The sequence below is a fragment of the Parasteatoda tepidariorum genome, chromosome 7 (assembly GCF_982258835.1).
Source record: "Parasteatoda tepidariorum strain Cologne lab strain chromosome 7, Ptep-v5.0, whole genome shotgun sequence".
In the NCBI taxonomy this organism is placed as follows: domain Eukaryota; kingdom Metazoa; phylum Arthropoda; class Arachnida; order Araneae; family Theridiidae; genus Parasteatoda; species Parasteatoda tepidariorum.
In genome coordinates, this window is record NC_141761.1 from 6,480,175 (window position 1) to 6,552,263 (window position 72,089).

General features: G+C 32.5%; 1 protein-coding gene and 1 pseudogene across 3 annotated transcripts; both read right to left on the minus strand.

Moving 5' to 3' along the window:
• Positions 1–4,514: 4,514 nt before the first annotated feature.
• On the minus strand, positions 4,515–21,914 carry LOC147806790 (neurofibromin-like). Of its 2 annotated transcripts, none has more exons than XM_087167210.1 (4): positions 21,777–21,914; positions 9,555–9,674; positions 9,361–9,478; positions 4,515–5,013 (listed from the first exon to the last, which is right to left on the minus strand). In XM_087167210.1, exons 1-3 carry the CDS (start codon positions 21,798–21,800, stop codon positions 9,452–9,454), a joined length of 171 nt encoding a protein of 56 aa, XP_087023336.1. In that variant the 5' UTR covers positions 21,801–21,914; the 3' UTR covers positions 4,515–5,013; positions 9,361–9,451. The 2 variants fall into 2 exon arrangements, with proteins under 2 accessions (XP_087023336.1, XP_087023337.1); XM_087167211.1 differs by lacking the exon at positions 21,777–21,914 and adding an exon at positions 19,769–19,906.
• Positions 21,777–34,340, minus strand: LOC107440591 (neurofibromin-like; annotated as a pseudogene). The gene is made up of 5 exons (XR_015435734.1): positions 34,265–34,340; positions 28,318–28,528; positions 26,863–26,946; positions 24,183–24,285; positions 21,777–21,957 (listed from the first exon to the last, which is right to left on the minus strand). The product of XR_015435734.1 is annotated as a neurofibromin-like (transcript).
• Positions 34,341–72,089: the final 37,749 nt, after the last annotated feature.

Here is a 72,089-nt window from a genome sequence, read left to right on the forward strand (position 1 = left end):
TGAAATCTAAAGCAAAATAGTTCCTTTCAATTCCAGATATTAATCTATTGAAATTTTAATTCATTTGAAAAAAAAACTTGTCAGATGTTAAAGGAATGGTTAACTAAATGGGCGCTGTTTAATTGAAAACATTTCATGGAATATTAAAGTTGGCTTGATAGCGTCGCTCCAAAATATCCATTAAATAACAATCTACCATTTCGATATATGTGGAATTTAAAGTTGCTATCGTTATTAGTCTAGATTATTTCAAAAGCAAATCAACTCTACACTATAAGAAAAAGTAATAATAGACTGCCTCTTTTTCAGTCTTGTGAAACGGCGTAAATAAAGGTTTCCACATGGCCTTCTACACAGTGGTGTAGCTACCTAGGGGCTAGGCGGGGCAGTGCCCCGGGGCCCTCAAATCCTTACCAGAAATCTCGATCGAACTAAACTTTTGGAAATTTCTCCCATTTTCAAAATAAATATGACAGCTTGCAACCCCACTTATTCATGACAACTCAGTTGAGAGAAATTCAAAAGTTATGCCTAGGGAATTCCCCTAAATTCTTTCTGTAGGTTGACAGTGTTGTCAATTTGATGGATAGTGAGATGTGCGTTTTATTGTGAATTCGAGTTAGGATTTTTTTTTTCGAGAACGGATAAAAAATTAATGCTGTATCAGGAGTAAGTAAGCTAATGTCAATAAACTTTTTTGTACTGGTCAATATAGTGGTTCAATTTTATTTGATTTTACCACTCATATTGAAGACGAAACTGCATCAAGCCTGGATTTAAACGAAGTCATTGATACTTTCGCGAAAACTAAAGCTAGGAAAAAATTGTAAATATAATTGTTATTTGGTCAGTTGGTAGGCCCGACCTTTATATAATAAACCCTTGAATCTTCTCTATTTCGTTTTATTAGCCAAACCTACACCAATTATTAATTTTAATTTATGTTGTTACTGTTTAATATTTTTATTACCTGCCCTGCATTTTCAAAGTATTTGTATATTTCATATTTTTATTTAATAGAACCTAATCAGTTTACATAGCAGTGGGGCCCCATTTTTTAATTTGCCCCAGAGCCCTTGGTTACCTAGCTACGCCACTGCTTCTACAGTAACAGTATGGTGCCAATTCAGAGTCATCATACATTAAATTTGTTATTTTATTTCATTATATAATTATTAAGGGCTGCCCTAAGCATTCGCCAAATCGTTAATTCAGCAAAAAAAATTCTATTTTAGCAAATGAAGCGAAAAAAAAAAGTATACCCCTTGATCCTGAGAAAAGAAGTCGAAGGGAAATTATCGGAAAGAATCTTGTATTTTTTATCCGCTGGATATGTTGCATCGCCAATTAGAATTATATTAAGACTAGAGAATGTAAGCATAAGATAAATTACCGTAAAATACAGATTATCACATTCCTTGCTAGATCACGCGATGGAATATATATATCAACACTTTCTCCATTTTAACGCTATTATATATATATACACTTAGAAATATAGACAGTCGTACTTAAATAGTGTGCCACATTGCGAGGTTTTCCTCTCCATGTAACGCAAATGCTGGATCAAAGTCTTCCACGAGGGCTACAAATATTTGATAAAGGAGTTGCTCCAGGATTGTGTTAAAAATTACAAGGCAACGGAACATAAAACCAAAATTGCGTCAGCTGTTCAGCGACGGACATAGAATAAAATAGGAATGAGTTTACCAGGATAACCATATTCCTTGGTCGTTTAGTAATAGGAGTTCGCTATACTAAAAATACCCTTCGAGCAAATATTTTCATCAAATCGCGCAATTTATGTAAGCATTAATTATTTAACGTCGTGTTATAAATAAAAGTTGAATTGTGAGAGTTTTTTTTTTTTTTAATATAATTAAAGAAATTCTGCCAAAACATTCTTATAACAATATCACTCGATTATCTAATATTGATTTTTTTAATGAAAGACTTATATGTTTCGAAGAAATTTAAAATTATCAGCTTCTCTTAATTTTTAATTAGCGCAACTCCACTAAAATATCTATAATACATTATAAAACTATTGAGTTCTACTTTGCCTTTAGTCATGCTGAAAAAAACAACCCATTTAAGAACAAATATATACTAGACTAATTAATAAAGAGTTTATGACCGTCATTCCAGAGGAAGATGACAGCCGCTTTAATATTATCGTACTATTTTGTATAAATTATAGATTGGCTCATACGAAACGATTAGCTTGCGCCTGCCTATTTGACCGCTTTATCTTAAGGATTATAAAACACAAGCGTTTTTAAATGATAGTTTTACGACTCTCAGACAAAGTGAAAATTATTTATGTTTTGCTGAGGAAATAAGTGGTTTGCTATCCATTCGAAACTCTTAAAATATTTTAAATCGACAATTATTTTCCGATATAAATTAGACTTCTTTATGCTTGAATAGAAATCTTGACAAAGGAAAACTATGGTTTATAAGGTGTTTGTGTTTCATTAGCAAAATAAGTTTTGTCTCTATATTAAATACTAAATAAAACTATTGTTGCCACCACTATCGTTTCAGAAAATTTTTACCGAGCGCACTTTTCTTTGTCATAACTCAAAAACTATTAAATGAAATTTTACACACTTACAGAAAAATGCTAAAAAAAAAAAACTTTTATCATAATGTTGGATTAGTTGAGTTGTTAAACGTCAAAGATGAAAATCGCTGTTTTGCGTCGCGTAATTCAGTTTGGTGAAAACTGTTAACAAAAGAATTGTGATTGTTTTAAATTCAAACATTACTATAGTTAGAGAAAATGAATAACTGATCTCAGTTTGTATTTCGAATTAGTTGTTGAGTTATTAAATAGGTCATATCGGCTGCATTATGGATTTTTCAGGGGAATTAAAAACTAAGAGCAGTAAAATTATAATTTTTAGCAGCCACTTTTGACTTAAAAAAAAAAAAAGGGTAATTAAATTTTCTTATTTAAAAACTGACCTTTTCTAGTGCAATTTTTATACTATCCCGAAAGGTTAAGCAATATGATTTTTTAAAATTTATTTGGCGAACCAAAGCCAATGATCTATTTAAAGATTTATTTTAATTAGAGGACTCGATGCTAATATTTATATAAACTAATATAGACGCATGTTATGAGGACGTCACATGTGTGATGACATCAGTAAGAGTATGAATTCCTGCTTTTTTCTTTTAATTCATTTGCAAGGAATTATTTTTCACTTCTATATTTGAATTTGTAAACATATCTAAAATTTTTAATGATATTTAAAATTTTCCTTCAGGTGGAATTTGATTATAAAAGCGTACTGACTTACTAACGGGAAAAAAAAGTTTTCCATTTTGAATTTCATTTTTATAGGTTACATTTAATAATCAGGGGGGATTGTGAGCCCAAGTCAAAATTCCGGAAAATTTCTTGCGTTAATAAAAAAAAAAAAGTTTAAATTGAAAAAAAAATTTAAACACTGTTTTTTTGCCTTTTTCTCAATAATTCTTAGTTTACTTAAAATATATTTTTACATACCTATGTTGACCTGAAGAAGTAATTAAAATTTACAAATATGTCTTTCTTTCTTGAGTTTATGATTATAACAACTATTTACTGATAAAAAATTAATATTAATCATGAATATAAGCTTATAAAGTATCTCTCTAGCTCTCCCTTAGAAACAAATAAAATAAACTGTGTTTTTAAGTTCCACCTTTGAAAATTAGATTTCCGGAAAGTTCTGTGATCAATGATTTTTTGAAACGTCTGGACCTTCGATCTCCGTTAGTGAAAATTCCGGAGCACAATCAACCCTGAATAATTCAAACAAAGAATAATTAAAAGAAAAAAATGTATTAAAACAACGCTTTTTTCGTATGAATTCTAAAACCTTTTAGAAAACTGAAATACATAAGTACTTAGCAGCATGACTAAAGAATGAATTCCCATTTAAAGTGAAAATATGTGCCTTCTTTTAACATTTTTAAAAGCAGCTGTCTTAGTTCTTTTAAAACATTATTTAAACCCGCAAGACCTTCTTTTAAAATATAAATATTGTAATTTTGGTGTTTAACAATTTTTCAGGATAAGATTTTCCTGTTATAATAAATTAGTTATTTAAGTTAAAATTTTCCTGACATAATAAATTAATCCTTATCTTTATGCGCTGCTTTTAAGCATTTAACTTATGCTTTTTCCTGTATGTCTTATAATTTTCTCGTTTACAGAATCCATAATTTTCAAATATTTATTACATAGTTTGCTAGAAGCCGTTGTTAGATATTTTGTATTTAACGATATGATCGGTTATTTAGAGAATAAGTCTCTCTTTGTTTTGCAATTAATCAATTTCTAATATGTTCAGAATTATTAATATCTGATATAATATACAGCTTATCTAACTAAGCATGATTACTTGTAATAAAGCTACAAAATGAGAAAGTGAATTCTATCTCACATAAATTGTGTATAAGTTAAAAAAGGGATTTTGTTTTTGCTCCAATAGCAATTTAACTATTACTTCGATAAAATTAAGATGCTGTTAAATTATTATATTTCAAGAGTAATTTAGTTTAAAGATACTCTTTTCTCAGTACCTTATTTCATGTTTTAGGGGTAAAGTAAGAAACACACACGCAATACATTTTAATTAAATTCACAAGAATCAGAAGATTAAATATAAAGTATAAATAATAATAACAAAATTGTAAGTATAAATAAAATTATAAGTATAAATAAACATTTTAGTAAGTTAACTTGGCTGCCTTTACAGTTCTCGTTTACTTCTTCGAAAATAATCTTCTTTCAATGGAACTTTCTCAGTCAAACCTCCCGGTGACGTGAATTGTTCGACATCATAACACGCGGCGACACTTTCTGTTTCTAGATTAAATATTATTTAAATTCTTTCATATGTAGGAATAACGCGTAGGAGAATACTTAGAGTATGTTGGAGACTGTAACGAACACGGGTGCGTTCAATTATAACATCATCTTCTAAATGGTCTTGCGACACTCGCTTTTCCAAGATCCTGTAATGAAAGTATAATATTTTAACCTCTTTATAACATGGTTTTACAATTCATAATGTTTGCAAAAACTCTTGTTTCTTATTCATAGAGTAGAGAAGAAAAGACAACTTCAGAAAAGTGAAGCCTCTCGAGACCACCATATTGTGTGGTCCAAGTCCTTTCCCTCTACCGTAACTAAATAAAGGTACAGTCGAACTCGTTTATAACGAGCACAAAGGGACCGTAACATGTACTCGTTAAATCCGAGTGCTCGTAATAAACGGGTCCTTAAGGCAGGCGTGCAACCAGAAGAGAATTATTGAGTTTACATAAAATTTAATTAATTCTTACTTACTTTAATTAATTTAATGAAATACTTTTCTTAATTTAATAAAAACTATCCCCCCCAACCAGCAAAAAATTTCTAGTTGCGCTACAGTCTTAAAGGAAAGAAGCAATAAACGCAAAGAAAAATAAAGGAAAAGATTCTTACCAAAGCATTTATTTTTTTCATTAATCTACATATTTAAAATAGTAGTTTGTTAGCTTACTTTGAAGTTTCAGTTCGCTGTTTTTTTTTTTTTATTTCGAGCGCATTTCTTATCATTTTGAAAAAAAGATTGCAAGACAGAAAAATATTGCTCGCTAAAACCGGGTATTGCTCGTTAAAAGCGACTTCTGTTCCATAGACCTAACATTGATCCAACCAAATATTCTCGTTTCCCTCGGTAAATCCGAGTTCTCGCTAAATCTGAGCTCGTTATAAACGAGTTCGACTGTACTTTTAATTATACCATTAAACACGTCAAAATTTTACGAACAAGTGTACTCGAAAAATCATTTTTATCTTTACCTGTAACATTAGTATAATAATGATCTCTTTGAAAACCATTTAATAAATTATATCAGAACAATTAAACATATATATGAAATTTTGACCAAATTATTATGGCAAAACTTTTACCGTTAAAAAAAAAAAAAATGAAACTGATGGTTTAACTAATACAATTATTTTTAAACAGATGTGAACTCGTTTTTTGTCTAATTAAATGTAGTGATTGTTAATATGGCATTATTACGCTTGTTCAAATGACTAACATTTTTTTATGTTTAACTAATTATTCATTAAATTTAATTCAATATGTTTTTTCATAATACCCTGAAGTGACTTAATTTATGAAATCTAAAAACGAATCCCCTAATTAAACTCTAATCTCAAGTAGTATCCACATTTTTCTTCTTCTAAAACTTGGCAGACGAAAGATAAATTAATTTTCTCATACTTCAATACTTGTGTTTTGTAATTAAATTCTTTATTATCTAATAACATCAATAATAAAAAAAAAAAGACCGATTCCTTCATACTTATTAAAAGGTGTAAAAAAAGATTTCACTCATTCTAACTTTTACTGTACATTTTATAGTTTTTTATGCATTATATCAGTGGTTCCTGAACTTTTTTGTCCCGTAGACCCCTTGTCATGTTTTGCAGTTTTGGGTAGACCCCTTGCTTACCTGATATTGACTTTCTGTAAATTCATCATCTTCAAAAGTATTTTTGACAGCCGGTATAGTGCTACTCACTGTGAAAGATATAAATTTCTAACTGTAGCGAAGTGTAGTGTGAAAAACTTGAACACATGATAATTTTATACATTTATTAATTAAATTCAAACTAATTTAATTTAATTCATGTGTAAATGGAATAAAATAGTGCAGTATAAAAAACCCCTATTAATATTATAATTGCGGAAATAAGTTTGCATGCAAAACCGTAGTTGTGTATTGTCGGTCTGTTTATTACGTTGTCACGTAAAAACTAAGCAACAAATCCCAGTGATCTTGTGCGAGTTGGAGGTCTAGCTAAAGAGTTGACACAGGCTGGGCTACAATTTATCGCGGAAAAAATACTTTTTTGTTACGAAATAAAATCTTAAACGAAAATAAAATAAAAAGATAGGAGGGGTGGAGCTGAAGGTAACTGCTAGTTTATCATATATCAAAAAATAATCCTAATAACTTAAATTTTAATAAAATTCTTACTTCATAGCTACTTTTATAAATTATGAAGAATGTAGATACATTACCTTATAAAGATATATATCTATTAAATAATATATTATAAGGTAATGTAATAAATAGGAATTTATTGGAGTTTTTTTTTTTAATCAATACTTTTTAAAGAAGGGTTATTTTTCAATAGGTGTCACAGACAGTGTCGTGATGGCATTGGGGACGGAGCTTTCTCCCACCAATGAGGTGAACAGGGTCCGAATCCCGTCGACGGCTGGTCGATACGAATTCCGCACCCGGCTCGCATCGACCCTAGAGTTGGCTTTCGTGAATAAATTACTGCATTACAAATTAAAATGCTTATAAAATCTTGAGGAGGATATTTACACAAAACCTATAAACTAGACAAAAACGATAAGAGAGTCGCGATGGCACTGGGGACAGAGCTTTCTCCCACCAATGAGGTGAACGGGGTCCGAATCCCGTCGATGGCTGGTCGATACGAATTCCGCACCCGGCTCGCATCGACCCTAGAGTTGGCTTTCGTGAATAAATTACTGCATTACGAATTAAAATGCTTATAAAATCTTGAGGAGGATATTTACACAAAACCTATAAACTAGACAAAAACGATAAGAGAGTCGCGATGGCACTGGGGACAGAGCTTTCTCCCACCAATGAGGTGAACGGGGTCCGAATCCCGTCGATGGCTGGTCGATACGAATTCCGCACCCGGCTCGCATCGACCCTAGAGTTGGCTTTCGTGAATAAATTACTGCATTACGAATTAAAATGCTTATAAAATCTTGAGGAGGATATTTACACAAAACCTATAAACTAGACAAAAACGATAAGAGAGTCGCGATGGCACTGGGGACAGAGCTTTCTCCCACCAATGAGGTGAACAGGGTCCGAATCCCGTCGACGGCTGGTCGATACGAATTCCGCACCCGGCTCGCATCGACCCTAGAGTTGGCTTTCGTGAATAAATTACTGCATTACAAATTAAAATGCTTATAAAATCTTGAGGAGGATATTTACACAAAACCTATAAACTAGACAAGAACCTATAAGAGAATCGCGATGGCACTGGGGACAGAGCTTTCTCCCACCAATGAGGTGAACGGGGTCCGAATCCCGTCGACAGCTGGTCGATACGAATTCCGCACCCGGCTCGCATCGACCCTAGAGCTGGCTTTCGTTAATAAATTACTGCATTACAAATTAAAATGCTTATAAAATCTTGAGGAGGATATTTACACAAAACCTATAAACTAGACAAGAACCTATAAGAGAGCCGTGATGGCACTGGGGACAGAGCTTTCTCCCACTAATGAGGTGAACGGGTACAGAGTAACTGCTATATTTTAGATTTTCAAATTCATGACTTTCCATGACTAATTCCAAGAATTTTTCATGACTTAACGAAGTTACTATTTTCTCTGACAAAAACACAACACTAAATTTAAAAAAGCATTATAATAACATTAATTGAAATGATAGATATAACCAAAACTGTTATACTCTGCATCTTCATATTTATAGATTTAAAATTTAAAAAAACAGAGTAAAGAAAGAGTTGAAGCAATAAAATAGCTGAAAGAAATACAAAAGCAATTAATTATTTTTCTTTTTTTCTGCAGAATTACATTCTGAAGATACTTTTCTTGTTCATCGGAAAGGAAAGAAATACTCCCGATTTTTCTGTTCTCATTTAGGAATAAAAAAATTTCATCAATGACTGGCTTGCTTCAGCTAAAATTTTAAATTGATGAAATAAAAAAATAATAATAAAAATTCTGAAATCACAGATGTTTAAAAGATAATTCACTCTTGATCCCTTTTATTTCATTTTTAAAAAGAACACCATAATTTTTAAAGAACATGATAAAAACATTTTATATTTTAATAAAACATGACAGTGAGTGGGCATTTTGTTACACATTCAGACAATTGGGGGGAAGGGTAAAATCCATTTTGAAAATAAGATTTTTCGTCGACTTAAATCCATGATTTTTTTTTTTAAAAAAATAGTTAAAATCATGACATTTCATGATAAATTTTGTCCAATACCGTAATTCATGACTTTCCAGGTGCGCTGATACCCTTGCATTTGCCTTGCCAATGAAGTGAACCAGGTTCAAATCCCAGTGGTGGTTATTTCATACGAGTTTTGCTCCTGCATTGTGTTGACCACAGTGCTGAGGTATCCCCAGTGGTAGACGGATCATGTGCTAGAATTCATTTGTTATCAGGCTAACCCTAGGAGGTTTTCCTCCTCATATAACACAAATACAAGCTAATTCCATTTCAAAAAAAGTTTAGCAGCTAACATTTACATTAAGAGGTGCTTACCATCAAGTGAATTATTAAAACCTAGCATCAAAAGATAGCGAGTTGAGATAGCTAGATCTTCCCACATCAAATGTTGCTCTAGTGTAGGAGTTCAGGAAGTACACGTTTTTTCAATAACCTTAAATAAAATTTGAAGGATTCAGTTGAAAAATACTTCTTTACAAGTAAAAAGTAAGAATCATTCCGGTACTTACTCTACATAATCGGCTAATAACTTTTAATGCAACTAGTTGAACGTTAGATGAGGCTAATGCTAGGGCAGTGTCGGCCATTATTTCGGACTGTGCTGAGCCTAAACCACCAGTAACACTCCTCTGCAAAAAGCACAATGGTTATAAAAAAATTAAAACTCGAAAATATGGATATTATGTAATCTTGAATTCACAGAGACAGCAAATTGATTACAACTAATATTAAATCGGCACTTCTATCTCAATTTAAATCCTGATGAATATATAATATTATTAACGCAACTTCCACACTAAATAACCAATAAATACAATAGATTGAGAGAAAGTGAAATAATTTATTACATACTGATTAATTAAAATTGACAGATAATTGTAATATATGTTAATAATCGTACTAATGAATCGCCATTTTTTTTAAAAAAATCAATTCATATTTAAGATTCTGTTGATCCACTTAACTTAAATGTTTTTCAACTATTTAAATTTCACACTTAACAAAAACCAACATCCTTTAATATATCTTATTTCAAGAATGCTCTTATTTGAAAAATTTCTAGGATATGTCTCTAGGCAATAATAATATAACGATAAATAACATTTTCAAATTGCTCAGAAGAGGTTTTTTCGGAATAAGATTTTCTGCACAGAGCTGATATTAAGTATATATCCAAGAAACTTGTAAAACACCTATCTGAAAATGTTACTAAGGAAAAGTTTTAAGTAAAAATACTACCTAAACAAAATGCCAATTTTTAACTTATTATTACTTAATACTCACGATTATTACTTCCCAGGTAGCAAAAAGATATGATCTAATATTAGAAAGATGCGATATAATACTGAAAACACAATACTCTTGAATCCTATCTTCTAATATTAGAATTAATATTGTATAAAATTAAATAGTATTCGATCTAAAATTCGAACTTTCAAAATTATCATCTATTTCAATATTGTTGGTCCAGCGCCACATTTTTGCGAAAATTTATCCCATATCTATACATCTATACATAATAATAAACGCGGCTGTGTGTGTGTGTGTGTCTGTAATCACAATATATCGCCCCAGAAGCCTCGCCCGGGCACGAAACTCGGCCCATAATTGTGTTTTGACATAATGAAGAAGTATTTTTTTTCTTTTTCAAAAATTTTGATTAGTTATTTAGTTATCAGTCATTTTGTAAGTCTATGCTTTTCGTCTGCTTTTTCGTCTTCAAAGAGCCATATTCAAAAAACTATTAAAAAATGCATATACTTTTCCCCACTCTTATAAATGTATGCTAATGCGAACCTCACAATTGAAATATTAATTTTCGACAACTTAAACCAATAATATACGAAGGAATTAATAATTTAATTGTAAAGTTCGCATTAGTTTACATTTATTAAAGTGGAGAAAAGTTTAATTTTTGTATTAAAAATGTGGCAACATATTCGATACGTAAATAGAACGCTTCGCTTTGATATATTTGTCGCTGTTCATAATTGTTATAATAAGTTTTTCTTCTTCTTTCCACGCTCTATTTTTTTTTCTTAAGCGAAGACGATAATTTTTATAGCGATATTGTAGTACTTTGTACAACTAAAAATTCTTTTCACAACACTTTAAAGATATTTACTTTATTTTCTTTATATATACAGAGAACAGTCGGCAAAGAATTCGATTAGGTTGAAAAACATTTCGTTAAAAAGGAACGAATTCCAAAAGAAAAAATAAACAACTTAAAGAATAAAAATGCTGATGCCAGCCATTTTTTTGAAAGTTAACTTAGAAATAACAAACCAAACGATGTTAAATAACAAACCAAACGATATGTTAACAAAATGACGTAGAAAGCGCAACTAGATCAGAATTATACAAGCACAACTAGATCAAATTATAATACCTGAGTGCTTGACGTAACAGATATAGAAATAGAATTTGATACCATGAAAAATTATATAGAAATAGAAATTGATACCATAAAAAATTTATTCGTTTTCGTGTTCTTTTCATGTATTTAGCATTTTAGTTTTTTTTTTCTTAAGCGTTGTAGCTATATAATTTCAAACATCCTCAAGAGCTATAACACATCTGCAGCAGAACTGGATATGAAGACAAAATTGCTGGACAGGAACACTTTAATTGTCCACTAATCTTCAGATTTCCTGCTATGTTTTAAAAAACTTTATTTGTGAAAACCTTTAGCGTGGCGGACATCTGGCCGCCTTAGGCGGCTAGTTATTACCTAATAAATAAGCATTTATTTATGAAAGAAAACGATAAATTAAATATTACTTAAAATATCATTTTTAGCCAATCCAAACTTATATCAGCAAACAGAAGATAATATTAGCAGAAATAAGCTGTATTCGGGAGTACAATTGTTGAGTTGTAACTTCCTTAGGAGAGTTTGCATCGCCAATGGATCCCATTGTTCCGCTGCCGCCATTGATCATGGTTATCAGCCAGAATGGCATTTTTAACTTCAAAGGTATTTATAATTTAGTAATTAGTATTTTTAGTTAGTAATTGGTGCTTTAATTTAGTGTTTTTTTCTTGAGTTAAAAATCAGCTAGAAAAGTAATTTAAATCACAATGTGTTTGAGATTGTAGATGTTGTAGTAACATTCAGTGTACCTGCTTAATAAACTTCGCCGCTAAATTAAAACATTTAAGAATTAATTTATTGATCATGTATTCAATAAGGTCAGTAAATATTTTGTATTGTGATCATTATTGTTCATTCGTAGTTGTTGACTTCTTTGTTGAAACGTATTGTCTAGCTGTAAGTAATAAGCACTGTTTTTCTGCAAAAATGAAAAAGACAAAAGTAATGGTCTGTAAACAAATTAGCCATGTTAAATAAAAAAAAATATATATATGCATAATCTGCTACTTTTAGCGCAGTTAAAACCATTATATTGTAGAATATTTAAAGTTTAATACAAACAATATTGCTAGCATATTAAAATTTCATGCTTAAAATATTGTACAACAATCAATTAAACATTTTTATTTGAATATAGACTGATTTTTATTTGAATATCGGCTAATCTGTATGTTTTTGATGCATCATTATGTATATTAATTTGTAAATGATTAAAAAATAAACAATAATATGGTCTATTCAAAATGGTGATGTTATGTTTTTTCAATAAATTCCTGTTAGAAATAATCTAATGCTGTAAAAATTTAGTTAAACTATAAGAAAAAAAAATATTTGACAAATGTTAAGTATGCATACTGACTTTTAAAGATTGTTATGTCAAAATATTTGGGGGAAGGGGCGAAGTATATTTAACATATATTTACAACTTTGAAATATGTGAATTGTTATAGAATTCTCCTTCTATATAATTTTTTCAACCATAAATTGATGATTTTGAATTCTCGTAGTATCTTTTTACATTGATGTTCTTTTACATTAATCAAATTTTAAAATAAGGAATGGAAGAAAATAAGCAATTGTTTATTTAACACTTTTCGCCACTTTTTTTTCTTGGCTTCTCACTAAAGAGTTTTGCAGTTTTAATTTTTTTTCATTGCAATGATAAAGATAAAAATAAATTTTTAGTAAACAAGATTGCCATGTTAAAATAATTAATTAATCAATTACTTTTTAGTTAAAACCATTGCATTTTAGAATGTTTGAAATTTTATTCACAAGTCGAATACTGTTGTTACATTATTTGAATTTCCTGTTTAATATATTGTAAAATGGTGAGTTAAATATCTCTATTTTCATTTCATGAATATAGACAGATGTTTTTGATGTATGATTAATTATATTAATTTATAAATGATAGCAAATAGTTAAAAAATAAGCACAATATGGTCTACTCAAAGTGTGTTTACATTAAATGAAGAACAGTGCTTAAAAGGTGTTAAAATTTTTATTTATGAAGTTTTTAAAAAAAATGTGAACATTTCCTATTTGCTCTATGAGCTTATACAATGTACAAAAATATTTTAATAGTTAAATGTCATTGTACTTAATCTTTAAAAAAAATTAAAAAGTATTGAATTTGATATATTTTTGTATCTGTATATATACTTGAATATTCACTTCAATTGAAAAGGGCTTAAGCATATTGAACTATAATTTCTTCTTTTTTAAAAAAATAATAATAATTAAGAAAGAATAAAATTATTATTTGAAAGCGGTTATAAGTGAAATATTTTTCTATTCTTGCTCGGTGATACTGAGATTTTTTGGTGCAGGTATTGTTATGGAAATCTACCCATTAAGTTGTAAACATTTTCAAATGAAATGATTTAAATTTTAAAGAAATATTCAATGCTTAATAGTTTTAAATTTACTTTAACTAATTTAATGTTTTCAGTATAAAGTAATGTAGAGATTTAAATTTAGTGTTTTCAATGTAAAGTTAACTTTTTTCTCTTGTAATTTTAGCTTCGTCTGCTGGATAAACAAGCTTATCTACCAAGGAGCCATTCAGTTTTGAGATTAGGTGCTGTACAATGCAAATGGAAATTAATATTCTGGTAGAAAACTGGGAGCCATATATTCGATCTTGACAGAGAATAAAACGACTGGAGGTTCTCTTTAAATCTGCCGGAGCTGAAAGTTTGAAGAAAGGTGCATCCCTGTGCAATTCATCCTTGCTGTGTATTTGTGTGATATGCGCAATTGTTGCGGACCATTTTATAAAATCTTTCCACAAAGCAAAAATTTTCAGTTTATTGCTCTGAAATATAGTTCAGTTGCTCAAAAACAAACAATTGAATTGGAGAAAAACTTTAAACTGTATGAAATGACTGTAAAGTTTTGGAATTTTTTTAAATTTAAAAATAATAATAATGAAAATGATAACTCATGGTCCTACTGTTGCTTTTTGAAATAAAAATAAAAATTATTTCATTTAATTACAAATACGTGTTCTTAACTTATATTTTAACAAAAGAATATTGATAAACTTATATTAAACAATGATGATAAGAATGTATTGCTTTTATAGTTGAGTGAAGTTATATTTATATTGTGTTTTGTTTTAAAATAAAATAATTTAGTAGTGAAATGTTTGTCATGATTTGATTTAATTAATTTTTTTATTCTTAACTACTGCATTGTGTAATTTATTCTAGTCATTATAGTTATGCTCAAGTATTATGAAAATTCAAGAAATTTTAAAGATATCAGAAGCAATTTTATTTTAACATCATTATTAGCATTAACTCTAACTTATGAGCAGTTATACTACTAGCATTGTATTTATTACTTCAATTTTGCAGTTCAAATTTGAGATAAGTGTATATATATTTTTATGATGTTTAAATTAATGTAATTGTAAAATAATGATAATAGTAAAAATTTATTTGGCTTAATATTTAAAATATAGCAGAACATTTATTTACATTATTGTAAAAACAGAACATTTAAATCAGAGAAGAATCTTGTTTAAATTTTTATATATAAGGTTCTTTGCAAAAGCAACTTTTTTTAAATGCATAATATATATTTTTTAAGGCTAATTCTTCATAACGCATACTATATACTCAGAGAAAAACCAGGAAGGGAATAGTCTTAAAAAAATCTATTTTGTTATAGTAACTATCTCAAAAGAGTAATTGATTGTAGTAAAATTTTGATCTTTAATACTAAAGGCAACTTTTGAAAGATAATATAAAATTTTTTATTATTTTTTCATCTCATTCTTGTATGCAATTATATGTTTGTGCAAATTTAATTTAGATAACACATAATATTTACTAACAGTTTTGAAATTAAAATGTTATGTAAATTTTTTGCAAAGATTGTTAGTTTAATCGAGCATAACACCTTTAAATAATTATCGAATTGATGAAAATTTCTGATGTGCCCATAAAAATTATTTTAACATTATAAGAAAATATTAGCAATTTTCATGATATTAGTTGCTTCCCAGTTTCATTCCCTGGAAAAAATTTTACCTTGCTTTGAAGTTCTGTTTTTAGGTGTTTTGCTAAATAAAATTTCAAATACTAAAAGAATAAAGTTACGTAAGTATTTCTCCATTTAGCAATTCCAGTGAAAAGAGAAGGGGAAAAAATATGTGTAAATTTGTTGAAGTAAGTAATTTGTATATTTTTAAATTTTGTTCTTTATTGTGCCAATTATAACAAGAAATGTCCACTTAAAAATCGAACAAATTTAATATTATAAAGGGAAAAAATTTTAAGTTTAAATTTCCACTCAATTCAAATGTAAATATATAACTTTATAATTATATAGTGTGGTTTTTATTACATAATTTCAGAATATAAATAATTAATGATAATTGTGAAATTATACATGGCTGAAGTTACACATTTAAAAAATATATATATTACAAACTAACAAATTAAATTGAGATTTTGATAAAATAAGCCCAGGTTTTTAAAAAAAATTAAGAGTACATTTTAAAATTAAAGACTTAAAAATTATAAATGATTTAAAATTTGTCAGAAAACCCATTGTATGAATAAAAGAAAAAAATATCAATAAAAGTTGCAATAAAATATTATTTCCTAATTAAGTTTGAAATATTCAAAAAAATCAGCTGAACATAACATATACTTTGGAGTAAGGAGGAGAAAAATGGAAGGTAGCAGAATTTGCTAATATAATTTTATTTAGTATTTCTGTATTGCTAAGTAAATAAAGCATGGAATGACATAAAACTGTTGTTCTGTGCTTTACTGCTTCACAACAATACAGAAAATTAAGTAAAATTGTATCGCCAAATTATTCTACTACCATCCATGTCTTCCTCTTGCTTACTCCCAAAAAATAAAAAGCAAAGCAAAATAATATCAGAAAATACAAAATCTAATATTATATAGCATCAAAATAATATTATGGCGAACGCTAGATAATATAAGTTTGCATAGAATCTAATATTATATAATGCTGAGCAAACAGCGACCTCTTGTATCTTTTTAATATTAGAAGTTGTGCAAGATAACGTTAGAGTTTCCCGATTTTCTGATGCTATCTAATATTAGGTGCTACTTGGGTTATTAATTTATGATTAATACTTTATTCTCTATTCTAAACTTACCTTTTTATAAATTATGTTTCTATCACAATGCTTAAAAGAAATATAATATATTTAGTTTTAGGCAACTGATATTTATATTTAGTTCTGCATTTATCAGTAATCACTAAACAAGTAAATTTTTTTGGGAAAAACAGCTTTTCTAAAGATAGTATAAATGCAAATCACTTGACACTATAACTGCTTATCATTCTACCATTTAGACTTTAATCAACACAAATCATACATTGGTAATAACCGGAGTTTAAAAATGCTGCTAAACCAGTATCTAAATTTATCTTACCTTAATGAAACTATCAAGCACTGCAACAAGAAGATCAGATAGTTGATCCCCATATTTTTGCTTGGATGGAAGGATACATCCCTTAAGAATAAGAAAACATAATATGAGTCTGAATTAAAGTTTGGTGATTTTTAAGCATAGGAAGTAAATAATAAAATTCCAAAAAATAATTACCTCTACTTCTTCAATAGTAAGAGTAATTAATTTGTCTAAAATCATGGCAACTCTTTGACGTTTATTATCATCATTATGCTTGCAAAATCTGTTAAATAAAGAAATACGTATTCATTTCAATGCCATTTTAAGATTCTTTTCAATATTTAAAATATAATGAAATCGGTAAAAAATTAAATAAAATCAATTATAGGCTAAATTACATAAAATAAAATAAGCAATTTCAAAAGGGAATGGAATTATCAATTAACATAATACATAATTTTTAATACATAAATATTATGTAAGCATTTAGTTTCATGAAAGGATGTAATATACATTTATTTCACAATAACCCAGGTAGCAAAAAGATATGATCTAATATCAGAAAGATGCAATATAATACTGCCGTGCTAGAAAACGCAATGCTCTTGAATCCCACCTTCTAATAGTAACATTCGAACTTTCAAAATAATCATCTAATTCATTACTTTTGGTACAGTGCGACATTTTTTCGAAAGGTTATCCCATATTGTTAATAAAAATTATTTATGAAAGAAAACAATAAATGAAATATTAATAAAAATATCATTTTTAGCCAATGTAATGCGAAAAAGCACAAGGTAATATTGGCAGGGCAGAAGTAGGCTGAGTTAAGGTTGTTTACAGTCTCCGCCAATAAGCGAAAGCAGAGATACTCAGTCGCTGCCATTATCATGGAGGGTCAGCTAGAATGAAATTTTTAACTTCAAAGGTATTTATAATTTAGTAACTTTTTAGTAAACTTTATAAATTTCAGTGATAGATAAATAAAACTTTAAAGTAGGTAATGTTTTACTATAGTGTCTTCACAAATAATGTCGTCGTAGCATACACGCAATAATGTCTTCTCGCAACATACACCGCCGCCATTCATTGTGGTAATCAGTTTGAATTAAATTTTTAACTTCAAAGGTATTTATAATTTAGTAATTTTTTAGTAAACTTTATAAATTTCAATGATAGATACATCAAACGTTAAAGTAGTATCGTAGGTAGCGTTTTACCTGTAGAAACATTCACTGTAGGTACTTATAATTTTGAGCACTTCATCAAAACATTCAAGAATTCAGTAAATATTACAATTGTGCTCATTTTTGATAATGTTCGCAAGTAATTGTTAACTATTCTGTTAATACGTATTGTCTGATTATAAATAGTAAGTATTATAGTTAGTTTAGAACAGGTTCTTAAAAACTACTTGGTTCTGAATTTCACAGCAACATTGATAAAGGTAAAATTAAATTTTTAGTAAACAAGTTTGCAATGTTAAAATAATTATTAATTAATCGGCTACTTTTCAGTTAAAACCATTACATTTTAGAATGTTCGAAATTTTATTCATATGAGGAACACTGTTGTTACATTATTTAAATTTCCTGTTTAATATATTGTAAAATAATAAGTTATTTTCCTTTCTTGAATATAGACAGATTTGCATGATTTTGATACATGATTAGTTATATTAATTTATGAATCATAGCAAATGGTTAAAAAATAAGCAACAATATGGTCTAATCAAAGTGTGTTTACGTTATTATTAGCAATTTTCATGATATTAGTTGCTTTCCCAGTTTCATTCCCTGGAAAAATTTCTATCTTGCGTTGAAGTTTTGTTTTTAGGTGTTTTGCTAAATAAAATTTCAAATACTAAAAGAATAAAGTTACGTAAGTATTTCTCCATTTAGCAATTCTAGTGAAAAGAGAAGGGGAAAAAGTATGAGTAAATTTGTTGAAGTAAGTAATTTGAATATTTTTAAATTTTGTTCTTTATTGTGCCAATTATTACAAGAAATGTCCATTTGAAAATTGAACAATTTTAATATTATAACGGGAAAAAAATTTAAGTTTAAATTTCCACTCAGTTCAAATGTAAATATATAACTTTATAATTATGTAGTGTGGTTTTTATTATATAATTTCGGAATATAAATAATGAATGATAATTGTGAAATTACACATGGTGGAAGTTACAAATTTAAAATATATATATATTACAAACTAACAAATTAAATTGAGATTTTGATAAAATAAACCCATTTTTTTTTAAAAAATAGGAGTACATTTTAAAATTAAAGACTGGAAAATTATTAATGATATAAAATTTGTCAGAAAACCCATTGTATGAATAAAAGAAAAAAATATCAATTAAAGGATGCAATAAAATATTTCCTAATTAAGTTTGAAATATTCAAAAAAATCAGCTGAACATAAGATATACTTTGGAGTAAGGAGGAGAAAAATGGAAGGTAGCAGAATTCGCTAATATAATTTTATTTAGTATTTCTGTATTGCTAAGTAAATAATGCATGGAATGACAAACTATTGTTCTATGTTTTACTGCTTCTCAAGAATACAGAAAATTAAGTAAAATTATATCGCCGAATTATTCTACTACCATCCATATCATCCTTACTCCAAAAAAATAAAAAGCAGTGCAAAATAATATCAGAAAATACAAAATCTAATATTATATAGCGTCAAAACTAACGCAAAGCAATATTATGGCAAACGCTAGATAATATTAGTTTGCATAGAATCTAATATTACATAATGCAGAGCAAACAGCGACCTCTTGTATATTTCTAATATTAGAAATTGTGCAAGATAACGTTAGATTTTGCCGATTTTCTGATGTTATCTAATATTAGGTGCTACTTGGGAAGTATATAAAAAAAGTAGAAAATAAGAAATAATCACTTTTTGTAACAGTTCTAGATACCTTGTTAAATAGGGAAGACATGGAGTTATATACTCCAAACACAAATGTTTTAGCTCAATCGTTGAAGATCGAAATCCTTGAATACATTCTTAAAGAAATTCCAGAGTTAAATGGGATGCATTTTAAGCAAGCTTTTCAGCGATTTGCTTGATGAAAATAGTGTTATTTGAAGGAATGCATAATCCTATAATATAGAAAATATAAAATAGGATATTTCCTAATTAATTTTATACTAATTTTATGCTCAACAATAAATACTTAATTCCTAAGACTTTGAAAAAAATCTCAACACAGATTTTTTAAATTATCAAAAGTTGTGTACTAAAAACAAGAGAACACATCTAAGGCATAATTGAAATCTTGAATTTGTTTTATAATGATGCTTCACGGAAAAAATACAATACAGTACAAAAAAATAATCAAACAAAATAAATAAATTTTAAAACTAGTTATGCCGATTTTTCTGGAAGAACCAATAACAGAGTAGGTTTGAGTACCAAAGATTCAGTGGTATAAATTAATGAAAAATTAGATTTGAGTACTGAAATTCAGTAGTGAAAACAACTGAACAACTAGGTTTGAGTATCAAAGAGCCGCCACAGTCAAGCTGGTAAGCTGAACAAAAATTATAACCTAAAATCAACTCAATGAAATGTGTATATGTATTGTTGCAAAAGCTTATTCGCTCATTTTTTTCATCTTTCTTTATGTTTGTAATCCTATTGACGTCTAGGATACTATTCAATGCTCATGTTAGGACTATGTTTGTTTAAATTTAAAAATTAAGTTTCCTTTCATTTGCTTCCTTTTTTTGTTTCTAAACATTTGTATATTAATTTTTTTTTAACACACTTAAACAATTATACAACAATTTAAATACTTTTAATTTAAATACTTAACAATTTAACTACTTTTAACAATTTAAATACTTTTAATAATTATGAGATGTCTTCCATTTTTTTAACTATAACAAATTTCTGTAATGTAGGGTCAATTGCTAAAATTTGTTAACCAAAACAATTGTACATTGCTTGTTATTAATTATTGTATTTGCCGAGAAAGATTTAATTTTTCAAAATAAAAGATGGATGGTTTTACTGAGGGAGCCTCTTTAAATGGTTGCACAATACTAACAAAAGTCATTTTTTAATTCCTTAAATACTATAATTATATTGTCTTAAAGATAAAAAAAAAGTCCTATATCATTTTTATTTATTTATTATTCTTGAAGATTAAATCCAAGCTTTATTTGTTACTCTAACTGCACATAAATTTCAAACACATTACAAAACAGCTTCGATTGAAGAAAATAATAGACATCTATCTGATAATAACAAAAAATAAACTTCCATTTGATACGAAAATATTGTTGACGAATCAAAATTTTTATTTAAGAAAAGTTAAATGTTCTATCCAAAATCATGTTGATGCATGATTTTTCTTACAAACAATGAATAGACATTAAAAAAATATTGAATTAACTAAGGCTTTTATTGTGAAAATTTTTTGTTGATCATAAATCAATTTTAAGTTAATTTTCGATAAAAAGTGTTTTACATTTCAATTTCAAAAACTTTTGAAGCTTCTTGAAAAAGACTCATTAAAAAAATCTAGTTAAGTTAGGCTTTATTTTTTAAAAAATATTTTCCTTCAAAAATGCTTTAAGGAAGGATATATATTAAAACCAATGGGAATGTGGAGATGGAATGGACCAACATAATTTAGGGAAACAAGATACATGAAAACTAAATTAGTTCTTAAACAGAAATAATATAAGGAGTTTTTATAAATACAAAAAATAAGTAAATAAAGAATTTTCATCAATGAATAAAAAAAAAAGTGGCATTAAAGCAGCTTTTTAATAGGTTATGTAATAGAATAAGTAATTAAAGAATTTTCATATATTCAACAAATTAAAGAGGCATAAAAAGAACTTTTAAAAAAAGTAACATAACTAGAAAAGTTTTGTCATAGATAATGACAAAAGGGAATTTTAACACAAACATACCAGATGTTTCTCAGAGTTGTCCATCGATTTTTAAATCAAAAGTTCCAGTGAGGGCGCAGAGTAAGTTATATGCAGTTGTTCTTAAGTTAGAATTCGAGCTGCCGAGATTTAAAAGAGCCATATTTAAAAGTGTTCCAGGTACATCTTTTGGCCGAATTTTCGTATGAACAGTAACTGAATCCTAAATAATAATAAAAAAAACATAAGTTTCATATTATTATTAAAAATATTAATAAATTAAATTAGTAATGAAAGTCATAAAATTACAGGACTTAAATGAGCTGGTGAATTGGGCAGAATGCAAGTCTTTCTGGTAAAGCCCATGCATACTAGATCTCATAGCAACTCGGAGATGGCTTTAGCGTGTTAAAAAAAGACCTTAACCATTCGAAAAATTAAAAACTAGAAAATAGTCACAAAATCAGAGAAGCATGGTAAAATTTTGGCGGAAGTCCTGGGCTCAGTTAGGACTATTTGAGCCAATGAAGAAGAAATTAAATAAACAAAGAAGGAACTTAAGCTAACCCTCTTTTAGCAATCAGACTACATTTCTGCAAAATAAGCTGATTTTTTAGAATTTTTTTTTTTACACAAGAAAACATTGACAGTGAAATACTATACAGGGTCCTAGAAAGTAAAAATCAGAGCATTGGATCAAAAATTATTCATCCGAGTAATCTATTTTTTTTTTATGCACAGTATGTGGCGTAACTACCACTACGAATATTAAAACATCAATTCACTGGTATATAAGACATGCTAACTCGATTCAATCACGAGGTACCTTTTGATAGATGACAGTTGGCATGGTCAATAATTCCGCACCCACATTGGTGACCCGGACGTGATTTGAACACACAGTAACGCCCACTTTGCAAAATAACTTGATGGTAACGCCTACTTCGATGGATAGTCCACATTGTACAGTTGACTTTGCTACTTGAGACTGCAAAATGCAACAATGAAAGCTACGACGTGATGTTAATACACCTCTCACATTCAGCACTCAACAAAGCTCTCCAGATCTTTCACAAGTACAGTAACTAGTGTTAATCATTCATCAAATTCTATCCATGATAAAATTCTGGTGGAGGAGTATTGTAACGTAACTACGACTATGAAAATTAAACATCAATTCACTGGTATATAAGACATGCTAACTTGATTCAATCAAGAGGTACCTTTTCATAGATGATGGTTGGCATGATTGATAACTCCTCCCCCACATTAAATTATAAATAGCACATAAATACAGTCGAACCCCGCTATAGTGAACCGTCTGCGGACTCAGTAATGCGTCCACTATAACCGATGGTTCACTATATCCAAATTTTTTGAAGAATATTTTTTGCATAAGACAGTTGAATGATTGAAAATTGGCTTTGCAATTTTGCATAAGTTATTTAAAATATTATTAACTAATTAACAGATAATAAAGCAAAAATTGATGGAAAAAGTCTGGATGGATGATTTGTCTTCAGCTTGCAAAAAAACATGTTCACGACCAGTCTACAACAAAATTTTCCCTTTTAGAAAAATCAAATATTATATTTTTTATAAAAATTTAGGGTCTAGAAAAATTCAAGCTTACATCAAACTTTTAACTAAGTAAGAACTTTTATTTTTCTTAGAAATTTGCAAGAATCAGTCTAAGCAACATCATTCATTTTTTTTAAAATCATTTTTTTAATTCATTTCAATTTTATGCAAGAGAAAGATTTTGAATATTTACTAAACAAAATGAAAAAAAAAATTATGAGCAACAGATAAACTAAAAATGTTGATTTAATTGTCAGTTCTAAATTCCTTGTGAATAATTACTTGAGACAGGATAGCTTTAGAAAAAATGCAAATTGAAGAGGAGGGGGAAATAATTTTTTTTTAAAAAAAAGAGTTTTCTTCCTCAGTTTCATACAATTTATACACAGCCTTTTCTGGTGCATAAGTTCACTTTTTGTACCCTGAACTTGCAATGTCATTTTGGAAGTAGACACATACAGAATTTTGACAAATCTGTGATGCACAGAATAAAAGTGTAACCTATTCTATAAGATAAATACAAACATAAGAAAGTAACAACACAGTCATGTCTAATTTAAACTCTTTAAACAAACAGAACATCAAGAGTTCATCAGAAAAACGAACATAATTAATAAAGAGTGAAATAGAAAAAATTGACTTATGTTCATAGAGTTTCATATTGTTTTTATGTATAAATTTATTTTATAAAAAAGGTATCAATACAAAAAATATTTGTGTCATTTTACTATTTATCCGATACATACAAAACCCACCCTTTAATATTTAAAATTTGGGTTTGATTTAAACATGGAACCAAGCTATACTGCAGAAAATACATAATTTACAAGTTTTCACTTAAATTTTATAAAAATCAAGTATACAAACCATTCCAGCATTAACAGTTAAGGCACTTTTCACAAACTGAAAAATAACTACATCGATACTTTCTTGATAATGCCCATAACTGATAACCTTCAGGTCCCCACTCCTGCAAAAATAATAATAATAATCAGTAAAATTCAAAAAAATTACAATATTATTTGAAATTTCAAAATAACAACTTGAAAGATTTGCAAGCTATAAAATTTATAACTTCTAAATGAATATTATTACAGGGAAATGAGGACAAAATACCATTCGTTTTTTAGCTTAAGTACAATAAAATACATTTTTTCCAACTAAATCCTTATTTTCTATGAAAATCTAACGTGAAATTTTTTTTCCCAGTAAAATAAATAGCTTAGTTTTTTTTAAAACTTTATTACTTTTAAAAACTATACTTAAATAACTTATTGAAAAAAATCAGCATTAATGCTAGGAAAATTTAAAATTTTGCTTTAAAAAAGTGTAACAAACATTTCTTTAAAAAAAAAATTAATAAATTAAAAAAAAATAAAAAGACGTATAACACAAATTTCAAATTATTCAAATAATATCCTTCTTTTATCATTAAAAAATTTCAAAAAATATATATAACATTTTAACAAAATATATATTGAAATTCATGATGCTCACAATTATAGTTTTCATACAAACCTGCTAAAGTTACAAAAGCAAATTAGCATTAGTTTGATTTAAATTCTATTTACAATAAGAATGTAAAAAAGGTTTCTGTAACAGATACTGCTAATGGCCAATATTTAAATAATTTTTGATAAAAAAAATTCAAAAAATTTGTTTTTTTAACCCTTATTTTCAAAAACATATTCAATTATATTTCGAACACATAATACTGTTTAATTAAATTCAAATTCTTATTTCATACTGGTTGAAACTTTGTTAGCTGAAAAACATCCTGTTATCTACAGGGCTGAAAGTTCATATATATCAAGATGGAAAAGAGTAAACACTGGTAACCAATAAATTTTATTTTTAGCTTTTATTCGGAAATAATAAAATATCCATTATTACCATTACTCTAGATAAGGAAGCATATTCTAATTAGCCTATTTTTACGTAAAATAATATTACTTAAGTCTACTTATAAAAAAAATAATAAAGATCTATAAGAACTTTGAAATGCGTATTAAGTTGTGAGAATTTAATGGAAACTTTTCCTTTTGAAAGTAAAGAATTATATATTATTATGGGAAGCTAAAAGCAATAAAATGTATGAATGTGATAAGGATTATTATAAATGTGAGATTTCTAAAGTGTATTTTCTCTAGTTTAATTTTATTAGTACTTTTCTTTATGCACAAAAGGTTTCATATATTTAAAGATGTTTCTGGTAATAAATTAAAATAACAATGATTTAGCAATTTAAAAAAGGATGTTTACTTTTAAAAAAGATAGATACTTCATTATTAAAAATGTATTTATATTGCTATTTTTAACTGCATGCATACTGCATACTCTATAAAAAATGGAATATAATAATAGTGCATAAGATTTTTCAAAACATTATCTTATAAGTTAGAAATGGTAAGTTAAAAGTTTTTCTAAAAGGGAAAGAATATCTTATTTGTTTTTTATTCCAGATAATTCCCTCTTAATAAAATTACAAAGGAATGGTTTCATAAAATCCTTAATCTGCAATCAAACACAAAATTTTTAATTGAAAGTTAAACCATTTTTCGCTTAAATGCTAAAAAATCAAATGCCTCAAAATTTATACATATTTTTTTCAAAAAGGAAAAGTATTGAAGGTGATAACTTTCTAAACATAGTTAAAAAAAATTATAATGTTTTAACCTAGGTGGATCAACTTCGTAGCTAACGTTAGGCAGATCTAAAAGTGTGCTTAACAATGGATCAAGCAAACTTAACAAATAACCTGCACCATATATCTCAAAGCAGAATGCCATAATTTTGCTACCAAGACTATTTCCTTGAAATAATGTTAACTTACAATCCATTACTTCTACCTAAAAACAGTAAACAATAAAAAAATGAATAATATTGACAATAGAATAATAAACACAATAAAATAAGAAGAAATTCAATGGTGTGTTTTTATATTCAATTAGTAATTTAAAGAAATACTTATAATTCATATTTTTTTAAAAGTGAATTATAAATATAATAAATATTTAAATTTAAAAGCTCTGTACTACTTTGCAAAGGAATGTTATGACTCTATTGCTGATTTTCCCAGTTATAATTTTATTACTACTAATTCAATTAAATTTTTTAAAAATTTGCATATAACAGAGTTGTAACTTAAAAAAAAAAATTTCTTTTCACTGAAAGAGTTTGCTGATAGTTCTTTGAAAGCAAAAAAAGCCATTATTTTAATTAAAATAATTCATTTCACATAAATCTTTTTTTAACAAAATAAATTGAATAAGCAATTAATAAAATTTTCAAAAATTTCATTAATTTTATTAAATTAGTGACTGTTAATATACATGAAAAAATTGTTAGAATTTGTTAATTTGGATGAATAATTTTGGATTTACATGTAACGTCACAAGAGCTTCGCACACACAAATTTCGCTAAAAATAGAAACTTTTTTTAACTGAGCATTTCAGTTGAGGAAAAAAAAAATGTTTATTACTCTAAAATAGTCATACACACATCATATAGCAAATTTGCCAATTCATGTAAATAAAATATAGTTACTTCTTTGTAGAACATGTTCCACAGCAGAGGGGCTAACAAGTGCTTAGCATCAAACAGAGTTACAAATACTCTAGCCAATTCATCCTAAAACATATAAATAACAAACATTTTTATTTAAAAAAAAACCTTAAAAATATTGCAAGCAAATTTCTGAACAAACTTAATCACAGATTAATAGAATTTTAAATAAGTAGCCATAAATATGATACATCATGCAGAAAAATAAGTTTGAAATACACTCTAACTTATGTAACAACAAATGACTTAAAATACTTTTTTAAAATAGGCACATATTTTTATATATTTGATTTCCTATGCATAGGAAGTGATAACATATTTTTATCTCACTAAAATAAAAATAATGTAAACATTAACCAAATCTTACGTTACATACTATCAGATAATTTAACATATTTTCATTTATACAAAATATATATGTTTTGTTATTGCTTTGAAATTTTATTCATGGAAAATGATAACATATTTTTATCTCATCAGAATTAATATAATAAAATCATTAAACAAACCTCAAGTAATATATTAGCAAATAATTTAATGAATTGTCAATTATTTATACAAAATATATATGTTTTGACATGCTTTGAATTTTCATGCAAAGGCAGTAATTTATTTCTTATCTCATTAAAACTAATAAATAAGAAACCATTAAACGAACTTCATTAGTTTCATACTAACAGATAATTCAATGTATTCTTAATTATTTATATAAAATATATATGTTTTGTTATAGCTTTTAATTTTCAAGCATGGGGAGTGATAATTTATTTATCTTGTGATAATTTATTTATCTTGATAAAGCCAATATACAAACCTTAACATATGTAACATCAGATCAATGTATTATCAATTATTTACACAAATATACATGTTTGGTAATATCCTTGAGTTAGTATGCAGGAAAAGTGCTAACTTACTTTCATCTTTTAGAATTAAAATAATGAAAAATTATAACAGGGTGCATAGCCAAATTATTCAACAAAAAATAAGCACATTTTAAGCACTTTTCAAGCAATCAAAAATATTTTTAAACACTAATTAAGTACTATAATTAAGCAGGATTGGAAAGTTTTTGACAATTAAAGATTTTATCTTGTTCTAACCATCATTTCAAAAAAAAAATAAATAATAAATAATAAAAATCGAAGCAAAAATCAACATAGTAATGGAAAAATCTCATTTTGAAAAAGGGAAAATTAAGCACTTTTTAAAAACACAAAATGAAAAAAGCACCAAGGGCTTTTAAAAAATGAAAATCTAAAATAAGCACCTTTAAGCACTTCTTAAAAAAGCTATTCACCCTGTATAAAAAAAACTAAATTTAGTGTTTTCAAATTATCCTTTAAAGTTTGACAGTTAACAATAGAAGTCAATTAATTACTATAATAAATGCTTGAAACTATTAGTTTAGCAATGAAACAAATTTGAGTTGCTCACCATTTGATGATTCATGACAACACTAGTTAAAGCCATTGCAATAGGCGGTTCTCCTTTATCACCAATCATTGTAACAAGCTGAACTAACTGTTCATATCCATCTGCTAACACAGTTTCTGCAAGCATATCAAATTCAGTCCTTGCTGTAAAATTTTGGTCAGAACTTCCATGAAAGCTGCTCTGGTTTGAAGATCCTTATGGCACCCTAAGCCTAAAAATATAAATCAATTTAATAAAATTGAAAGTAAAACAATTATTTTTGATAAAACATTAACGAGCATTAGGTTCATTATCATAAAGAATTACTTAATTTTTAGATCAACATTGGGATTAATAACTTGTCTAAAACTATCCCTCTGGTCCACCATGAAAATTTATTGCCATACAAAGTATAATGTTTTGCAAAGCATTTGTGTAAAGATCTTCGTAGAACAAGATGGCATCATTTTTAAAAAAAGAATAGAATTGGAAATGTTCAAAATTCAACAGGTTACATAGCGAAGAACATTATATGATATGCTTGAAATTCATCACAATTCAACTAAATATATAATACAAAGTTAGGGATTACACACAGTTAAGGAGACATTAAGTAGCAATAATAAAGAGGTAAAAAAAAAAAAAAGGAATCTGAACTCCATTTCCAAGTTGCTGATTTGGGAAGGTATCTAGTAAGTTTCTAAGCAATAGACTTCTATTTGGTTACACCTGTTTGAAAAATTAAGACAATTACTTATGCCATACAATGTTGTACATGATTGATGTTGTACATCAACATATTTTATTTCACTTCAGTTTAACTTAAGTGTTAAGTGTTCAGATTTTTGTGTCAAACAGATTCCATTTATTTCTTAATTTGATGAACTAAAAGATCTGTAAAAAAAATCTAAACCATTCTAAAATACAGAGTACACTTTAATAATTTATAACTCTAATTTGTATTTTAATTTGCAGTTTTAAAGAATTTATTGTTTATTTTTAACAGCCTCTCTGGGATACCACTTTAAGAAAGGATAACTGAGATGTGAGCTCCTGGAAGTGAAGGAAAGAACAGGCTGTGGCAAATAAACTACCTACTATCTTTTTTTTCTTTACTCTCTCCTATTTTGATGAAAAAGAAGTTGACCTGGTGTATGTACAAAAATAGAGCAAGTTTTTAAATGAGAGCACAAAGAGTATATTTAAATCAAAATTCAACCATGAGCTTAAGAAGACGCTATACCGCGAGGCTCCATGAAAGATTTGAATGCTCTAGCCAGTTAGCTCTGCCAATATCAAACAAATCTTTTGACAAGAATTAATCTTTATGTATATTGGGGAAATCATTTAATATTTGCACTAAACATAAAAAAAAAAGTTTTATAATTTATTAAAAAACCCAATTTATAATTAGTTTCAAAAGTAAAATTTTAAATAACAGGAGGACATTTTCATAGCATAAGCAGAAAAGTTTTTTTTTTTTTTTTTTAAATTATTTGTTAATTTTTAAAAAGTTTGCCCTCCTTTGTAAGGGTTATTTACTGGGTAACTAGCATTTAATGAGCATAACTCTCCGATGTTAAGCACTTTTGCTCTTACTAGAATACTACTTTAGGCTTCAGTAGCTACAGGGAAATTTATTATGAAATGGATGAGCTCTACTTTGATTGTTTACGAGGCCTTTATTAGAAGTAAAGAAACAATGCTGCTTTCTCACTTGATAAAAGTTTAATTGATTAAAAGTACATTACAAATAACTTATTAGTACATGTCTTATTTTACGACATAGTTGCCACCATTCTCAAAGCATTTGTTAAGTCTGGGTACAATTTTTTGTATTCCACAATCATAGAACTTTGCTGCCTGTTGTTGGAACTAATAACTTTTGCTGCATGTTGTTGGAACCATGAATTCAACTTAAGTTATAATTTCATTATCGCTGTGAAAATTTTGCCCTGCGAAATATTTTTTTCCAGTAAAGAAATAATCGCTGGACTGGGAAGCTGGGTACAAGACACAGGATGTATGATGCACAGCGTCAGAATGAGTGTTGTCATGCAACAAGCAAACTTCTTATGTCATCAAGCCCCTGCGCTTGTTTTGAATAGTACGCCTTTTGCTTACATGAACTATTACCTATATATATATTAACTATAAACTTATTACCATACGTAACCTTTTGAATGATGAAAACTTATTATGGAATACACTTTACACCTGGCGGTATTCTAAACTGATGCAGACATTATAAAGACGTGCTGCTGAAACAAAGCTTAACATAAAAATAACGAATAACCTCAAGGAAAAAGTGAAACCTTCAAGGTTATAGTCCGCATTGCCCATGGACTCACAGAGACTTCTCCTTTGGTGTTAAAGGTGAAGTATATTTACTTCCTAAAAACACCCCACAATTAACGAATTCACTGGGGTCTGAGTTAAAACTCAAAACTAAGATCAGTCACCCAAGCCACAACCATATCGCAAATGTAATTGTACTTTGTTTTGAAGGCCTGCTTAAAAACATTTGAACTAAAATTAATAAATCAAAACCATCTAAAATATGACACACAACGTTTGCTCCCTCCTTCAGTGGGCCGTGGTAAAATTATCAAATGTTGACCAGATCATGGTGATAAAAAGGTTGAGAAGCAATTTTATATACTAGTGAATTGGTATCGAATAATTGTAGTGGTAGCTACACTGCAATACTTCCCCACCAGAATTTTATTTGTCATAGAATTTGATGAATGGATATCACTGTATGATTCATCGCTGTTTTTATGAGAGGCCGGAAGCACTGAATTAAAATCACCAGATTTTGAGCGCTGATCTGTATTAAGATCACAGTTGTGTGAGTGATTGCTCCTCCGTTGCTATTAGCAGCCATAACCAACGAGAAATAAGGACGTCTTTTAGTAACGTCACAAACAGTATATATATATATATATATTTTTTAACAGTGACTGCCAATTTTAAACATTTGTCATTGCACAATGAACAACAGCTTCGTTTGTCCGTTGGTTGTAGTCGTACTATTCCTTATATCTATTATTATAATATAAATATTTAGCATGCTATATGCATGCACACTACCGAAATGTAAAGGCAATTACAAAAATTGCCTTAAAGTTAACAAATTCCTATGATACGATATTTGATTTATACGATACCCCATCTTAGACTTTTACAAAAACGTGACATTAATGTAGCAGCAGCTAATACAAAGAATATATTCTTTATATTCTATATATTCTTTGGCTAATAGCGGAGTAAGTGCTATTTATCTCTTATATTCGTTTCTGCAAACCTTATTAAAAAGACTTTCTTAACTACCTAATAAAAGAAATCGTATCTAAGTATTATAATTTTTTGGTTACTGTTTGCTTGTTAGCGAATATTATAAAATTGGTAAAACATTCATACTTTTCTAAAACTTTTGGTCGTGAAATAAATGAAATTTAAACATCATTTGTTTTTCTTCTTATATATTTTTTTTAATATTCATGAATTCGGATCAAATATCCTGGAAAATATATTTCAGATGTCATTAAAGTGCTGAAACTTTTATTATTTAAATAACCAGTAACATAAACAAAACAGTTCAGTTTTATTTTTAAAAGAAAGAAAAGATCACTGTTGATAGGCACTTGAGGCTTATTTTTTCTCAATTGATAGTACACTATTATATGATTTAAATTTCATAATTATTTTACTTGAATGCACAAAAATTACTGTGTATGCAATGATAATAATAAAAAATAGAAATTGAAGTCATTGTTAGTCGATTAAATTGTTTTGGGTAATAAATTAGTTTTAACGAAACTGTTGTTCATGCTTCAATTTACAAGATTCCTTCTTACACAGATAAATTTTTTTAGTGTATCTTTTTATGCAGTAGTAAATTATTTTTAATGATTTTTAAAAATTAATTGATTAGATTTCATAATATAATTAAGGTATCACATTAACCAAATACAGGCTAAAGTATTGAAAAATAATTTATTACTTATGTTAAACTTTCAAATAATTCCTAATACAATGAAAAAAAAAACATTTTTCATCTGCTCTATCTGCATTAGTTATAAAGTTTTGAGTATTTTTTGGGAAAAATAGCAGTGTTTTTTTCAGCAAACACGAATGTTTTTTACATGCATGTTTTTTGAAGTTTACATGTTATTTGAATCACTAGGGATTTTTTTTTATGTTTGAAGATGGAACTTTATTGAAATTGTTTTCATGATCGGCAATTGTGCATTGAATAAGCGCTTTGAAAATTATTAAAATTTTTACAGCACGTTATTTATACTTGTGCATTCGATATTTTTTAAATTTTTTTTCTTTTCAATTTTACATAAAGGAAACCATAGAAATTGTTATAATTGATATATAAGCAAATGAATGAGCAGATTTATACAGCAAGAATGCTCATTTTTTTGCGAAAAATATTGTATAAACTTACAGTTTTAAATATTTTTGATACTTTAAGTTTCTAAAAATATGAGTCATTATTAAATTTATAAAAATTAATTTGTATTAAAGTGTAGCTTTTTAGTAAGCTAAAAAGATGATTATTTTAATTTTATTTTTAAAAAAAATTACTGTTCTGATAATACTTTGACCCCATAATCATTGAGGAGATAAAATTAAAATTGCATTTTTTCAGATTTGGATGAGTTCTGGAAATTTGTTCGTAATTATTTTTTGTTACAATATCATTTTCTACTGTTCGTTACAATATCATTACATACAAATAATATTGTTTCTTTACAACATCAAATATTCCTACATGTATTTTATTGAGTTATAACGAAATACATAATATTAAAAAACTGAAAATTCATCACTTAAAAATATTTAAATTAGCTAAAGAAAAAATATTTTACTTCGCTCATATAAGATTTGTACTATTTATTAAAGTTTTCTCTTGCTGCAAATCTATACTCAGAGCACTTCCAAAGATGACGTCACAAAGTTACTGAGAGGGGAAAATTCAAACTGAGGCTTTTCGACGAAGATTAGTTAAAATCTGTTTCGACTATTTCTTTTTAGTTGGTAGGCTAGTTGGTAATTTAGTTTTGTTTAGATGTTATGAAACTTTTGATGGATTTAAAATTCCCTAAATTTGATTAAATTTTAAGATAAGACTTGTTGTTTGTAAGTAAAACTATGCTACATAAGTCATTATCATAATTATTTTGGAAGGGTATCGTTTATCGCAATAACTATCTGTAATGGATTTTTGGTTCATATTTAAAGGCAAAATTCAAATTTCAGATTGCAAAAACAATTTTTTCGGAAGTGTGTCGTCTATTGCAATAACTTTCCTTTCCTTCCAGACGCGGATACGTACCTAGGTTAGTAAGATCCTTACCCGTATAATCCGCGTCTGACCACTACTTCCAGCCAACCTCAATCAATTATTTAAAGTTTCAAAAGAAAGGAGGTTAAAATTTTGTTTACAAATATACAGAAATATTAATTATAGTTTAAACAAGAATTTTATATATATATATATATATATATATATATATATATATATATATATATATATATATATATATATATATATATATATATATATATATATATATGACACATAGAAAGTGACAATAAATAAATTTTGAAAAGTAAATTAATATAAAAGAGAAAAAAAAGGTTAAAAAACAAAATTTTTTTTTTCCTCCATTAAAATTTAGATTTCCAGGTATTAAATAATAAAAGAAAGTAATTAAAATGTTATAATAATAAATAAAAAATTGAATAGAAAAGATATGTACAGTATTTACAACATGTAGGTAAGCATTCCAAAATATATAATAATATTTTTTTTAATATTTAAAATTTCAGAATATTATCATTATCAGAAAGAAAATTCATTACTAATAATAATTTGGTTTTAAGTGTATTGTTAGTTATGAAATGTTTTTGCCAAGTTGGTAGATTAGTGATATTCGATGCACGAGTATACCATGAAGCTGTATGGATGCATTCCGTAAGATAGTGTTCTGGAGTGCCCAGAAGGCCGCATGTGCAGTGATTTCCATTTAACGCTTAGGAGGAATTTGAAAAAAATTTTTAGAAGTTTTATTTCTTTTAGAAAGGCAATTTTTTGGGGGTGGTAAAAGAAGCATTTTCTAATTATTATCATCTAACGTTTCGTACAAAAAGAAAGAGAAAACAAAAAACCCTTTATGAACCAAGCCTTGTTTCGATTTAGTAAGCTTTTCGTGGGAAGACAGAACTTTTTATTTAGTCACATTTGGTTAAAATAAAAAGAATGTTTAAAAATATAATACTGAAGTACCATCAATTATTTGTCCGTGGGCTAAAATCTGATGTGACTTGGTAGATAAACTATAACTTATTTTAGCCGAAACTACTTAAAAGGGAATTAGGGTAAAGAGGTATTGGAACGCTAACTATTTCCGACAAAGATCTTGAAGCGTTAAAATTTGAATTCTGAGTATCTATTTCTTGTAGTGCTGAAAACGTGTTCTGAAGAAAACGGTTTGTGAGAAAGATGGAACATTACCTTCAATTGGCGAAAGTTTTTGAAGAAAGGTTTACAGTTATGGGGGACTATAAGAATACGCTTTTAAATCTTAGTTGTGTTGGGCTATTAGAATGACAAAATACGAATTCTAGGTTTTTTTCTGAAAAAAGCTGGTTTTTCTTTTGAATGGTAGTTAAGCCATCTCCTTATGTGTCTCAGCGTAGAGTGCAACGAGAATTGAGACAAAAAATTTTTTTTTGGAAGATAACAATTATAATAGACTAATTTTCTGTGAATTGGAATTTAGAGTTCGCCCAGAAAAACTTATTAAAAGATAATTAATCATCTGTATAATTATGTACAGACCCTTGCCAGTTTTGCGAATTCATGATTGTTGAACTCACAGTAACTCCATAACTACACTGATGGAAACAATTAAAAAGAGGACGGTTTTTTTAAAAAAAAAAAGAACAGCATAAGAAACACCTTTAAGCATATAAGGTATCAGGTGAAGGCCGTGATACCTTGGTTGTTAGGACGTTGGACTCGTGTTCGTGAGAATGGGAAGTTTGAATCCCGCGTATTAAATGGAGAGGCACATATTAAATTCGTCGGGGTCACAAAGTCCTTCAAGTTCCCATAACAAATCAATACGTCTGGGGGTACTGAATTGGAGATTGATCGGTCGGTCTCTGTGGTTCAGGTCAAAACTACGATCTAGGGATGAATAAATGGGTCCGCCTTGTAAAACGTATTTGTGGCTGAAATTATATTCTTGGATATAGATGGCGCCACTGAAAAACAAAAAACGCACCCTCTGCTTTTAATTCGCTTGTCTTCCCAAACAGGCTAGCTGGCATTGGCAAGCGAAACATCAAATGATATCACAGCTCTTTACTGACAATATTGCGTGTCAGTGCCCTTAGGCAGTTGCAATGCCCTTAGGCAGTGGATCTTTGATCGTGTTGAGTTCAGATACCTCATTTTCTCATCGAAGCTTGTAGCGTAAGGACGGTTAGAAATATCGTAGCTAAGCTCAATCCTTGTTTTTTGAATTCCTTTGTTAACCCGTCGTTAGTACGGCCAGTCTTCATCGTCTCTAGACAATATCACAAGTTGATTGTTGGTCCATCACAGGCTATCTGTTGTCGGGATCTCGGGGTTTCGAGAAATTTTGTGTCCACCCCGTGGAAACAGTTCACAGTGGTCTGTGGGTCTGTCGACCTGCTCAAATCCGCAAAGGGGGCAATAACGCCGGCTTAAGACTAGGGATGTAACGGGTATTCGGCCACTATTCAGTATTCGGCCCTTTTGCCGAATTATTAGTCTAAGTATTAATTGGAAAATGATTTTGTTACAAAGATTTTTTGGCGGAAATTTTAATAGTTTTCATAAAGAATAAGCTAAAATCGTATTTTTTAAAATACATTATTCGAAATAGTTTTCACTCATATTTACCAATTTCTGAAACTTGTTAATTTATATTCTGAAAGATACTTGAAAAAGTGAATTTTGAAGAATTGAAACTAGATTACTTTGCACTGAACCACTAGTTCTGATTTTTTTTCTTTTTTTAAATTATATTCAGGAAAGTCAATTTCATCGTTTTTGTTTTAAAAATTAAACAAATTAGTTTTAAACAAATTAGTTTAAATTTAATTAAAGTTTATTTTAAAAACTAATAATATTTCAACATTTTATGTTTGAAAAATAAAGAATTTTTTTTTGTTTTATTTTTGCTTGCTTGTTTGCTCTCTAACTAAAGCGAAGCATATTAACGGAGAGTTTCTAATAAACTTTATTCTTTAATTGTCACTTTTTTCTCGGAAGGTAAAACAGAAAATTAGTAACATAGAAAACTGTGATTCTCAACGTTCAAGTTATATTTCAGAACAAGGAAAATTTTTTTTAGTTTCGCTTTTGATTTTTCTTTTAATAAGCTTTTTTTAAAGAGCATTTTAGTGAACGTTATTCTTTATGGTCACTTTTTTCTAAAGATACGGAAATGTGTTAAATTAGAATTTTTAGCGTTATATCTTTCGTATAAAAATTAAGGACGTTTTTTGTTTCTACTTTTATCTTTTTTTTTCTTCAAAAAACTTTTTTTTTATAGACGTTTTTGTTAAGAAGCGGCATTTTAAGGGATTTTTATTCGACATTAATCTTCTTTTCCTTTAAAATACTGCAATCGGAAAATTTAAATGTTTAGCTTTAAAATTTTATCTTTCAAAAATCAAAATAGATTTTCATTTTTTCTGCATTGTATCTTTGATTTTTAAAATGCGTTTTTATGACAGCGCTGCATTTTTAAAAGGGTTACTGATAGACATTTCTTTTATTGTTTTATGGATGACTTTTCAAATAGCAGTTTTTTTTTGCCTTGAATATTACTAAATACCTAATTATCTTCATTGTCTTAAATATTTTTAATAAAAATCTTTTTTCATTTATTCCTTACCAAGTTTTGTTTAGATTATTTTTCAATAATGACTAAACTTATATCTAGATAAAAATATATTTATGAATTATTTTTTTAAAAAACATATGTTGTTATTCTACCGCCAAATATTCGGCTAAATCACTATTAGTTACATCCCCATTCAACACCATTATTTGAGGCTTCTAGCCAAACGGGATAAATCAGCGACAGCAACACAACTGTCTCTCATTCTGTATGATTCATCAGGAACGTTCATTTCACGGATAGCAGTCGCCTAGAGACTTAATATGGATGGTCAACATTACTTTAACTCTAAATCACAAAAATAATCATCTGGCATGATGCCGAGCACAATTGTCTTGGACAGAGGATGAGTCGCGATTCAGTCTGAACAGCGAATCGAGACGAATTCTCATGTGGAGAGAACCAGAGAATTGATATCAGCCCTCAAACATTGTCGGAAAGCACCACTATGTTCGAGGTTATGTGGGCAGGCATCATGGCAAACGATCATATAGACCTTCTTGTGTCCGATAGGGGTACTACCAACAGGTCAGTGACATAGGGACAAGATACTTTCATCCATTGCAAGACTTTACCACAGACAGATACTTCTTTTTATTGACGATTACGCCCGTCCACATTGGTGGACCAATCGGGAGGATATTTAACTATTGGGGTGACCTGCAATGTCCGCTGACCATAACTCTATCGCTATTATTTCCTCTGACTGACAAGTCACATGTTGCACTGGACAAGTGACCATTTTTTTAAATTTAGGGTTCAGGATGTGCCCACTTTTATTTTTGCCATATATTTGTCTTATATCGGATATTTTGGCCAGGTTTGATTTTAGTTGCTTTGTTAGTTTTTTTTATTGCAATAAAAACTATTGGCTTCTTCAAGTGCTCTCACTATTGTAATGAAAGGAGTTATCCAATCGGTAATATAAGCACTCTGTGATCAACCTCTAACAGTCGAATGGTTAGTTACAAAACGTAAAAAATTGTGTCAATACCGTAATCGGTTATTCGGTATATTTTTGAGTTTTTCCTGCATTTTAACAATTTTTTTTAAATATTATTTTAATGAAATGATTAAAAACTGACTTTACCAGTTTATATTACTTACATTTAAAAATCGAAATAGTGGCAGCTAGCAGACATTCTCTGACTTCAATCATTCCATTTTGCTGCTAAAAAAATAATATATGTTAATAAAGATATTACATAGTATCAGTCGTGCAAAGTTACATAAAACAGAATTGCTATCGTTTAAGACAGTTTTATGTTATTGACTACGTAGAAAAGGTTAAGTAAAACTAGAATTTATTTTTAAAAAAATCAATAAAGTAATTTTATGGATATGCATTGTTATTAGAATTGCAGCAGATCTTTGAATTTATATTAAAGCTGTGATAGGCTTTTGACTGCTGTTAATTTTTTTAATACATAAGGTACCTAATTTCATTTTTTTAATATTGCTTTTATTTATCTAGAACTTATAATTGCTAATTTTGTTAAGTTTTATTCGAGTCTCTTAACTACAGATCAGGTTTTTGTGAAATTTAAAAAAATAATCAATATTTCGAGAAAAAAATTAAGAACCTGTTTTTGATAATTTGATAAAAATCTTTTCACATTTCTTTGAATCTAAAATTATTGTACACCACAGTTCCTGTTTTTGCATATAAGCGAAAAATAAAATCCCTATTTTGGGAGTAAATAAAAACACAAAAGCCTTTTTTTAAACAGTTGTAGCTTTAAACTTATGATTTAAATTCTTAGTCGTTTTTGTTATGCGTAAGACATATCTTATAGAGGGTTAATTTTTTAGGTGAAAAATATTGTTAAAGGTTCACTTTTAAGATAAAAAACATTTGATAAGGGTTCGTTGACGAACCCAAATTTTTATTAAAATGGACCGTGAAATAAAAATGTCAAATATTATCGTAAAAAAACATTAAAAAATTAAATTAAAAAGTAACATAAATGAAATGAAAAATTTAATTTAAAGATTAATAGCGTCATAAAAATTAAAATTTGAGAATTACTTACATGTGCAGATGAAATTTTTCAGAATTATCGAATCCAGCATCTAGTTGCGCTGTTTCTTAAATGTTTCCATTTCAGGTTTAAATTTGTCAAAGTTATTGAGCCCTTAGTTCTTCCTATAAAACTAAATAACATTAAACTATAATATTTAAGCAAAATAAGTCAAATTACATTCTATAGGAGTAAACCATAAGTAAAGCAAAAAACTTGAGAATAAGTGAAAATGATGACAGGTACGAAATTCGATAAGAGGTACCTCAAAAACATATCACAAAGGAATGGACAGAAAACTCAACAAAGAAAACGACGAAAAATAAAGGACAAGAAAACAAAGAAAAACAAGCAGCAAGGCAACGATTGAAAACAAGCATCAAGGATACGATGGAAAACATGCACCAATAAAACGATTGAAAACAATCATCAAGGAAACGATGGAAAACAAACACCAAGAAAACAATGGAAAACAAGCACACACGAAATAATGGAAAGCAAGCACCAACGAAATAATGGAAAGCAAGCACCAACAAAATAATGGAAAACAAGCACCAACGAAATAATGGAAAGCAAGCACCAACGAATTAATGGAAAGCAATCACCAACGAAATAATGGAAAACAAGCACGAACGAAATAATGGAAAACAAGCACCAACGAAATAATGGAAAACAAGCACCAACGAACTAATGGAAAACAAGCACCAACGAAATAATGGAAAACAAGCACACACGAAATAATGGAAAACAAGCACCAACGAAATAATGGAAAGCAAGCACCAACGAAATAATGGAAAACAAGCACCAACGAAATAATGGAAAACAAGCACCAACGAAATAATGGAAAACAAGCACCAACGAAATAATGGAAAACAAGCACCAACGAAATAATGGAAAACAAGCACCAACGAAATAATGGAAAACAAGCACCAACGAAATAATGGAAAGCAAGCACCAACGAAATAATGGAAAGCAAGCACCAACGAAATAATGGAAAGCAAGCACCAACGAAATAATGGAAAGCAAGCACCAACGAAATAATGGAAAACAAGCACCAACGAACTAATGGAAAACAAGCACCAACGAACTAATGGAAAACAAGCACCAACGAACTAATGGAAAGCAAGCACCAACGAACTAATGGAAAGCAAGCACCAACGAACTAATGGAAAGCAAGCACCAACGAACTAATGGAAAGCAAGCACCAACGAAATAATGGAATGCAAGCACCAACGAACTAATGGAAAACAAGCACCAACGAAATAATGGAAAACAAGCAACGAAATAATTGAAAACAAGCACCAACGAAATAATGGAAAACAAGCACCAACGAAATAATGGAAAACAAGCACCAACGAAATAATGGAAAACAAGCACCAACGAACTAATGGAAAACAAGCACCAACGAACTAATGGAAAACAAGCACCAACGAACTAATGGAAAACAAGCACCAACGAAATAATGGGAAGCAAGCACCAACGAACTAATGGAAGGCAAGCACCAACGAAATAATGGGAAGCAAGCACCAACGAACTAATGGAAAACAAGCACCGACGAAATAATGGGAAGCAAGCACCAACGAACTAATGGAAAACAAGCACCGACAAAATAATGGAAAACAAGCACCAACGAACTAATGGAAAGCAAGCACCAACGAACTAATGGAAAAAAAACACCAACGAAATAATGGAAAACAAGCACCAACGAAATAATGGAAAGAAAGCACCAACGAAATAATGGAAAGCAAGCACCAACGAAATAATGGAAAGCAAGCACCAACGAAATAATGAAAAGCAAGCACCAACGAAGTAATGGAAAACAAGCACCAACGAAATAATGGAAAGCAAGCACCAACGAAATAATGGAAAGCAAGCACCAACGAAGTAATGGAAAACAAGCACCAATGAAATAATGGAAAGCAAGCACCAACGAAATAATGGAAAAAAAGCACCAACGGAATAATGGAAAGCAAGCACCAACGAACAAATGGAAAGCAAGCACCAACGAAATAATGGAAAGCAAGCACCAACTAAATAATGGAAAACAAGCACGAACGAAATAATGGAAAACAAGCACGAACGAAATAATGGAAAACAAGCACACACGAAATAATGGAAAGCAAGCACCAACGAAATAAAGGAAAGCAAGCACCAACAAAATAATGGAAAACAAGCACCAACTAAATAATGGAAAACAAGCACCAACGAAATAATGGAAAACAAGCACGAACGAAATAATGGAAAACAAGCACGAACGAAATAATGGAAAACAAGCACCAACAGAATAATGGAAAACAAGCACCAACGAAATAATGGAAAACAAGCACCAACGAAATAATGGAAAACAAGCACCAACGAAATAATGGAAAACAAGCATCAATGAAATAATGGAAAACAAGCACCAACGAAATATTGGAAAGCAAGCACCAACGAAATATTGGAAAGCAAGCACCTACGAAATAATGGAAAACAAGCACCAACGAAATAATGGAAAGCAAGCACCAACGAAATAATGGAAAACAAGCACCAACGAAATAATGGAAAGCAAGCACCAACGAAATAATGGAAAACAAGCACGAACGAAATAATGGAAAACAAGCACGAACGAAATAATGGAAAACAAGCACCAATGAAATATTGGAAAGCAAGCACCAACGAAATAATGGAAAGCAAGCACCAACGAAATAATGGAAGACAAGCACCTACGAAATAATGGAAAACAAGCACCAACGAAATAATGGAAAGCAAGCACCAACGAAATAATGGAAAACAAGCACCAACGAAATAATGGAAAACAAGCACCAACGAAATAATTGAAAACAAGCACCAACGAAATAATGGAAAGCAAGCACCAACAAAATAATGGAAAGCAAGCACCAACGAAATAATGGAAAGCAAGCACCAACAAAATAATGGAAAACAAGCACCAACGAAATAATGGAAAGCAAGCACCAACGAAATAATGGAAAGCAAGCACCAACGAAATAATGGAAAGCAAGCACCAACGAAATAATGGAAAACAAGCACCAACGAAATAATGGAAAGCAAGCACCAACGAAATAATGGAAAGCAAGCGAAAACGAAATAATGGAAAGCAAGCACCAACGAACTAATAAAAAACAAGCACCAACGAAATAATGGAAAACAAGCACCAACGAAATAATTGAAAACAAGCACCAACGAAATAATGGAAAACAAGCACCAACGAAATAATGGAAAACAAGCACCAACGAGATAATGGAAAACAAGCACCAACGAAATAATGGAAAACAAGCACCAACGAAATCATGGAAAACAAGCACCAACGAACTAATGGAAAACAAGCACCAACGAACTAATGGAAAACAAGCACCAACGAACTAATGGAAAGCAAGCACCAACGAACTAATGGAAAGCAAGCACCAACGAACTAATGGAAAGCAAGCACCAACGAAATAATGGAAAGCAAGCACCAACGAAATAATGGAAAGCAAGCACCAACGAAATAATGGAAAACAAGCACCAACGAAATAATGGAAAGCAAGCACCAACGAAATAATGGAAAGCAAGCACCAACGAAATAATGGAAAGCAAGCACCAACGAACTAATGAAAAACAAGCACCAACGAAATAATGGAAAACAAGCACCAACGAAATAATTGAAAACAAGCACCAACGAAATAATGGAAAACAAGCACCAACGAAATAATGGAAAACAAGCACCAACGAAATAATGGAAAACAAGCACCAACGAAATAATGGAAAACAAGCACCAACGAAATCATGGAAAACAAGCACCAACGAAATAATGGAAAGCAAGCACCAACGAAATAATGGAAAGCAAGCACCAACGAAATAATGGAAAGCAAGCACCAACGAAATAATGGAAAGCAAGCACCAACGAAATAATGGAAAACAAGCACCAACGAACTAATGGAAAACAAGCACCAACGAACTAATGGAAAACAAGCACCAACGAACTAATGGAAAGCAAGCACCAACGAACTAATGGAAAGCAAGCACCAACGAACTAATGGAAAGCAAGCACCAACGAACTAATGGAAAGCAAGCACCAACGAACTAATGGAAAGCAAGCACCAACGAAATAATGGAATGCAAGCACCAACGAACTAATGGAAAACAAGCACCAACGAAATAATGGAAAACAAGCAACGAAATAATTGAAAACAAGCACCAACGAAATAATGGAAAACAAGCACCAACGAAATAATGGAAAACAAGCACCAACGAAATAATGGAAAACAAGCACCAACGAACTAATGGAAAACAAGCACCAACGAACTAATGGAAAACAAGCATCAACGAACTAATGGAAAACAAGCACCAACGAAATAATGGGAAGCAAGCACCAACGAACTAATGGAAGGCAAGCACCAACGAAATAATGGGAAGCAAGCACCAACGAACTAATGGAAAACAAGCACCAACGAAATAATGGAAAACAAGCACCAACGAAATAATGGAAAACAAGCACCAACGAACTAATGGAAAACAAGCACCAACGAACTAATGGAAAACAAGCATCAACGAACTAATGGAAAACAAGCACCAACGAAATAATGGGAAGCAAGCACCAACGAACTAATGGAAGGCAAGCACCAACGAAATAATGGGAAGCAAGCACCAACGAACTAATGGAAAACAAGCACCGACGAAATAATGGGAAGCAAGCACCAACGAACTAATGGAAAACAAGCACCGACAAAATAATGGAAAACAAGCACCAACGAACTAATGGAAAGCAAGCACCAACGAACTAATGGAAAAAAAACACCAACGAAATAATGGAAAACAAGCACCAACGAAATAATGGAAAGAAAGCACCAACGAAATAATGGAAAGCAAGCACCAACGAAATAATGGAAAGCAAGCACCAACGAAATAATGAAAAGCAAGCACCAACGAAGTAATGGAAAACAAGCACCAACGAACTAATGGAAAGCAAGCACCAACGAAATAATGGAATGCAAGCACCAACGAACTAATGGAAAACAAGCACCAACGAAATAATGGAAAACAAGCAACGAAATAATTGAAAACAAGCACCAACGAAATAATGGAAAACAAGCACCAACGAAATAATGGAAAACAAGCACCAACGAAATAATGGAAAACAAGCACCAACGAACTAATGGAAAACAAGCACCAACGAACTAATGGAAAACAAGCACCAACGAACTAATGGAAAACAAGCACCAACGAAATAATGGGAAGCAAGCACCAACGAACTAATGGAAGGCAAGCACCAACGAAATAATGGGAAGCAAGCACCAACGAACTAATGGAAAACAAGCACCGACGAAATAATGGGAAGCAAGCACCAACGAACTAATGGAAAACAAGCACCGACAAAATAATGGAAAACAAGCACCAACGAACTAATGGAAAGCAAGCACCAACGAACTAATGGAAAAAAAACACCAACGAAATAATGGAAAACAAGCACCAACGAAATAATGGAAAGAAAGCACCAACGAAATAATGGAAAGCAAGCACCAACGAAATAATGGAAAGCAAGCACCAACGAAATAATGAAAAGCAAGCACCAACGAAGTAATGGAAAACAAGCACCAACGAAATAATGGAAAGCAAGCACCAACGAAATAATGGAAAGCAAGCACCAACGAAGTAATGGAAAACAAGCACCAATGAAATAATGGAAAGCAAGCACCAACGAAATAATGGAAAAAAAGCACCAACGGAATAATGGAAAGCAAGCACCAACGAACAAATGGAAAGCAAGCACCAACGAAATAATGGAAAGCAAGCACCAACTAAATAATGGAAAACAAGCACGAACGAAATAATGGAAAACAAGCACGAACGAAATAATGGAAAACAAGCACACACGAAATAATGGAAAGCAAGCACCAACGAAATAAAGGAAAGCAAGCACCAACAAAATAATGGAAAACAAGCACCAACTAAATAATGGAAAACAAGCACCAACGAAATAATGGAAAACAAGCACGAACGAAATAATGGAAAACAAGCACGAACGAAATAATGGAAAACAAGCACCAACAGAATAATGGAAAACAAGCACCAACGAAATAATGGAAAACAAGCACCAACGAAATAATGGAAAACAAGCACCAACGAAATAATGGAAAACAAGCATCAATGAAATAATGGAAAACAAGCACCAACGAAATATTGGAAAGCAAGCACCAACGAAATATTGGAAAGCAAGCACCTACGAAATAATGGAAAACAAGCACCAACGAAATAATGGAAAGCAAGCACCAACGAAATAATGGAAAACAAGCACCAACGAAATAATGGAAAGCAATCACCAACGAAATAATGGAAAACAAGCACGAACGAAATAATGGAAAACAAGCACGAACGAAATAATGGAAAACAAGCACCAATGAAATATTGGAAAGCAAGCACCAACGAAATAATGGAAAGCAAGCACCAACGAAATAATGGAAGACAAGCACCTACGAAATAATGGAAAACAAGCACCAACGAAATAATGGAAAGCAAGCACCAACGAAATAATGGAAAACAAGCACCAACGAAATAATGGAAAACAAGCACCAACGAAATAATTGAAAACAAGCACCAACGAAATAATGGAAAGCAAGCACCAACAAAATAATGGAAAGCAAGCACCAACGAAATAATGGAAAGCAAGCACCAACAAAATAATGGAAAACAAGCACCAACGAAATAATGGAAAGCAAGCACCAACGAAATAATGGAAAGCAAGCACCAACGAAATAATGGAAAGCAAGCACCAACGAAATAATGGAAAACAAGCACCAACGAAATAATGGAAAGCAAGCACCAACGAAATAATGGAAAGCAAGCGAAAACGAAATAATGGAAAGCAAGCACCAACGAACTAATAAAAAACAAGCACCAACGAAATAATGGAAAACAAGCACCAACGAAATAATTGAAAACAAGCACCAACGAAATAATGGAAAACAAGCACCAACGAAATAATGGAAAACAAGCACCAACGAGACAATGGAAAACAAGCACCAACGAAATAATGGAAAACAAGCACCAACGAAATCATGGAAAACAAGCACCAACGAACTAATGGAAAACAAGCACCAACGAACTAATGGAAAACAGGCACCAACGAACTAATGGAAAGCAAGCACCAACGAACTAATGGAAAGCAAGCACCAACGAAATAATGGAAAGCAAGCACCAACGAAATAATGGAAAGCAAGCACCAACGAAATAATGGAAAACAAGCACCAACGAAATAATGGAAAGCAAGCACCAACGAAATAATGGAAAGCAAGCACCAACGAAATAATGGAAAGCAAGCACCAACGAACTAATGAAAAACAAGCACCAACGAAATAATGGAAAACAAGCACCAACGAAATAATTGAAAACAAGCACCAACGAAATAATGGAAAACAAGCACCAACGAAATAATGGAAAACAAGCACCAACGAAATAATGGAAAACAAGCACCAACGAAATAATGGAAAGCAAGCACCAACGAAATAATGGAAAGCAAGCACCAACGAAATAATGGAAAGCAAGCACCAACGAACTAATGAAAAACAAGCACCAACGAAATAATGGAAAACAAGCACCAACGAAATAATTGAAAACAAGCACCAACGAAATAATGGAAAACAAGCACCAACGAAATAATGGAAAACAAGCACCAACGAAATAATGGAAAACAAGCACCAACGAAATAATGGAAAACAAGCACCAACGAAATAATGGAAAACAAGCACCAACGAAATAATGGAAAGCAAGCACCAACGAAATAATGGAAAGCAAGCACCAACGAAATAATGGAAAGCAAGCACCAACGAAATAATGGAAAGCAAGCACCAACGAAATAATGGAAAACAAGCACCAACGAACTAATGGAAAACAAGCACCAACGAACTAATGGAAAACAAGCACCAACGAACTAATGGAAAGCAAGCACCAACGAACTAATGGAAAGCAAGCACCAACGAACTAATGGAAAGCAAGCACCAACGAACTAATGGAAAGCAAGCACCAACGAAATAATGGAATGCAAGCACCAACGAACTAATGGAAAACAAGCACCAACGAAATAATGGAAAACAAGCAACGAAATAATTGAAAACAAGCACCAACGAAATAATGGAAAACAAGCACCAACGAAATAATGGAAAACAAGCACCAACGAAATAATGGAAAGCAAGCACCAACGAAATAATGGAAAACAAGCACCAACGAAATAATGGAAAACAAGCACCAACGAAATAATTGAAAACAAGCACCAACGAAATAATGGAAAGCAAGCACCAACGAAATAATGGAAAACAAGCACCAACGAGATAATGGAAAACAAGCACCAACGAAATAATGGAAAACAAGCACCAACGAAATCATGGAAAACAAGCACCAACGAACTAATGGAAAACAAGCACCAACGAACTAATGGAAAACAAGCACCAACGAACTAATGGAAAGCAAGCACCAACGAACTAATGGAAAGCAAGCACCAACGAAATAATGGAAAGCAAGCACCAACGAAATAATGGAAAGCAAGCACCAACGAAATAATGGAAAACAAGCACCAACGAAATAATGGAAAGCAAGCACCAACGAAATAATGGAAAGCAAGCACCAACGAAATAATGGAAAGCAAGCACCAACGAACTAATGAAAAACAAGCACCAACGAAATAATGGAAAACAAGCACCAACGAAATAATTGAAAACAAGCACCAACGAAATAATGGAAAACAAGCACCAACGAAATAATGGAAAACAAGCACCAACGAAATAATGGAAAACAAGCACCAACGAAATAATGGAAAGCAAGCACCAACGAAATAATGGAAAGCAAGCACCAACGAAATAATGGAAAGCAAGCACCAACGAACTAATGAAAAACAAGCACCAACGAAATAATGGAAAACAAGCACCAACGAAATAATTGAAAACAAGCACCAACGAAATAATGGAAAACAAGCACCAACGGAATAATGGAAAACAAGCACCAACGAAATAATGGAAAACAAGCACCAACGAAATAATGGAAAACAAGCACCAACGAAATAATGGAAAACAAGCACCAACGAAATAATGGAAAGCAAGCACCAACGAAATAATGGAAAGCAAGCACCAACGAAATAATGGAAAGCAAGCACCAACGAAATAATGGAAAGCAAGCACCAACGAAATAATGGAAAACAAGCACCAACGAACTAATGGAAAACAAGCACCAACGAACTAATGGAAAACAAGCACCAACGAACTAATGGAAAGCAAGCACCAACGAACTAATGGAAAGCAAGCACCAACGAACTAATGGAAAGCAAGCACCAACGAACTAATGGAAAGCAAGCACCAACGAAATAATGGAATGCAAGCACCAACGAACTAATGGAAAACAAGCACCAACGAAATAATGGAAAACAAGCAACGAAATAATTGAAAACAAGCACCAACGAAATAATGGAAAACAAGCACCAACGAAATAATGGAAAACAAGCACCAACGAAATAATGGAAAACAAGCACCAACGAACTAATGGAAAACAAGCACCAACGAACTAATGGAAAACAAGCACCAACGAACTAATGGAAAACAAGCACCAACGAAATAATGGGAAGCAAGCACCAACGAACTAATGGAAGGCAAGCACCAACGAAATAATGGGAAGCAAGCACCAACGAACTAATGGAAAACAAGCACCGACGAAATAATGGGAAGCAAGCACCAACGAACTAATGGAAAACAAGCACCGACAAAATAATGGAAAACAAGCACCAACGAACTAATGGAAAGCAAGCACCAACGAACTAATGGAAAAAAAACACCAACGAAATAATGGAAAACAAGCACCAACGAAATAATGGAAAGAAAGCACCAACGAAATAATGGAAAGCAAGCACCAACGAAATAATGGAAAGCAAGCACCAACGAAATAATGAAAAGCAAGCACCAACGAAGTAATGGAAAACAAGCACCAACGAAATAATGGAAAGCAAGCACCAACGAAATAATGGAAAGCAAGCACCAACGAAGTAATGGAAAACAAGCACCAATGAAATAATGGAAAGCAAGCACCAACGAAATAATGGAAAAAAAGCACCAACGGAATAATGGAAAGCAAGCACCAACGAACAAATGGAAAGCAAGCACCAACGAAATAATGGAAAGCAAGCACCAACTAAATAATGGAAAACAAGCACGAACGAAATAATGGAAAACAAGCACGAACGAAATAATGGAAAACAAGCACACACGAAATAATGGAAAGCAAGCACCAACGAAATAAAGGAAAGCAAGCACCAACAAAATAATGGAAAACAAGCACCAACTAAATAATGGAAAACAAGCACCAACGAAATAATGGAAAACAAGCACGAACGAAATAATGGAAAACAAGCACGAACGAAATAATGGAAAACAAGCAAAAACAGAATAATGGAAAACAAGCACCAACGAAATAATGGAAAACAAGCACCAACGAAATAATGGAAAACAAGCACCAACGAAATAATGGAAAACAAGCATCAATGAAATAATGGAAAACAAGCACCAACGAAATATTGGAAAGCAAGCACCAACGAAATATTGGAAAGCAAGCACCTACGAAATAATGGAAAACAAGCACCAACGAAATAATGGAAAGCAAGCACCAACGAAATAATGGAAAACAAGCACCAACGAAATAATGGAAAGCAATCACCAACGAAATAATGGAAAACAAGCACGAACGAAATAATGGAAAACAAGCACGAACGAAATAATGGAAAACAAGCACCAATGAAATATTGGAAAGCAAGCACCAACGAAATAATGGAAAGCAAGCACCAACGAAATAATGGAAGACAAGCACCTACGAAATAATGGAAAACAAGCACCAACGAAATAATGGAAAGCAAGCACCAACGAAATAATGGAAAACAAGCACCAACGAAATAATGGAAAACAAGCACCAACGAAATAATTGAAAACAAGCACCAACGAAATAATGGAAAGCAAGCACCAACAAAATAATGGAAAGCAAGCACCAACGAAATAATGGAAAGCAAGCACCAACAAAATAATGGAAAACAAGCACCAACGAAATAATGGAAAGCAAGCACCAACGAAATAATGGAAAGCAAGCACCAACGAAATAATGGAAAGCAAGCACCAACGAAATAATGGAAAACAAGCACCAACGAAATAATGGAAAGCAAGCACCAACGAAATAATGGAAAGCAAGCGAAAACGAAATAATGGAAAGCAAGCACCAACGAACTAATAAAAAACAAGCACCAACGAAATAATGGAAAACAAGCACCAACGAAATAATTGAAAACAAGCACCAACGAAATAATGGAAAACAAGCACCAACGAAATAATGGAAAACAAGCACCAACGAGATAATGGAAAACAAGCACCAACGAAATAATGGAAAACAAGCACCAACGAAATCATGGAAAACAAGCACCAACGAACTAATGGAAAACAAGCACCAACGAACTAATGGAAAACAAGCACCAACGAACTAATGGAAAGCAAGCACCAACGAACTAATGGAAAGCAAGCACCAACGAAATAATGGAAAGCAAGCACCAACGAAATAATGGAAAGCAAGCACCAACGAAATAATGGAAAACAAGCACCAACGAAATAATGGAAAGCAAGCACCAACGAAATAATGGAAAGCAAGCACCAACGAAATAATGGAAAGCAAGCACCAACGAACTAATGAAAAACAAGCACCAACGAAATAATGGAAAACAAGCACCAACGAAATAATTGAAAACAAGCACCAACGAAATAATGGAAAACAAGCACCAACGAAATAATGGAAAACAAGCACCAACGAAATAATGGAAAACAAGCACCAACGAAATAATGGAAAACAAGCACCAACGAAATCATGGAAAACAAGCACCAACGAACTAATGGAAAACAAGCACCAACGAACTAATGGAAAACAAGCACCAACGAACTAATGGAAAGCAAGCACCAACGAACTAATGGAAAGCAAGCACCAACGAAATAATGGAAAGCAAGCACCAACGAACTAATGGAAAACAAGCACCAACGAAATAATGGAAAGCAAGCACCAACGAAATAATGGAAAACAAGCACCAACGAAATAATGGAAAACAAGCACCAACGAAATAATGGAAAACAAGCACCAACGAAATAATGGAAAACAAGCACCAACGAAATAATGGAAAGCAAGCACCAACGTAATATTGGAAAGAAAGCACCAACGAAATAATGGAAAACAAGCACGAAGAAAATAATGGAAAGCAAGCACCAACGAACTAATAGATAGCTAGCACCAATGAAATAATGGAAAACAAGCATAAACGAAATAATGGAAAACAAGCACCAACGAAATAATGGAAAACAAGCACCAACGAAATAATGGAAAACAAGCACCAATGAAATAATGGAAAACAAGCACCAACGGAATAATGGAAAGCAAGCACCAACAAAATAATGGAAAGCAAGCACCAACGGAATAATGGAAAGCAAGCACCAACGAACAAATGGAAAGCAAGCACCAACGAAATAATGGAAAGCAAGCACCAACGAAATAATGGAAAGCAATCACCAACGAAATAATGGAAAACAAGCACGAACGAAATAATGGAAAACAAGCACGAACGAAATAATGGAAAACAAGCACCAATGAAATAATGGAAAGCAAGCACCAACGAAATAATGGAAAGCAAGCACCAACGAAATAATGGAAGACAAGCACCTACGAAATAATGGAAAACAAGCACCAACGAAATAATGGAAAGCAAGCACCAACGAAATAATGGAAAACAAGCACCAACGAAATAATGGAAAACAAGCACCAACGAAATAATTGAAAACAAGCACCAACGAAATAATGGAAAGCAAGCACCAACAAAATAATGGAAAGCAAGCACCAACGAAATAATGGAAAGCAAGCACCAACAAAATAATGGAAAACAAGCACCAACGAAATAATGGAAAGCAAGCACCAACGAAATAATGGAAAGCAAGCACCAACGAAATAATGGAAAGCAAGCACCAACGAAATAATGGAAAACAAGCACCAACGAAATAATGGAAAGCAAGCACCAACGAAATAATGGAAAGCAAGCGAAAACGAAATAATGGAAAGCAAGCACCAACGAACTAATAAAAAACAAGCACCAACGAAATAATGGAAAACAAGCACCAACGAAATAATTGAAAACAAGCACCAACGAAATAATGGAAAACAAGCACCAACGAAATAATGGAAAACAAGCACCAACGAGATAATGGAAAACAAGCACCAACGAAATAATGGAAAACAAGCACCAACGAAATCATGGAAAACAAGCACCAACGAACTAATGGAAAACAAGCACCAACGAACTAATGGAAAACAAGCACCAACGAACTAATGGAAAGCAAGCACCAACGAACTAATGGAAAGCAAGCACCAACGAAATAATGGAAAGCAAGCACCAACGAAATAATGGAAAGCAAGCACCAACGAAATAATGGAAAACAAGCACCAACGAAATAATGGAAAGCAAGCACCAACGAAATAATGGAAAGCAAGCACCAACGAAATAATGGAAAGCAAGCACCAACGAACTAATGAAAAACAAGCACCAACGAAATAATGGAAAACAAGCACCAACGAAATAATTGAAAGCAAGCACCAACGAAATAATGGAAAACAAGCACCAACGAAATAATGGAAAACAAGCACCAACGAAATAATGGAAAACAAGCACCAACGAACTAATGGAAAAAAAGCACCAACGAAATAATGGAAAACAAGCACCAACGAAATAATGGAAAACAAGAACCAACGAAATAATGGAAAGCAATCACCAACGATATAATGGAAAACAAGCACGAACGAAATAATGGAAAGCAAGCACCAACGAACTAATAGAAAGCAAGCACCAATGAAATAATGGAAAACAAGCATAAACGAAATAATGGAAAACAAGCACCAACAAAATAATGGAAAACAAGCACCAACGAAATAATGGAAAACAAGCACCAACGAAATAATTGAAAACAAGCACCAGCGAAATAATTGAAAACAAGCACCAACGAAATAATGGAAAACAAGCACCAACGAAATAATGGAAAACAAGCACCAACGAAATAATGGAAAACAAGCACCAACGAAATAATGGAAAACAAGCACAGACGAAATAATGGAAAACAAGCACCAACGAACTAATGGAAAACAAGCACCAACGAACTAATGGAAAACAAGCACCAACGAACTAATGGAAAGCAAGCACCAACGAACTAATGGAAAGCAAGCACCAACGAAATAATGGAATGCAAGCACCAACGAACTAATGGAAAACAAGCACCAACGAAATAATGGAAAACAAGCACCAACGAAATAATTGAAAACAAGCACCAACGAAATAATGGAAAACAAGCACCAACGAAATAATGGAAAACAAGCACCAACGAAATAATGGAAAACAAGCACCAACGAAATAATGGAAAACAAGCACCAACGAACTAATGGAAAACAAGCACCAACGAACTAATGGAAAGCAAGCACCAACGAAGTAATGGAAAGCAAGCACCAACGAACTAATGGAAAGCAAGCACCAACAAAATAATGGAAAGCAAGCACCAACGAAATAATGGAAAGCAAGCACCAACGAAATAATGGAAAGCAAGCACCAACGAAATAATGGAAAGCAAGCACCAACGAAATAATGGAAAGCAAGCACCAACGAAATAAAGGAAAGCAAGCACCAACGAACTAATGGAAAACAAGCACCAACGAAATAATGGAAAGCAAGCACCAGCGGAATAATGGAAAGCAAGCACCAACGAACAAATGGAAAGCAAGCACCAACGAAATAATGGAAAGCAAGCACCAACTAAATAATGGAAAACAAACACGAACGAAATAATGGAAAACAATCACCAACGAAATAATGGAAAACAAGCACGAACGAAATAATGGAAAACAAGCACTAACGAAATAATGGCAAACAAGCACCAACGAAATAATGGAAAGCAAGCACCAACGAAATATTGGAAAGCAAGCACCAACGAAATAATGGAAAACAAGCACGAAGAAAATAATGGAAAGCAAGCACCAACGAACTAATAGAAAGCTAGCACCAATGAAATAATGGAAAACAAGCATAAACGAAATAATGGAAAACAAGCACCAACGAAATAATGGAAAACAAGCACCAACGAAATAATGGAAAACAAGCACCAACGGAATAATGGAAAGCAAGCACCAACAAAATAATGGAAAGCAAGCACCAACGGAATAATGGAAAGCAAGCACCAACGAACAAATGGAAAGCAAGCACCAACGAAATAATGGAAAGCAAGCACCAACTAAATAATGGAAAACAAGCACCAACAAAATAATGGAAAACAAGCACCAGCGAACTAATGGAAAGCAAGCACCAACGAACTAATGGAAAGCAAGCACCAACGAAATAATGGAATGCAAGCACCAACGAACTAATGGAAAACAAGCACCAACGAAATAATGGAAAACAAGCACCAACGAAATAATTGAAAACAAGCACCAACGAAATAATGGAAAACAAGCACCAACGAAATAATGGAAAACAAGCACCAACAAAATAATGGAAAACAAGCACCAACGAAATAATGGAAAACAAGCACCAACGAACTAATGGAAAACAAGCACCAACGAACTAATGGAAAGCAAGCACCAACGAAGTAATGGAAAGCAAGCACCAACGAACTAATGGAAAGCAAGCACCAACAAAATAATGGAAAGCAAGCACCAACGAAATAATGGAAAGCAAGCACCAACGAAATAATGGAAAGCAAGCACCAACGAAATAATGGAAAGCAAGCACCAACGAAATAATGGAAAGCAAGCACCAACGAAATAAAGGAAAGCAAGCACCAACGAACTAATGGAAAACAAGCACCAACGAAATAATGGAAAGCAAGCACCAGCGGAATAATGGAAAGCAAGCACCAACGAACAAATGGAAAGCAAGCACCAACGAAATAATGGAAAGCAAGCACCAACTAAATAATGGAAAACAAACACGAACGAAATAATGGAAAACAATCACCAACGAAATAATGGAAAACAAGCACGAACGAAATAATGGAAAACAAGCACGAACGAAATAATGGAAAACAAGCACCAACGAAATAATGGAAAACAAGCACCAACGAAATAATGGAAAACAAGCACCAAGGAAATAATGGAAAACAAGCACCAAGGAAATAATGGAAAACAAGCACTAACGAAATAATGGCAAACAAGCACCAACGAAATAATGGAAAGCAAGCACCAACGAAATATTGGAAAGCAAGCACCAACGAAATAATGGAAAACAAGCACGAAGAAAATAATGGAAAGCAAGCACCAACGAACTAATAGAAAGCTAGCACCAATGAAATAATGGAAAACAAGCATAAACGAAATAATGGAAAACAAGCACCAACGAAATAATGGAAAACAAGCACCAACGAAATAATGGAAAACAAGCAGCAACGGAATAATGGAAAGCAAGCACCAACAAAATAATGGAAAGCAAGCACCAACGGAATAATGGAAAGCAAGCACCAACGAACAAATGGAAAGCAAGCACCAACGAAATAATGGAAAGCAAGCACCAACTAAATAATGGAAAACAAGCACCAACAAAATAATGGAAAACAAGCACCAACGAACTAATGGAAAACAAGCACCAACGAAATAATGGAAAGCAAGCACTAGCGGAATAATGGAAAGCAAGCACCAACGAACAAATGGAAAGCAAGCACCAACGAAATAATGGAAAGCAAGCACCAACTAAATAATGGAAAACAAACACGAACGAAATAATGGAAAACAATCACCAACGAAATAATGGAAAACAAGCACGAACGAAATAATGGAAAACAAGCACGAACGAAATAATGGAAAACAAGCACAAACGAAATAATGGAAAACAAGCACCAACGAAATAATGGAAAACAAGCACCAAGGAAATAATGGAAAACAAGCACCAAGGAAATAATGGAAAACAAGCACTAACGAAATAATGGCAAACAAGCACCAACGAAATAATGGAAAGCAAGCACCAACGAAATATTGGAAAGCAAGCACCAACGAAATAATGGAAAACAAGCACGAAGAAAATAATGGAAAGCAAGCACCAACGAACTAATAGAAAGCTAGCACCAATGAAATAATGGAAAACAAGCATAAACGAAATAATGGAAAACAAGCACCAACGAAATAATGGAAAACAAGCAGCAACGGAATAATGGAAAGCAAGCACCAACAAAATAATGGAAAGCAAGCACCAACGGAATAATGGAAAGCAAGCACCAACGAACAAATGGAAAGCAAGCACCAACGAAATAATGGAAAGCAAGCACCAACTAAATAATGGAAAACAAGCACCAACAAAATAATGGAAAACAAGCACCAACGAAATAATGGAAAACAAGCACCAACGAAATAATGGAAAACAAGCACCAATGGAATAATGGAAAGCAAGCACCAACAAAATAATGGAAAACAAGCACCAACGAAATAATGGAAAGCAAGCACCAACTAAATAATGGAAAACAAACACGAACGAAATAATGGAAAACAATCACCAACGAAATAATGGAAAACAAGCACGAACGAAATAATGGAAAACAAGCACTAACGAAATAATGGCAAACAAGCACCAACGAAATAATGGAAAGCAAGCACCAACGAAATATTGGAAAGCAAGCACCAACGAAATAATGGAAAACAAGCACGAAGAAAATAATGGAAAGCAAGCACCAACGAACTAATAGAAAGCTAGCACCAATGAAATAATGGAAAACAAGCATAAACGAAATAATGGAAAACAAGCACCAACGAAATAATGGAAAACAAGCACCAACGAAATAATGGAAAACAAGCACCAACGGAATAATGGAAAGCAAGCACCAACAAAATAATGGAAAGCAAGCACCAACGGAATAATGGAAAGCAAGCACCAACGAACAAATGGAAAGCAAGCACCAACGAAATAATGGAAAGCAAGCACCAACTAAATAATGGAAAACAAGCACCAACAAAATAATGGAAAACAAGCACCAGCGAACTAATGGAAAGCAAGCACCAACGAACTAATGGAAAGCAAGCACCAACGAAGTAATGGAAAGCAAGCACCAACGAACTAATGGAAAGCAAGCACCAACAAAATAATGGAAAGCAAGCACCAACGAAATAATGGAAAGCAAGCACCAACGAAATAATGGAAAGCAAGCACCAACGAAATAATGGAAAGCAAGCACCAACGAAATAATGGAAAGCAAGCACCAACGAAATAAAGGAAAGCAAGCACCAACGAACTAATGGAAAACAAGCACCAACGAAATAATGGAAAGCAAGCACCAGCGGAATAATGGAAAGCAAGCACCAACGAACAAATGGAAAGCAAGCACCAACGAAATAATGGAAAGCAAGCACCAACTAAATAATGGAAAACAAACACGAACGAAATAATGGAAAACAATCACCAACGAAATAATGGAAAACAAGCACGAACGAAATAATGGAAAACAAGCACGAACGAAATAATGGAAAACAAGCACCAACGAAATAATGGAAAACAAGCACCAACGAAATAATGGAAAACAAGCACCAAGGAAATAATGGAAAACAAGCACCAAGGAAATAATGGAAAACAAGCACTAACGAAATAATGGCAAACAAGCACCAACGAAATAATGGAAAGCAAGCACCAACGAAATATTGGAAAGCAAGCACCAACGAAATAATGGAAAACAAGCACGAAGAAAATAATGGAAAGCAAGCACCAACGAACTAATAGAAAGCTAGCACCAATGAAATAATGGAAAACAAGCATAAACGAAATAATGGAAAACAAGCACCAACGAAATAATGGAAAACAAGCACCAACGAAATAATGGAAAACAAGCAGCAACGGAATAATGGAAAGCAAGCACCAACAAAATAATGGAAAGCAAGCACCAACGGAATAATGGAAAGCAAGCACCAACGAACAAATGGAAAGCAAGCACCAACGAAATAATGGAAAGCAAGCACCAACTAAATAATGGAAAACAAGCACCAACAAAATAATGGAAAACAAGCACCAACGAACTAATGGAAAACCAGCACCAACGAAATAATGGAAAGCAAGCACTAGCGGAATAATGGAAAGCAAGCACCAACGAACAAATGGAAAGCAAGCACCAACGAAATAATGGAAAGCAAGCACCAACTAAATAATGGAAAACAAACACGAACGAAATAATGGAAAACAATCACCAACGAAATAATGGAAAACAAGCACGAACGAAATAATGGAAAACAAGCACGAACGAAATAATGGAAAACAAGCACCAACGAAATAATGGAAAACAAGCACCAACGAAATAATGGAAAACAAGCACCAAGGAAATAATGGAAAACAAGCACCAAGGAAATAATGGAAAACAAGCACTAACGAAATAATGGCAAACAAGCACCAACGAAATAATGGAAAGCAAGCACCAACGAAATATTGGAAAGCAAGCACCAACGAAATAATGGAAAACAAGCACGAAGAAAATAATGGAAAGCAAGCACCAACGAACTAATAGAAAGCTAGCACCAATGAAATAATGGAAAACAAGCATAAACGAAATAATGGAAAACAAGCACCAACGAAATAATGGAAAACAAGCACCAACGAAATAATGGAAAACAAGCAGCAACGGAATAATGGAAAGCAAGCACCAACAAAATAATGGAAAGCAAGCACCAACGGAATAATGGAAAGCAAGCACCAACGAACAAATGGAAAGCAAGCACCAACGAAATAATGGAAAGCAAGCACCAACTAAATAATGGAAAACAAGCACCAACAAAATAATGGAAAACAAGCACCAACGAAATAATGGAAAACAAGCACCAACGAAATAATGGAAAACAAGCACCAATGGAATAATGGAAAGCAAGCACCAACAAAATAATGGAAAACAAGCACCAATGAAATAATGGAAAGCAAGCACCAACGAAATAATGGAAAGCAAGCACCAACAAAATAATGGAAAGCAAGCACCAACGAAATAATGGAAAGCAAGCACCAACGAAGTAATGGAAAACAAGCACCAACGAAATAATGGAAAGCAAGCCCCAACGAAATAATGGAAAGCAAGCACCAACGAAATAATGGAAAGCAAGCATCAACTGAATAATGGAAAGCAAGCACTAACAAAATAATGGAAAACAAGCACCAACGAAATAATGGAAAACAAGCACTAACGAAATGAGGGAAAACCAGCACCAAGGAAACAATGGAAAACAAGTACCAACAAAATAATGGAAAACAAGCACGAAGAAAATAATGGAAAGCAAGCACCAACGAACTAATAGAAAGCAAGCACCAATGAAAAAATGGAAAACAAGCATAAACGAAATAATGGAAAACAAGCACCAACGAAATAATGGAAAACAAGCACCAACGAAATAATGGAAAACAAGCACCAACGAAATAATGGAAAACAAGCACCAACGAAATAATTGAAAACAAGCACCAACGAAATAATGGAAAGCAAGCACCAACAAAATAATGGAAAGCAAGAACCAACGAAATAATGGAAAGCAAGCACCAACAAAATAATGGAAAACAAGCACCAACGAAATAATGGAAAGCAAGCACCAACGAAATAATAGAAAACAAGCACCAACGAAATAATGGAAAGCAAGCACCAACGAAATAATGGAAAACAAGCACCAACGAACTAATGGAAAACAAGCACCAACGAAATAATGGAAAACAAGCACCAACGAAATAATGGAAAACAAGAACCAACGAAATAATGGAAAGCAATCACCAACGAAATAATGGAAAACAAGCACGAACGAAATAATGGAAAGCAAGCACCAACGAACTAATAGAAAGCAAGCACCAATGAAATAATGGAAAACAAGCATAAACGAAATAATGGAAAACAAGCACCAACGAAATAATGGAAAACAAGTACCAACGAAATAATGGAAAACAAGCACCAACGAAATAATGGAAAACAAGCACCAACGAAATAATTGAAAACAAGCACCAACGAAATAATGGAAAACAAGCACCAACGAAATAATGGAAAACAAGCACCAACGAAATAATGGAAAACAAGCACAGACGAAATAATGGAAAACAAGCACCAACGAAATAATGGAAAACAAGCACCAACGAACTAATGGAAAACAAGCACCAACGAACTAATGGAAAACAAGCACCAACGAACTAATGGAAAGCAAGCACCAACGAACTAATGGAAAGCAAGCACCAACGAAATAATGGAAAGCAAGCACCAACGAACTAATGGAAAGCAAGCACCAACGAACTAATGGAAAACAAGCACCAACGAAATAATGGAAAACAAGCACCAACGAAATAATGGAAAACAAGCACCAACGAAATAATGGAAAACAAGCACCAACGAACTAATGGAAAACAAGCACCAACGAACTAATGGAAAACAAGCACCAACGAACTAATGGAAAGCAAGCACCAACGAACTAATGGAAAGCAAGCACCAACGAACTAATGGAAAGCAAGCACCAACGAACTAATGGAAAGCAAGCACCAACGAAATAATGGAATGCAAGCACCAACGAACTAATGGAAAGCAAGCACCAACGAAATAATGGAAAACAAGCAACGAAATAATTGAAAACAAGCACCAACGAAATAATGGAAAACAAGTACCAACGAAATAATGGAAAACAAGCACCAACGAAATAATGGAAAACAAGCACCAACGAACTAATGGAAAACAAGCACCAACGAACTAATGGAAAACAAGCACCAACGAACTAATGGAAAGCAAGCACCAACGAACTAATGGAAAGCAAGCACCAACGAAGTAATGGAAAGCAAGCACCAACGAACTAATGGAAAGCAAGCACCAACGAAATAATGGAAAGCAAGCACCAACGAAATAAAGGAAAGCAAGCACCAACGAACTAATGGAAAACAAGCACCAACGAAATAATGGAAAGCAAGCACCAGCGGAATAATGGAAAGCAAGCACCAACGAACAAATGGAAATCCAGCACCAACGAAATAATGGAAAGCAAGCACCAACTAAATAATGGAAAACAAACACGAACGAAATAATGGAAAACAATCACCAACGAAATAATGGAAAACAAGCACGAACGAAATAATGGAAAACAAGCACGAACGAAATAATGGAAAACAAGCACCAACGAAATAATGGAAAATAAGCACCAACGAAATAATGGAAAACAAGCACCAACGAAATAATGGAAAACAAGCACCAAGGAAATAATGGAAAACAAGCACCAACGAAATAATGGAAAACAAGCACCAACGAAATAATGGAAAGCAAGCACCAACGAAATATTGGAAAGCAAGCACCAACGAAATAATGGAAAACAAGCACGAAGAAAATAATGGAAAGCAAGCACCAACGAACTAATAGAAAGCTAGCACCAATGAAATAATGGAAAACAAGCATAAACGAAATAATGGAAAACAAGCACCAACGAAATAATGGAAAACAAGCACCAACGAAATAATGGAAAACAAGCACCAACGGAATAATGGAAAGCAAGCACCAACAAAATAATGGAAAGCAAGCACCAACGGAATAATGGAAAGCAAGCACCAACGAACAAATGGAAAGCAAGCACCAACGAAATAATGGAAAGCAAGCACCAACTAAATAATGGAAAACAAGCACCAACAAAATAATGGAAAACAAGCACCAACGAAATAATGGAAAACAAGCACCAACGAAATAATGGAAAACAAGCACCAACGGAATAATGGAAAGCAAGCACCAACAAAATAATGGAAAACAAGCACCAATGAAATAATGGAAAGCAAGCACCAACGAAATAATGGAAAGCAAGCACCAACAAAATAATAGAAAGCAAGCACCAACGAAATAATGAAAAGCAAGCACCAACGAAGTAATGGAAAACAAGCACCAACGAAATAATGGAAAGCAAGCCCCAACGAAATAATGGAAAGCAAGCACCAACGAAATAATGGAAAGCAAGCATCAACTGAATAATGGAAAGCAAGCACCAACAAAATAATGGAAAACAAGCACCAACGAAATAATGGAAAACAAGCACCGACGAAATGAGGGAAAACCAGCACCAAGGAAACAATGGAAAACAAGTACCAACAAAATAATGGAAAACAAGCACGAAGAAAATAATGGAAAGCAAGCACCAACGAACTAATAGAAAGCAAGCTCCAATGAAAAATGGAAAACAAGCATAAACGAAATAATGGAAAACAAGCACCAACGAAATAATGGAAAACAAGCACCAACGAAATAATGGAAAACAAGCACCAACGAAATAATGGAAAACAAGCACCAACGAACTAATGGAAAACAAGCACCAACGAACTAATGGAAAACAAGCACCAACGAACTAATGGAAAACAAGCACCAACGAACTAATGGAAAGCAAGCACCAACGAACTAATGGAAAGCAAGCACCAACGAACTAATGGAAAGCAAGCACCAACGAACTAATGGAAAGCAAGCACCAACGAAATAATGGAATGCAAGCACCAACGAACTAATGGAAAACAAGCACCAACGAAATAATGGAAAACAAGCAACGAAATAATTGAAAACAAGCACCAACGAAATAATGGAAAACAAGCACCAACGAAATAATGGAAAACAAGCACCAACGAAATAATGGAAAACAAGCACCAACGAACTAATGGAAAACAAGCACCAACGAAATAATGGAAAACAAGCACCAACGAAATAATGGAAAACAAGCACCAACGAACTAATGGAAAACAAGCACCAACGAAATAATGGAAAACAAGCACCAACGAACTAATGGAAAACAAGCACCAACGAACTAATGGAAAACAAGCACCAACGAACTAATGGAAAGCAAGCACCAACGAACTAATGGAAAGCAAGCACCAACGAAGTAATGGAAAACAAGCACCAACGAAATAATGGAAAGCAAGCACCAGCGGAATAATGGAAAGCAAGCACCAACGAACAAATGGAAAGCCAGCACCAACGAAATAATGGAAAGCAAGCACCAACTAAATAATGGAAAACAAACACGAACGAAATAATGGAAAACAATCACCAACGAAATAATGGAAAACAAGCACCAACGAAATAATGGAAAACAAGCACCAACGAAATAATGGAAAACAAGCACCAACGAAATAATGGAAAACAAGCACCAACGAAATAATGGAAAACAAGCACCAACGAAATAATGGAAAACAAGCACCAACGAAATAATGGAAAACAAGCGCCAACGAAATAATGGAAAACAAGCACAGACGAAATAATGGAAAACAAGCACCAACGAAATAATGGAAAACAAGCACCAACGAACTAATGAAAAACAAGCACGAACGAACTAATGGAAAACAAGCACCAACGAACTAATGGAAAGCAAGCACCAACGAACTAATGGAAAGCAAGCACCAACGAAATAATGGAAAGCAAGCACCAACGAACTAATGGAAAGCAAGCACCAACGAACTAATGGAAAACAAGCACCAACGAAATAATGGAAAACAAGAACCAACGAAATAATTGAAAACAAGCACCAACGAAATAATGGAAAACAAGCACCAACGAAATAATGGAAAACAAGCACCAACGAACTAATGGAAAACAAGCACCAACGAAATAATGGAAAGCAAGCACCAACGAACTAATGGAAAGCAAGCACCAACGGACTAATGGAAAACAAGCACCAACGAAATAATGGAAAACAAGAACCAACGAAATAATTGAAAACAAGCACCAACGAAATAATGGAAAACAAGCACCAACGAAATAATGGAAAACAAGCACCAACGAAATAATGGAAAACAAGCACCAACGAAATAATGGAAAACAAGCACCAACGAAATAATGGAAAACAAGCACCAACGAACTAATGGAAAACAAGCACCAACGAACTAATGGAAAACAAGCACCAACGAACTAATGGAAAGCAAGCACCAACGAACTAATGGAAAGCAAGCACGAACGAAATAATGGAAAACAAGCACCAACGAAATAATGGAAAACAAGCACCAACGAAATAATGGAAAACAAGCACCAACGAAATAATGGAAAACTAGCACCAACGAAATAATGGAAAACAAGCACCAACGAAATAATGGAAAACAAGCACCAACGAAATAATGGAAAACAAGCACCAACGAAATAATGGAAAGCAAGCACCAACGAAATATTGGAAAGCAAGCACCAACGAAATAATGGAAAGCAAGCACCAACAAAATAATGGAAAACAAGCACCAACGAAATAATGGAAAGCAAGCACCAACGAAATAATGGAAAGCAAGCACCAACGAAATAATGGAAAGCAAGCACCAACGAAATAATGGAAAACAAGCACCAACGAAATAATGGAAAGCAAGCACCAACGAAATAATGGAAAGCAAGCGAAAACGAAATAATGGAAAGCAAGCACCAACGAACTAATAAAAAACAAGCACCAACGAAATAATGGAAAACAAGCACCAACGAAATAATTGAAAACAAGCACCAACGAAATAATGGAAAACAAGCACCAACGAAATAATGGAAAACAAGCACCAACGAGATAATGGAAAACAAGCACCAACGAAATAATGGAAAACAAGCACCAACGAAATCATGGAAAACAAGCACCAACGAACTAATGGAAAACAAGCACCAACGAACTAATGGAAAACAAGCACCAACGAACTAATGGAAAGCAAGCACCAACGAACTAATGGAAAGCAAGCACCAACGAAATAATGGAAAGCAAGCACCAACGAAATAATGGAAAGCAAGCACCAACGAAATAATGGAAAACAAGCACCAACGAAATAATGGAAAGCAAGCACCAACGAAATAATGGAAAGCAAGCACCAACGAAATAATGGAAAGCAAGCACCAACGAAGTAATGAAAAACAAGCACCAACGAAATAATGGAAAACAAGCACCAACGAAATAATTGAAAGCAAGCACCAACGAAATAATGGAAAACAAGCACCAACGAAATAATGGAAAACAAGCACCAACGAAATAATGGAAAACAAGCACCAACGAACTAATGGAAAAAAAGCACCAACGAAATAATGGAAAACAAGCACCAACGAAATAATGGAAAACAAGAACCAACGAAATAATGGAAAGCAATCACCAACGATATAATGGAAAACAAGCACGAACGAAATAATGGAAAGCAAGCACCAACGAACTAATAGAAAGCAAGCACCAATGAAATAATGGAAAACAAGCATAAACGAAATAATGGAAAACAAGCACCAACAAAATAATGGAAAACAAGCACCAACGAAATAATGGAAAACAAGCACCAACGAAATAATTGAAAACAAGCACCAGCGAAATAATTGAAAACAAGCACCAACGAAATAATGGAAAACAAGCACCAACGAAATAATGGAAAACAAGCACCAACGAAATAATGGAAAACAAGCACCAACGAAATAATGGAAAACAAGCACAGACGAAATAATGGAAAACAAGCACCAACGAACTAATGGAAAACAAGCACCAACGAACTAATGGAAAACAAGCACCAACGAACTAATGGAAAGCAAGCACCAACGAACTAATGGAAAGCAAGCACCAACGAAATAATGGAATGCAAGCACCAACGAACTAATGGAAAACAAGCACCAACGAAATAATGGAAAACAAGCACCAACGAAATAATTGAAAACAAGCACCAACGAAATAATGGAAAACAAGCACCAACGAAATAATGGAAAACAAGCACCAACGAAATAATGGAAAACAAGCACCAACGAAATAATGGAAAACAAGCACCAACGAACTAATGGAAAACAAGCACCAACGAACTAATGGAAAGCAAGCACCAACGAAGTAATGGAAAGCAAGCACCAACGAACTAATGGAAAGCAAGCACCAACAAAATAATGGAAAGCAAGCACCAACGAAATAATGGAAAGCAAGCACCAACGAAATAATGGAAAGCAAGCACCAACGAAATAATGGAAAGCAAGCACCAACGAAATAATGGAAAGCAAGCACCAACGAAATAAAGGAAAGCAAGCACCAACGAACTAATGGAAAACAAGCACCAACGAAATAATGGAAAGCAAGCACCAGCGGAATAATGGAAAGCAAGCACCAACGAACAAATGGAAAGCAAGCACCAACGAAATAATGGAAAGCAAGCACCAACTAAATAATGGAAAACAAACACGAACGAAATAATGGAAAACAATCACCAACGAAATAATGGAAAACAAGCACGAACGAAATAATGGAAAACAAGCACTAACGAAATAATGGCAAACAAGCACCAACGAAATAATGGAAAGCAAGCACCAACGAAATATTGGAAAGCAAGCACCAACGAAATAATGGAAAACAAGCACGAAGAAAATAATGGAAAGCAAGCACCAACGAACTAATAGAAAGCTAGCACCAATGAAATAATGGAAAACAAGCATAAACGAAATAATGGAAAACAAGCACCAACGAAATAATGGAAAACAAGCACCAACGAAATAATGGAAAACAAGCACCAACGGAATAATGGAAAGCAAGCACCAACAAAATAATGGAAAGCAAGCACCAACGGAATAATGGAAAGCAAGCACCAACGAACAAATGGAAAGCAAGCACCAACGAAATAATGGAAAGCAAGCACCAACTAAATAATGGAAAACAAGCACCAACAAAATAATGGAAAACAAGCACCAGCGAACTAATGGAAAGCAAGCACCAACGAACTAATGGAAAGCAAGCACCAACGAAATAATGGAATGCAAGCACCAACGAACTAATGGAAAACAAGCACCAACGAAATAATGGAAAACAAGCACCAACGAAATAATTGAAAACAAGCACCAACGAAATAATGGAAAACAAGCACCAACGAAATAATGGAAAACAAGCACCAACAAAATAATGGAAAACAAGCACCAACGAAATAATGGAAAACAAGCACCAACGAACTAATGGAAAACAAGCACCAACGAACTAATGGAAAGCAAGCACCAACGAAGTAATGGAAAGCAAGCACCAACGAACTAATGGAAAGCAAGCACCAACAAAATAATGGAAAGCAAGCACCAACGAAATAATGGAAAGCAAGCACCAACGAAATAATGGAAAGCAAGCACCAACGAAATAATGGAAAGCAAGCACCAACGAAATAATGGAAAGCAAGCACCAACGAAATAAAGGAAAGCAAGCACCAACGAACTAATGGAAAACAAGCACCAACGAAATAATGGAAAGCAAGCACCAGCGGAATAATGGAAAGCAAGCACCAACGAACAAATGGAAAGCAAGCACCAACGAAATAATGGAAAGCAAGCACCAACTAAATAATGGAAAACAAACACGAACGAAATAATGGAAAACAATCACCAACGAAATAATGGAAAACAAGCACGAACGAAATAATGGAAAACAAGCACGAACGAAATAATGGAAAACAAGCACCAACGAAATAATGGAAAACAAGCACCAACGAAATAATGGAAAACAAGCACCAAGGAAATAATGGAAAACAAGCACCAAGGAAATAATGGAAAACAAGCACTAACGAAATAATGGCAAACAAGCACCAACGAAATAATGGAAAGCAAGCACCAACGAAATATTGGAAAGCAAGCACCAACGAAATAATGGAAAACAAGCACGAAGAAAATAATGGAAAGCAAGCACCAACGAACTAATAGAAAGCTAGCACCAATGAAATAATGGAAAACAAGCATAAACGAAATAATGGAAAACAAGCACCAACGAAATAATGGAAAACAAGCACCAACGAAATAATGGAAAACAAGCAGCAACGGAATAATGGAAAGCAAGCACCAACAAAATAATGGAAAGCAAGCACCAACGGAATAATGGAAAGCAAGCACCAACGAACAAATGGAAAGCAAGCACCAACGAAATAATGGAAAGCAAGCACCAACTAAATAATGGAAAACAAGCACCAACAAAATAATGGAAAACAAGCACCAACGAACTAATGGAAAACAAGCACCAACGAAATAATGGAAAGCAAGCACTAGCGGAATAATGGAAAGCAAGCACCAACGAACAAATGGAAAGCAAGCACCAACGAAATAATGGAAAGCAAGCACCAACTAAATAATGGAAAACAAACACGAACGAAATAATGGAAAACAATCACCAACGAAATAATGGAAAACAAGCACGAACGAAATAATGGAAAACAAGCACGAACGAAATAATGGAAAACAAGCACCAACGAAATAATGGAAAACAAGCACCAACGAAATAATGGAAAACAAGCACCAAGGAAATAATGGAAAACAAGCACCAAGGAAATAATGGAAAACAAGCACTAACGAAATAATGGCAAACAAGCACCAACGAAATAATGGAAAGCAAGCACCAACGAAATATTGGAAAGCAAGCACCAACGAAATAATGGAAAACAAGCACGAAGAAAATAATGGAAAGCAAGCACCAACGAACTAATAGAAAGCTAGCACCAATGAAATAATGGAAAACAAGCATAAACGAAATAATGGAAAACAAGCACCAACGAAATAATGGAAAACAAGCAGCAACGGAATAATGGAAAGCAAGCACCAACAAAATAATGGAAAGCAAGCACCAACGGAATAATGGAAAGCAAGCACCAACGAACAAATGGAAAGCAAGCACCAACGAAATAATGGAAAGCAAGCACCAACTAAATAATGGAAAACAAGCACCAACAAAATAATGGAAAACAAGCACCAACGAAATAATGGAAAACAAGCACCAACGAAATAATGGAAAACAAGCACCAATGGAATAATGGAAAGCAAGCACCAACAAAATAATGGAAAACAAGCACCAACGAAATAATGGAAAGCAAGCACCAACTAAATAATGGAAAACAAACACGAACGAAATAATGGAAAACAATCACCAACGAAATAATGGAAAACAAGCACGAACGAAATAATGGAAAACAAGCACTAACGAAATAATGGCAAACAAGCACCAACGAAATAATGGAAAGCAAGCACCAACGAAATATTGGAAAGCAAGCACCAACGAAATAATGGAAAACAAGCACGAAGAAAATAATGGAAAGCAAGCACCAACGAACTAATAGAAAGCTAGCACCAATGAAATAATGGAAAACAAGCATAAACGAAATAATGGAAAACAAGCACCAACGAAATAATGGAAAACAAGCACCAACGAAATAATGGAAAACAAGCACCAACGGAATAATGGAAAGCAAGCACCAACAAAATAATGGAAAGCAAGCACCAACGGAATAATGGAAAGCAAGCACCAACGAACAAATGGAAAGCAAGCACCAACGAAATAATGGAAAGCAAGCACCAACTAAATAATGGAAAACAAGCACCAACAAAATAATGGAAAACAAGCACCAGCGAACTAATGGAAAGCAAGCACCAACGAACTAATGGAAAGCAAGCACCAACGAAATAATGGAATGCAAGCACCAACGAACTAATGGAAAACAAGCACCAACGAAATAATGGAAAACAAGCACCAACGAAATAATTGAAAACAAGCACCAACGAAATAATGGAAAACAAGCACCAACGAAATAATGGAAAACAAGCACCAACAAAATAATGGAAAACAAGCACCAACGAAATAATGGAAAACAAGCACCAACGAACTAATGGAAAACAAGCACCAACGAACTAATGGAAAGCAAGCACCAACGAAGTAATGGAAAGCAAGCACCAACGAACTAATGGAAAGCAAGCACCAACAAAATAATGGAAAGCAAGCACCAACGAAATAATGGAAAGCAAGCACCAACGAAATAATGGAAAGCAAGCACCAACGAAATAATGGAAAGCAAGCACCAACGAAATAATGGAAAGCAAGCACCAACGAAATAAAGGAAAGCAAGCACCAACGAACTAATGGAAAACAAGCACCAACGAAATAATGGAAAGCAAGCACCAGCGGAATAATGGAAAGCAAGCACCAACGAACAAATGGAAAGCAAGCACCAACGAAATAATGGAAAGCAAGCACCAACTAAATAATGGAAAACAAACACGAACGAAATAATGGAAAACAATCACCAACGAAATAATGGAAAACAAGCACGAACGAAATAATGGAAAACAAGCACGAACGAAATAATGGAAAACAAGCACCAACGAAATAATGGAAAACAAGCACCAACGAAATAATGGAAAACAAGCACCAAGGAAATAATGGAAAACAAGCACCAAGGAAATAATGGAAAACAAGCACTAACGAAATAATGGCAAACAAGCACCAACGAAATAATGGAAAGCAAGCACCAACGAAATATTGGAAAGCAAGCACCAACGAAATAATGGAAAACAAGCACGAAGAAAATAATGGAAAGCAAGCACCAACGAACTAATAGAAAGCTAGCACCAATGAAATAATGGAAAACAAGCATAAACGAAATAATGGAAAACAAGCACCAACGAAATAATGGAAAACAAGCACCAACGAAATAATGGAAAACAAGCAGCAACGGAATAATGGAAAGCAAGCACCAACAAAATAATGGAAAGCAAGCACCAACGGAATAATGGAAAGCAAGCACCAACGAACAAATGGAAAGCAAGCACCAACGAAATAATGGAAAGCAAGCACCAACTAAATAATGGAAAACAAGCACCAACAAAATAATGGAAAACAAGCACCAACGAACTAATGGAAAACAAGCACCAACGAAATAATGGAAAGCAAGCACTAGCGGAATAATGGAAAGCAAGCACCAACGAACAAATGGAAAGCAAGCACCAACGAAATAATGGAAAGCAAGCACCAACTAAATAATGGAAAACAAACACGAACGAAATAATGGAAAACAATCACCAACGAAATAATGGAAAACAAGCACGAACGAAATAATGGAAAACAAGCACGAACGAAATAATGGAAAACAAGCACCAACGAAATAATGGAAAACAAGCACCAACGAAATAATGGAAAACAAGCACCAAGGAAATAATGGAAAACAAGCACCAAGGAAATAATGGAAAACAAGCACTAACGAAATAATGGCAAACAAGCACCAACGAAATAATGGAAAGCAAGCACCAACGAAATATTGGAAAGCAAGCACCAACGAAATAATGGAAAACAAGCACGAAGAAAATAATGGAAAGCAAGCACCAACGAACTAATAGAAAGCTAGCACCAATGAAATAATGGAAAACAAGCATAAACGAAATAATGGAAAACAAGCACCAACGAAATAATGGAAAACAAGCACCAACGAAATAATGGAAAACAAGCAGCAACGGAATAATGGAAAGCAAGCACCAACAAAATAATGGAAAGCAAGCACCAACGGAATAATGGAAAGCAAGCACCAACGAACAAATGGAAAGCAAGCACCAACGAAATAATGGAAAGCAAGCACCAACTAAATAATGGAAAACAAGCACCAACAAAATAATGGAAAACAAGCACCAACGAAATAATGGAAAACAAGCACCAACGAAATAATGGAAAACAAGCACCAATGGAATAATGGAAAGCAAGCACCAACAAAATAATGGAAAACAAGCACCAATGAAATAATGGAAAGCAAGCACCAACGAAATAATGGAAAGCAAGCACCAACAAAATAATGGAAAGCAAGCACCAACGAAATAATGGAAAGCAAGCACCAACGAAGTAATGGAAAACAAGCACCAACGAAATAATGGAAAGCAAGCCCCAACGAAATAATGGAAAGCAAGCACCAACGAAATAATGGAAAGCAAGCATCAACTGAATAATGGAAAGCAAGCACTAACAAAATAATGGAAAACAAGCACCAACGAAATAATGGAAAACAAGCACTAACGAAATGAGGGAAAACCAGCACCAAGGAAACAATGGAAAACAAGTACCAACAAAATAATGGAAAACAAGCACGAAGAAA

Coding starts and splice junctions, on each gene's coding strand:
- LOC147806790 (XM_087167210.1), bottom strand. CDS start 21,800: ATGGACAACTCTGAGAAACATCTG. Junction 9,675..21,776: donor ACAACTCTGAGAAACATCTG/GTATGTTTGTGT, acceptor TGCTTTTTGCAG/AGGAGTGTTACTGGTGGTTT. Junction 9,479..9,554: donor TTATTAGCCGATTATGTAGA/GTAAGTACCGGA, acceptor ATTTTATTTAAG/GTTATTGAAAAAACGTGTAC.